The 69,385-nt window shown below is 35.6% G+C and overlaps 8 protein-coding genes and 1 long non-coding RNA gene across 12 annotated transcripts in view; 3 read left to right on the top strand and 6 right to left on the bottom strand.

Moving 5' to 3' along the window:
• Nucleotides 1-4,574, top strand: part of LOC136797662 (protein sel-1 homolog 1-like) — a 12,744-nt gene extending 8,170 nt beyond the window's left edge. For both annotated transcript variants that reach the window (XM_067054258.1, XM_067054249.1), the window contains exons 8-16: nt 616-672; nt 1,046-1,114; nt 1,514-1,588; nt 1,742-1,892; nt 2,159-2,307; nt 2,683-2,848; nt 3,001-3,248; nt 3,401-3,523; nt 3,774-4,574. In XM_067054258.1, the coding sequence (XP_066910359.1) occupies nt 616-672; nt 1,046-1,114; nt 1,514-1,588; nt 1,742-1,892; nt 2,159-2,307; nt 2,683-2,848; nt 3,001-3,248; nt 3,401-3,523; nt 3,774-3,923 (1,188 nt within the window). In that variant the 3' untranslated portion in view covers nt 3,924-4,574. The remainder of the gene's footprint in view (nt 1-615; nt 673-1,045; nt 1,115-1,513; nt 1,589-1,741; nt 1,893-2,158; nt 2,308-2,682; nt 2,849-3,000; nt 3,249-3,400; nt 3,524-3,773) is intronic.
• A 1,568-nt stretch (nt 4,575-6,142) lies between these two features.
• On the top strand, nt 6,143-9,423 carry LOC136797651 (uncharacterized). The gene is made up of 6 exons (XM_067054238.1): nt 6,143-6,322; nt 6,693-6,872; nt 7,493-7,549; nt 7,860-8,046; nt 8,585-8,718; nt 8,973-9,423. The coding sequence occupies exons 1-6, from the start codon at nt 6,281-6,283 to the stop codon at nt 9,102-9,104; spliced, it is 732 nt and encodes a 243-aa protein (XP_066910339.1). The 5' UTR covers nt 6,143-6,280; the 3' UTR covers nt 9,105-9,423.
• Nucleotides 9,424-10,574: 1,151 nt separating this feature from the next.
• LOC136798201 (BTB/POZ domain-containing protein KCTD3-like) lies at nt 10,575-17,127 on the bottom strand. Its single transcript, XM_067054783.1, has 19 exons — nt 17,048-17,127; nt 16,309-16,362; nt 15,985-16,030; nt 15,670-15,743; nt 15,491-15,549; nt 15,203-15,283; nt 14,929-15,066; nt 14,649-14,733; nt 14,314-14,432; nt 14,162-14,206; nt 13,876-13,991; nt 13,648-13,735; nt 13,382-13,498; nt 12,754-12,924; nt 12,485-12,640; nt 12,257-12,353; nt 11,782-11,914; nt 11,322-11,367; nt 10,575-11,170 (listed from the first exon to the last, which is right to left on the bottom strand). The coding sequence occupies exons 1-19, from the start codon at nt 17,095-17,097 to the stop codon at nt 10,875-10,877; spliced, it is 1,971 nt and encodes a 656-aa protein (XP_066910884.1). The 5' UTR covers nt 17,098-17,127; the 3' UTR covers nt 10,575-10,874.
• Nucleotides 17,128-25,637: 8,510 nt separating this feature from the next.
• LOC136798121 (dentin sialophosphoprotein-like) lies at nt 25,638-68,916 on the top strand. The gene is made up of 14 exons (XM_067054708.1): nt 25,638-25,724; nt 31,718-31,948; nt 51,862-51,949; nt 60,556-60,664; nt 61,106-61,226; nt 61,502-61,576; nt 62,525-62,725; nt 63,236-64,543; nt 64,920-66,208; nt 66,408-66,453; nt 67,332-67,393; nt 67,634-67,715; nt 67,910-68,101; nt 68,498-68,916. Exons 5-14 carry the CDS (start codon nt 61,154-61,156, stop codon nt 68,746-68,748), a joined length of 3,579 nt encoding a protein of 1,192 aa, XP_066910809.1. The 5' UTR covers nt 25,638-25,724; nt 31,718-31,948; nt 51,862-51,949; nt 60,556-60,664; nt 61,106-61,153; the 3' UTR covers nt 68,749-68,916.
• On the bottom strand, nt 29,297-30,402 carry LOC136798196 (uncharacterized). Its single transcript, XR_010845360.1, has 2 exons — nt 30,120-30,402; nt 29,297-29,861 (listed from the first exon to the last, which is right to left on the bottom strand). It is a non-coding gene; the product is annotated as an uncharacterized lncRNA (long non-coding RNA).
• On the bottom strand, nt 31,453-31,941 carry LOC136797362 (ras-related protein RabZ-like). Its single transcript, XM_067053949.1, has one exon. It carries the CDS (start codon nt 31,939-31,941, stop codon nt 31,453-31,455), a length of 489 nt encoding a protein of 162 aa, XP_066910050.1.
• LOC136798188 (uncharacterized) lies at nt 34,339-36,328 on the bottom strand. Its single transcript, XM_067054772.1, has 2 exons — nt 36,262-36,328; nt 34,339-35,226 (listed from the first exon to the last, which is right to left on the bottom strand). Exon 2 carries the CDS (start codon nt 35,149-35,151, stop codon nt 34,525-34,527), a length of 627 nt encoding a protein of 208 aa, XP_066910873.1. The 5' UTR covers nt 35,152-35,226; nt 36,262-36,328; the 3' UTR covers nt 34,339-34,524.
• LOC136798156 (activating transcription factor 7-interacting protein 1-like) lies at nt 39,594-46,578 on the bottom strand. The gene is made up of 5 exons (XM_067054741.1): nt 46,431-46,578; nt 46,080-46,169; nt 42,850-43,029; nt 42,297-42,467; nt 39,594-41,134 (listed from the first exon to the last, which is right to left on the bottom strand). Exons 1-5 carry the CDS (start codon nt 46,440-46,442, stop codon nt 39,755-39,757), a joined length of 1,833 nt encoding a protein of 610 aa, XP_066910842.1. The 5' UTR covers nt 46,443-46,578; the 3' UTR covers nt 39,594-39,754.
• Nucleotides 49,219-58,668, bottom strand: LOC136798165 (uncharacterized). 3 transcript variants are annotated; one of them, XM_067054749.1, is made up of 5 exons: nt 58,316-58,668; nt 52,510-52,593; nt 52,101-52,201; nt 51,552-51,650; nt 49,219-50,570 (listed from the first exon to the last, which is right to left on the bottom strand). In XM_067054749.1, exons 1-5 carry the CDS (start codon nt 58,397-58,399, stop codon nt 49,466-49,468), a joined length of 1,473 nt encoding a protein of 490 aa, XP_066910850.1. In that variant the 5' UTR covers nt 58,400-58,668; the 3' UTR covers nt 49,219-49,465. The 3 variants fall into 3 exon arrangements, with proteins under 3 accessions (XP_066910850.1, XP_066910864.1, XP_066910857.1); XM_067054763.1 differs by lacking the exon at nt 58,316-58,668 and adding an exon at nt 52,768-52,966 and having other exon boundaries at nt 49,220-50,570; XM_067054756.1 differs by lacking the exon at nt 58,316-58,668 and adding an exon at nt 54,945-55,352 and having other exon boundaries at nt 49,221-50,570.
• Nucleotides 68,917-69,385: the final 469 nt, after the last annotated feature.

Genomic DNA, 69,385 nt, shown 5'->3' with positions numbered 1-69,385 from the left:
CACTAACTCATCTAACTTCTCTCATGCTCACATCTTCACTAAAGTATTTTTGAAGGAAAATTCCTTTGAGTCTGTATTGATCTTCGTATTTTCAAAGGAAAATCTGCATGTTTATAACTTAACTCACCTATTTCTCAAGGAATATCTACAGGTTCATAACTTATTTCACGTATTTCTCAAGGAAAATTATTGAAATCTATATCAACCTTTGTATTCTCCAATTAAAATCACTATCTAACTTCTGTCATGCTCACAACTTCACTCAAGTATTTCTGAAGGAAAATTCCTTGATTTTTCCATATAATAAGCATTTTTTTTAGGAATTTACAATCAACGTATTTTTCAAGGAAAATCTGAGTGCTCATAATTTCAGTCACGTATTCGATCGTTTAGATTACAGTACATCTTGAAATATTTTGAAAGAATCTTGTTTTTGCATTTTCAAAGAGAAGTTTGCCTACTAACCTGTGTTTATTTCAACTAAAGTTTTTCAAGATTTCATTTTAGAAAAATCCCAAATACTTTCAACTACGGTCATGATAAATATATATTATTGTAAAGAAATATTATTGTAATGAAAAACAGTAATGGAAATATCGAATTTTACTTTTCCAGATTGGTCTTGGTCAATTATTCTTCCAGGGAGGACGCGGTATCGACATAAATTATGAGGTTTGAGTTTAGCTGTCTTTTGAATCAGTGGTCTGCAAAGTAAAATTCAACATCTATCTTTATAGATTCAGATGAGTAATTTTACAAGTTATTATTTAACTTTGTTTGACCAAAAATGGCTAAGCGAAAAATTGCTAACGTGTCAGGATTTTTGAGTATGATTTTCATCCCTAAGACAAATCAGATGGATGTTGACAGCCTGATATTCTGCTGTCGGATATTGATGTATTTTACAATATTATAATATATTATTCCTTTTCATAATTTTGTTTTTCTTCAGAAATCAGAGAACAAGTGAGTAGTGAAATGGTGGAAAGTAATTTTTTCTTCTTACCATGCAATAAAATGATGAAACTTTGTTGTTTGTTTTTAGAGAGCGTTCCATTATTTCAAGAAAGCAGCCGACAATGAAAATGGAAATGGTTTGGCTTATATTGGAAAGGTATGAATGCTCTATCCTATGTAGTTAATTAAAGGTTTTGTTTTTAAATAAGAGTGATATCTTGCTTACTCATCAATTTTAATTCACAAGCTTTTTTACAAAGGATTGACACGGACGTGGAGCAAGATTGGTTAGAAAGAGGAAAAACATTTTTTTACTTATATCAGCATAATATAACAATAGGTAGACACTGTCCTGATATGAAATATGTGTCTGATATGAAACGGGAACACTTGTGTAAAAATAAAACCTTTAAGCCCGTGGATACCACTTATATTTTTCAACAACGGGAAAAAAGTGTCTTTTATTATCAAAGCAATATGTAGTCAATATCTGTCACTTACCCTCATTCAAATGAGTGCAATGAAACATTTAATATGCCTTTTCTTCTGTTTTCAGATGTACATGCAAGGTTTACATGTTCAAAAAGACTCGGACCAAGCTTTTCACTACTTCAAGAAATCATTGGAGAGTGTAAGTTACAATGATTCTATAGTATATACTTATGTATTTATGATACGAGCTTAACTTTTGAGATAGCCCTGCGCCTGATGTTCCTGAGTAAAAAGAATTGGTTCATTCAACTCAATGAACTAAACTATAGAGACTAATTAATTCTTCTTCTAGAAAAATCCGATTGGGCAAGCAGGACTGGGTATGTTGTATTTGAAAGGTGAAGGTGTGAAGAAAGATTACGACGAAGCACTCAAATATTTCAGTCAGTCTGCCGAGCAAGGATGGGTGGAAGGACAATTACAACTTGGAAATATGTACTATAGTGAGCACTAGCATCTTTTATTTATACTTTATTTTTTGCCAAAAAATCATTTGCACAGAACCATGATTCTTTAGACATGAAAATAAAGTGAGTCTAATTTTGCCCTGTTCAAAGTAAAAATAACGTGTTTGTGAAAATTGCTGAAGTCAACAGTTTTTTTTAGCAACAAAAAGGAAAAAGAATTTTAGGCTTCAGGCCTGGTACTACATTATCACTTTATCATTATCGCAAACACTTTTAACAGTAATCATTTTTTTCTCCTTCAGACGGAATAGGTGTCAAGAAAGATTACCGACAAGCGGTCAAATATTTCACTTTCGCTTCACAATCTGGTCACGTGCTCGCTTTCTATAATTTGGCCATGATGCATACCATTGGTGCTGGTGTCATGAGGTCCTGTAATGCTGCTACTGAGGTGAGTTACTGGTGTAAGGGAATCTCCTTAACTTGAAACTCTATAACTCAACTCGAACAAATTTTCACATTTCTTCAGTTAACTATTTAATTCCCTATAAACCTTACTCCATAACTCGAAATTTTCTTAACTCGGACAAATCTATGTTCCCCGTGCATGTTTGAGTTATGGAGGCTCCACTATAAAAAGGTTCCCTTCTTTTCTGAAAGAAAAATATTATTCACCGAGCAAAATGTTGCTGAAACATTTTATTTTTTAATGCACCCATTTTCTGTTGGGGACAATTCCCAATCTGCAAGTTAAAACGTCTTTTTTGTCGCTAACTGTTTGCATTCTTTTGATCTCTTTTAAAAACCCTTCTTTTTTTGTCTATAGTTATTCAAGAACGTAGCCGAGCGAGGTAATTGGTCAATGATGTTCATGGATGCGCATGACGCTTACAAAGATGGTGACTTGAAAACAGCTCTCATCAAATATTATTTCCTCGCGGAGTTGGGATACGAAGTCGCTCAAAGCAACGTCGCTTATATTTTAGATAAAGGTAACTGTATTTTTAAATCATTGTCAATTAACTATTAAACCGCTAGCAATATGATTGTAGTTTCCTTGATGTTTTTTCCTCCGAATAATTTTCTCTTTTTCCCAGTAAAACTTTTTTCCAATAATTTAACAATTTTATTATTTTCTCTTCAGACGAGACGAACTTCTTCGACAAGAATGAAACCTACTCCAGAGCTTTATTGCAATGGTCACGCGCGGCGGAACAAGGATACGCCATTGCGCGCGTGAAAGTTGGTGATTACTATTTCTACGGGCTGGGAACAAAAGTGAATTATGAGATGGCTGCATTGCAGTATCGTCTGGCCTCCGACAAACAAGCCAACGCTCAAGCCATGTTCAATCTGGGTTTTATGCATGAACAAGGATTTGGTCTCAAAAAGGTAAATGCTTTATAAGTCATCAAGTTAACTATTATACACTTCTGACGGTTCGCCAACTGAATATATAAACGATTTCCTATGCTGTAGAGGGCTCCCTTCATCTAGCCAAAAAAAATATTTTTTGATTTAGTATTTCTTTATTCTGTTTTTAGGACATTCATTTAGCGAAGAGATTTTACGACATGGCGGCAGAGGCTAGTGTAGATGCGCAGTTTCCAGTCTATTTGGCATTGGCGAAACTTGCTCTGGAATTCTCTTACGAATGGCTTATGAAGGTAAAAAAAAGTTTCTATTACTTTGTTAAATGTTGCATCGGAAAACAAAAATTTTAAAATCACCGACATTCACTTATTTCTGTCCTTTATAAAGACGTATCACTCCGTTTAAAAAGACCCGTCTTTGCTAGAAGTTGTTGACTTCATAAGAATAGTAACAAATGAAATATCTTTCGTGGAAGTTTAATTCTGTTCTTGTTAGTTTCTTGGTTTATACTTATTTTTCTCACCGTTTTTTTTTTTGTTGCAGAATTATCGATTCTGGGAGCAGATAGATACAGAGAAGATGCAATTATACGTCGTTCAGAAAGTCGGTCCTGATTGGGATATTTACGTCATTACCGCACTGACGGGTTTATTAGGATTGCTTTTATTGTTCCGTCGCGCGCTGAGACGATAAAACGTTAATTTATTCGAATGTAAAGAATAGTTTTGAAGTAGGGTACAATATTCATTCACCGCAATACACAAAACACTGTTGGTAACGATCAGAAAAACTTTGGTGTACGGTTCTCTTTTACACACAACCCAGTATTCATGTCAGAGAAATTTCGATAGTTTTCTGAATGAGTCTCGAACAATGAAGTATAAACCCGAAGGGCTAGAAGCAAATCTTTAACCTTTCCCAGGCAAGAAAAAGTGAAGTCTTTAAAATGTGTGCCGGATTTTTGATGACAGATTGAATCTAGCGATTTCTTAATTTTCGAAATCTGGCGGTAAATTTTACTTTCAATCCGATATTTGTGTGAAATCCACGCGGACCGCGCTAGGCCGCGCAACTTTGGTAGGATTTAATTACTTCAATTCCTACCAAGAAGATTTAATTCTAGCCCTTTGGGTTTGTACATCATTGGTCTGGAAATCTCATGATGAATAGCTCAAGCGATTTTCAACAATTGAAATTACGCATCTTTTGGGGTGTAATGGATGTAATTTTTATAGCATTTTTTGTAGATTTAACGTTTATCTTGTGTTTTTATCACATAGTAACAAATTTATGATGTCTTTGTATATATTTATTATTGGAATATCAAGGAGGTGTTTCAATCAATTTTCTTTCTTTGTTTTGATTTCTTTTGATCACATGTTTGGGCCACATACCTTGTGGGACCTCCTCCCACTGGAAAGCTACAACTCTCTCTTCAACTATTACCCTCATTTTGAAGACACAAAAGTTTTGGAAACCCCATTAGAATTTCGAGCTATAATAAAAGATAATATTTGAAATCCCTAACCCACTTACTTATACAAGCGATTTTCCATTCCCAACTTCATTTATCCCCTCTAGCCAAAGAAACACCTATCGGGTTACTTACTAAGACAAGAGCGTTTTCGAAAAAGTATTTTAAAAAATCCTATAGTACTGTAATAAAATTATTATCAGCCAAAAATTGCTATTTTGGCTGAAAAGAACCTGCCTTTAAGCGTTTCACTTATTTGTAAAGCCACTTCAATTAGTAGACCCTACGGAGGATTTAGCTGAAATTTTGATTATAATGCATATAGAAAATATATATAAGTTAAGTGAATTTTTTTTCCTGTGGTGAGTACAATAACGGATATCCACCACCACTTTAAAAAGCACGTGCATTAGATGTAGAAGAAAGGTAGACTAGTAAACTAGTCGGTTATTACTTATAACCTTATAATAAAACTGTCAATCAAATAATGTAAACACTAATTAAATATTCAGCACGCGTGAGAGAAAAGGAAAATAACCGACTAGAAGCTACTTCCAACGCCTTTTTTTCTTCACCTAAAATTGTAAGGAGAGACATACAGATTTCTGTATGTCTGACCCGTGCGTGATTGCATTTATTTTTCTTTCTGTTTATTGCGTTTTCAGAAATGCTCATTTATTTAAATGTTCCCATGTTCAATGTTACTATGAAATATCATTTAGTCAATAAAGTTGGATGGATTCTCAAAAACCTAAAAAAAATTGTAAAATTAAACAACGTTTTTTGAGGGAAGTAGCTTCTAGTCGTTGAAATTCAGAAAAGAGACGCAACTTCACCCCCTCGATTCTTTTTATTTGGAGCTTGATTTTTTGTATATGGGTTTGTTTTCAACGACTAGTTTACTAGTCTAGAAGAAAGGTTACTAAGGAGTGCCTGCTAATCGTGTTATATCGTCTTATATTGTCGTTTGATTGTCTTTCACTTGTCGAATGAATAAGAAAGATATCATCTTTATAAAAAAATTAGCCCAGTTCGGGAAAACCTCAATCCTATCCTAAAACATGAGATACTTGAAAAAAGAAACAAAAAAATGGGAGATAAACTGTTTCTTTTTTACGTAAAACAGTAGTAGATTTGTGGTTTAACTTCAAAACAGCTTTTTATATCATTATATGTGCTTAATTGTTGCTATGGCAAATATCATTTAAATTAGTCATCTCTTTCTAATTCCCTCGATAGATACCATTTTTATTATCTTTGTCATTTTAATCTTTGTGTTTTTTATTTTTATTTCTATAAATGCATTTTTGATAATCTTATTGTACCTTTATAATGACCCTCCTATTCGTGTTAATTGATGTTTTGCTGCTTGTTTCAGCTTCTTAAGCAATAAAATCATCGACGACGGAGGGAGAACACAGCAAGCTGAGCATCATCGACATTGGGGGAACATTTTTTTATGCTTGCAAAGATTTTTATGTGATGAATATATTTTGATGTGAGAAGTGAGTGAACACAACTTGATAAGGCGTTGGAAAAATATCTGCAAGTTCATTCAGTCAATCTTTCAAGAATCATGACGAAACAGTGGCATAATACAAAAATCCCACAAAAACCGGTAAGTTTCGTTGTCTTCCATATTTCGCATTTCACCAGTTTTTTTTACTTTGGATGAACTATTTGCAACTCGTTGTCCTGATAATGATTTGTATTTGAAAATAGAGAAGAAGCTAATACCGTTATCGTTTTTCTTTTACACTGCAAACAGGTCAGTTTTTACAGAGGGAACTCAACAAAGTTCGAATTTTTAGTTTTCATACTAGGAGACCTGTTTCAACAGTGGTTTTTCAACATGGGTTCATCCTGCAAAACTATAACAGTCACGAGCAATTGAAATTTGCTAACCATAAATTGTTTTTTGATATAATAAGAGGTACAGGGAAGGATAGGCTTTAAATTGTGATATCTTTTATTGTAACCTTCTTCAGTGTAACCGGTACAATCCAAGTTTGCAGCAGGCGGTGAGTTCTACATACCGCCCATGGTACATCTTGGTTGCCATTCTGGCCTGCTTGTTCGGTATCGCGTTGATCGGTTGTGCTGCAGAAACGAAAGTTTTATCTTCTGATGTTTCCGATGAGGTCTTTCACCTTTGGATTGGAATTCCCGTAAGTGTTTTACGGTTTCTTTATTTTTGTTCCTCAAACTATGTATGGCTCAGTTTTGTCCAAAACCCTAGATTAATTATCGAGGACTCAAAAGGATTTAAGAGCTTAATTTACTGCTTCCTGTAAAATTGGGTAAAAAGCAACGAATTGAAACACGAAAGATGATAAACTTCAGATACATCGGCTTCTGAGACAGGGGTGTTATTTTGTTCCTTAAACAATTATATCAAGCCCCTGCTGAAATTAACTGGACAACATTCCGTCGTGAAATATTTATCAGTCCCGTATCATTTTTAGCTATTTAACCTTCGAAGTCATAATTTGATCCACTATACGATTTTCTTATAAGAACTTACAAAATTGTTGAAGCTTTCGGATGTTCTCAACTTTTTGAGTTTTAAGTCTAAAAATGATATATATTTTCATCATTTTTTGACTATTTTTTTATTCCATTTTCCTAAGAAATTGTATGTTTAGACTCCAACATGCGAAAGCGCGCGAAGCCTAAAATGTTCTTAACTTATTCTTAAAATTTTAGCCATCGAAGCCATATGTTCTATATAGTTTTTTCTTATATAGAAAATAGAACCAAAAATACTTAATATGTCATAATCTTTTAGCTTGTCTTCCTTGGTCTCTTTTCACTGGCATGCTTCATCATGAAGAAGAAGAAGATCGTAAGTAATTTTTTTCTTATAAAACATTTTCGTAATTTTCACTTCATATATCTGGAGTATAAAAAAGCCATTTCACAGTCGAAATAAATGATGGGTAATCAGGACTACACAAAAACATCCAAAATTAATTTCAGAGCGTGGTGGTCCTGATTACCCATGATTCTTTTCGACTGTGAAATGGTCTATGATATCGAATCATAAGTTTAGTCTGTTGTTTTAAGGCGGCATGGAAGAGCGTTGTGTCTCATTACATTTTTTAAGACTACAACGCTTCATGCATTTTGAAATAAATATTTTCTCCCTCGCTCAGGTCGTCTGTTTCCTCATTGTGGCGTTGATTGTGATGGTCATTTGTGCCGTTGGTGCATTAGTTGCCGGCGTCCGATATTGGATGGACGGATGGCAGCTTTCAAGACGTCTCTTGGAGGACGACAAATGCGAACCCATCAACAATAAATGTGTGTGCACCGGTCAAGAAACTAAAATGCCCGTCTCCGGTAAAGTTTCTAACATAATTTGTCTTCGCTGGTTCTTTTTGTGTCAAATAACAATTCTGAAGCCAAAAAGTTAAGAATGAGATGCTATTTTTGACCCCTGGGGATTGACCTTTAGAGAGACATTTTTGAAGATTTTCTACAATTTCGAAATAACGTCCTACCCTAGAGAGAGAATAATTTAAAAGTTTTATGATTTATGCATTCCTTAGAGAGACTTTTGAAAGTAAAAAAACTAGCCCTTGTCCGTACATACCCAGAACCCTATTTTGCCTAAATGCCCCTCCGGAGGGTTTAGACCTAGTATCTGAGCTATTGAGTGTTTCTCCGTCTTATTTCGTGACCAGCCTGTTATAATCGTGAACATAGAAATAAAAAATCAAATATGAATCATTTCTCTAAGAAATCCTGCTGTCAAAAAATATTTATTACTTTTGTATAAGCCTTAGAATAATTGTGCTTACCCGCTATTTGTGCTTTAAATCCAAAGTTCTCCATTACTTTTGATTGAGCTAACACGTGCTTTTTTGTTCTTGTATAGTTGACGAATGTGACAACTTGAAAACTTTGGTCTACTTGATCATTGCGGAGATCGCTTTGAGCGCTGGAGGTTTCATCGCTTCAACGATCGGAGTTTTCCTCTCATTCATGACAATATGTTGTGGCCCATGGACAGTAAGTCATAATTTTGTTTCAAGAATGGAGAAAATATTTCGAAAGTGAGAGCACTGCAATAAATTGAAATAGTGTTCTACATTTGCTTCGCGGGGTTTCATTTTTAAATGATCTCATATCTACGATGTTTTTCAAAGCAAGCACTTTTTGCTGATTTTAACCTCATTATCACTCTCTGTTAGCTAGCCTCCGAATAGATAACCCAAGCAACTAACCCTACTAAGCCCGTTTTCTCACTCTTTTTCTCTTCACAGTACATGGAGTGGTACGACGAAAATGAAGACCCCGACTTCAACCCACAAGACGCCGTCAAACACGTCTCCGGCAACGTCAACGCCTCATATGGCGGCGCCAACAGTAACCCCTACTCTAAATCTGCATACTAAATTTAGCAAAAATATTTAGATGCTTAGTTGTAACGAAGAACACTCGAGTTAAAGGCTTAGAAAGCCAGGTTCGTCTTCAAATGCATTGTGTCACTCGCCCTGGAACTACCCATGAAAGTTTATAAAGTTCTAGTTCTTTGATGAGCGATGGAGACAAGGATCGTTAGGGTGTTGTTTTTTTCTATATTCTTCACTTTTTTTTGTTATTTAGGTTACGTTAATGGTTCTTGTATAATGACCAATATTTTGTATTATGTTCGAAAAATCTTTTAACGTGTATATTTTAAAATACTTTGTGAAAAAATTGCTTTCTCATAAATCCTTGTTACACCCCGTTGTAAAATATCATCATATCTCGTAAGCTTTTACAACCTCAAATTGGTCTGGAACTTTTCTAAAAGATGATAAAAATAGACTGGAGTTCTCAAATATTTTTGAGGTCTTGTGAAGCTCTCTCTCTACATCTACACTATTTTCTTGTACTTTATAATTAAGGAAAGAGGGTTTCATGTATTTTTGAAGGAAAATCTCTTCTTGTACATTTCGAGTGTAGGGCAATTTCCCGTTTATATTTCATGGAAGATTCTTAAGATTATTTTGCAGGTTATTCTTGCACTTTTAAAAGTATATTTTCTTGCGCTTGATAAAAGGTTTTCTCGTATTCCTATGAGGAAGGGTATACCTAAATCCTTAATAGACCAATTATCAAATCAGAGTCATTAGATTAGAAATTAGAATAAAATAAAAAACCCTAAATTGAACCACAAAATTTATGATAAAACAGAAATTTTATTATTACCGGATTGCTTAAACAAAATATTTCATGCAAATAAGAACAGAAAATGTTGAAATAATCCTTATGAATCAATTTACTTTCCACATATTTAGCCTGACGAAATCTCGGCAAATTTCTCTCCGCTGGTATTCTCTAAGGATAATTGGAAGTTTAAAGTTGAACTCTTCGTGTATTTTTGAAGGGAAAAACATCCTTTTACATTTAAACTATTTTCTTCGCTCACTTGTTAAATGTTTCATTATTTCGAATAATCTTGAAAGCTCTTTTTCAAATAAGTCCGAAGCTTAAGTTAGTATTTTAGCAGAATCATGATTTTGAGGGAGAGAGAGTCATTTAGGAGAGGTTACTTTAATGGGATAAACTTTCGCGGGGATGAAATTTTGCGGATTTCGCGGATTTAGGTGTCATGGAAATTTGGAACGGCCTCATCCGCGATATATTTATAGACAAAACTCAATGGTTACAATGGTTACTTGCATCAAAGAAGCGCAAATAATGCGTATTTCAACAACCAACATGCATGATTTGACAGTAAAAGTCACAAAACCGTGAAAATAGTGCCACCCGCGAAATTAAGTCCCCATGAAATTTTTGAATATCGCGGATAGGCCTAACCGCGAAATTTAATCCCCGCGAAAGTTTATCACATTAAAGTATGCGATGATTTGATTTTTAAGTACTTTAAATGTTCTATCTATTTTATTGACAAATATGACAAAATGTTTGGGTTATAAAATTATAAATATAAAGCAAACTATACTACAATTTAATAAAAAAGAATATTATATGATTTTAATACCAAAAGTTTCGGCAAATAGGGAACACAGGTCGAGTCGCTCATGAATGAATGTTCAAAATGTATGTTTTATTTTTCAGCCTTAAATTTTTAAAAAACAAATTGATTTTATTGGACCAAATTATTTCGAAACTTTGGCAACTGTAACTGTTAAAAAAATAAATAAAACAAAGCTCCATCAACTATGTGATTCACTCGAAGATTCCAGTCGATTGACCCTGGATGGCCCTGGAACGGCGCTGGCTGCTTGTAAAAGTTCATGATCTCTTGCAACATTGCATCGATTCTCACTGTATGCCGTTCCCAAGGACGAAGAACTGTTTTGGAAACGTAGAATATTGTTGGGGAATTGCGAAGTTAAGGAAGCTTCAGAATTGAAACGTCTTGGCGTTGTGCACCGAGAAACAGAAAGGTCGCATTGGTCCAACAGTTTCAAAAGTTCTTGATCGCTTGGTCCAAGAATGTTACCGAATTCTAAAATGAAAAAGTTTGAAATGAAATTCAATCCTAGGGATGTCAGCGCTCATTTAGAAACTCTAAGTAGGATTGCGGCACATTTCACGTATATTAGACAAAAATTCGGCATCAGAAATGAATTGTTTTCATAAGAGAGGATTGATCTTACCTGGCGTTTTTGAGGCGCGCTCGATGGCGGTCGTAATGTCCCACATCTGAAAAGAACAAGAGGAGGCTCAGTGAGGAACATTTATATAAATTAGTCTTCCGTTTAAGAAACTACTTAGTTACAAAATTAATTTAGAAAGTTTTGATGCATAAAAGTGTAAATATTTTGTATTGCTTTTGCAAGATGAGCACACAACACAGATATATGTATAGGTCGGCTTTAAAGAGCTGTCAAACCGATACCAGAAAGATATGGAAAAATATACCAGACTTTGAACTCAAATCTTTTGTGCAAAAATTTTAACCTAGTCGTCGTTTGTGATTTATGGGAAGCATTCAGTGATTTATAACTCAAGTCATTTTCGTGAACAAATTTTAACAGGCGAGTTTGTAGTGAAATTGTTTTTGAAGCTGTGTGTAGGTAGTTTCTGATGAGCTGGTTTAAAACGAAAAGCAATTACCTGTAAACTTCCATTTCCGTGTCCAGTGAAGAGAAACCTTCGAGGTCTGGAACCCATCCGCGCGGCTGCGTCGCATTCATGGACAGTAGAAGCTGTGATGCGCGAACCGTCAACGCTTTTACACGTCATCAGCCTGTTCGAAAAAAGAATAGTTTTAAATAGCTTCATTTTATGCTTCCTGATTCTAAAGTGTACTAGGACACAAAAACAACCGAACATCATGGAAACAATAATCGGATTTCCGGCCAAGATACAACTTGTAAAGAGGTTTTTCATGTTTTGCTAAGTTACGTAACTTCCGCCATTATGGAAGCAGACGTTCGATTAGCGTAAGGGATCTCCTCTACAGATTCGAACATTTGCTTCCATAATGGCGGAAGTTATGTAATTTAACAAAACATGTAAATTATTATAGAACTTCTGTTAAATATGGATTCAATCAACTGATGAATTCCACTTGAATGAGAAGACCTACCTTTTACCAGAGGCGGCGATTCTGACGAAAATTTGATCAGTATCTGGGACAACTTTTTGAACGAAAAGTAGTTGTTCGTCTCGCTCTCCGTAAGGACCTGAAATTAAGAAATAATCAGCCTTAAAAAAAATCAAACAGCTTTACTTAGGACCATTGTCGAAGGTAGCCGTAGGGAACCAAAAATAAATCTATATCAAAACTTCAAATATAAAGTTATCATTCCCTTACCGATCTTGTTACCAGAAGCGTACGACGCATGCGTGTTGTTTTGCTCCAATGCGACGACGTTGAACGAAGAAATGGAAGTGGGACCCGGCTGTGTTGAGATCATACCACGGAAACGTGTCACACTCCAAGTCCGTACATGATTGTACTCCGAACACACTGTTGAATATAGAGATGAAAAGTTTATTGGTAGTAGACAAAAAGACCTTCAGTATATATATTGAAAACCCTTATAAAAACTGACAGCTACAGAAAAGGGAGTCACATCTCACCTGATATGAGTTGTTTTTCACTGAGGGTGACCCTATTGACGGAGCTACGATGCACCAAGAATGTTTGAAAGAGTTGCGGACCGCTACTAACAGTCTCTGGATGATGAACGATCACACGAACGGCTCCTGATGAGGTCCCGTATGCTATCTCGATCCAATTCCCACAAAATGCTGCAAAAAGTAAAAAATAATATTTTCAAGTTATCACAAATTGATACACAGTTGACTCTCTCTAATTCGATCTTCAAGACACCAAAAATGTTCATCGAACTAGAGAAAAAATGAATTACAGAGAGTGTTTTATACCACTCCCAGCTGAAGGAACAAATGTCTTATTCAGATTACAGAAAGATTCGAATTAGAGAGAGTTGAATGTAACCCATAATATTAATAAATTCGAAAAGGCTGATTTCTTTTGTGTGTGAAATGATACAAAATACAAAACACAAAGCACATGTATAGCACGTAAAAATGTGTTGAATGTCACATCTGAATTTTGTCACATACATACTTATTAAATAAAAAGGAGGTGCACTGAACGAAAGTTCAATTAAAACGAACATGGTTTGACTTTGGATATCTTGGAGCCATTAGACTTGTGAGAGAAGAAGAAAGCGAAAATACATACTAGCTCTTGGAGTGAGATAGACAGATAAAGCAGTGATGGCATCTCCTTGCGGATCTTTGAATAGCTCTGTCACCAGTAAATCATTATCTTTCATTCGTAGTGGAAATTTATCCATGTCTATAACAAGATAGAGAGTGAGAAAAGATTGGAAATATGCTTAGAATTTCAAGCCATGGCGATGTTAGATAGCTTAATGTCGAATCGCGTTAAAAACAAGCAACTTAATTGCAGACCATTTCAAAAGACAAAGTATTTCCAAATCTTACCGACATAGAAAATGATGCCATTTGTTCCACCCAACAAGAGAACAGAACCTGCTGTATCGTAACTCGATATTTCAATCACATCTTGGACCTGAAAATGCAGAAGCATTTCATAAGAGATACACATTAATGCTAATGGTTTCTTTGAGAGAAATAGCCGTGTCTCAAATATGAAGACTGATGCAACTCTGCCAAACAAAACATATCAATCCAGGTATACTTCGTACTAACCCGCCAGCTCTTAGTGTGAACATTCCAAACTCCAATTTTACCAGTGTAACTCAAACAAACCAATTGTGTTCCAACAAAGAAAGATGCATCTATTGTAACAGTCAGATTGAAATGGCCTAAGGAATTAAAAACAATTTTTTTTGTTATCAGCAAAATTATATTATGTAAAAAATCCTGAAAATTAGAGAAATGAAAAACCCGAAGGAGCCTTATTAAGTAGAGTTTCATTTCTTGTTCGATTCCGAGATGTTTTGATGAAAAAGTGTGGAAAAAGATTATTAGTTACCAATCTGCTGTCCACTATCACAATTGTAAATCCAAACCTTCGAGCCTAAAAAGTAAACATTGATAGAATAGGTGTCAACAGATTTTACAGGTCTAACGAAATTCTTGCTTTTACCTTGTATGGGAAATGATATAAGATTGACCACCACTGACCTGAAGTGATTGCAATTGTTTTTGTTCCATGCATTTTCACGTTGAGAGAAATTTTCTCAACAGTCGAGTCTAAGTATTGACTTGTGAATATCAATCTCCAACCAACTTGATCTTCCAGCCTGAAATATGGAGTAAGTAACTTTCTATCTCCAATATAGTTTGTTCTATTCAATAACGCCCTCTAAAGACCACCGCACCTAAAATCAGAAACTTGGAATGTGCAATGCACTCTAACCTTTAAAATTGTTTCCCCTCTGTAATCTTAGCCCTATATGATGAGGGTTAGGCAATGACGCTATATCAGAAAAATAACAAAACAGAGAGTTGAAAAATACCTGTAGCAGAAGACATAGTGCGCATAAGCGATTGCAATATAGTTGTGGTGGCCTGCTATGATAAGTACTTTTCTCGGGTCCACTTCTACAAGAGAGAAGGACATTATAATATAAAATATAAGAAAAGATTGATTGGATACTTAAGAAAGAGACTTTAAGTTAGGAAAATTTGTTTCCAAATTTTAATAAGAACTTTAGGACAAACAGACCTAATCAGACAGGAACTAAAATATTGAAATAAATACAAAGACACATCATAGCTAATAAACATGAAGCTTACCATCAAATTTTAAATTTGGTTCCGAAATGGCATTCTTTAAGAGTTGAGCGCGTTCAAGAGCTGATTCTGCATTATTTGTGGTTGAGCACATGGAACTTCGTCTGGAGGTTTTCTTATCCAACGGATTAGGAGGGAGCTCTAAAGGGAATACAAAGGTCTACAATCACATGATTATGATAAGGTTATAATGTTACATTAATATTCTCAAATTAGATAAAATTCAATAAGATAATCTCTTCGTTGAAAGAATCATAAAGTAGCAAAGTGTTTTTACCAGGTGGATTGAGATATCCAATAAACAAAACATCTCCACAGGGATTATTGTCCAGTTCATTACATAGAGATAATCGACGAACTGAAATGAATTGTTTAAATAAATCTTTAAAGTAACTAGACATTATGTCCATAATTTGTGATTCTATCAATTTGTACACTGTCTACAGTGATATCAAATGATGAAGAAAATATCTGTGATTGAGAAGACTCAAAACTTAAGCCAGTTTTCTCTCAGAAGTAATCTAGTAACTCATTTGAAATGCTCGAAGTTACTATATAAGCTTACCGATTGGTGTGATACCAAAGTATTGAGCTTCATGGAGAACTATCTTTGGATCTATCCCACTGTAGATAAATAAATAAAAGTAAATATGGTTTCTGATTCAAGACTTAGTATAATCATCGTCAGACTTTACAAGCAATTCACACTGAAAAATATAAAATACTCAAGTGTATTTGAATTACTTTAGATTTAAGTCCTTGGTCCTCAAGAAATTGAGCACAGGGACGAAGGATTCTGGATCTCGATCAATGAAATACTAAAAAGAAAAACAAGCATTTAAAAATCAATGATTGCAAACAATTGAACATCAAGCATTGGGGTTAAGTGTAACTTAAGTGGAACTTTCTTTGATTTACTAAATTGTTAGAATGTAGACTAGAATGTAGAATTTGTAGAATGCTTCATGGCTATGAGAGTGGAAAGCAGTTATGGTTTTGGTCACGTATTCTACGTATGACAGTACTGATGATTTAAGTACAAAAGAATAACAGACTTACAGCACCATTCTCATCCTTTACAGAAGGTATTCTTCCACTCAGCAGACTAAAAATACACATATTTATAATTCAGCCTGTGAATAAAAAAGCTAAATGTTGTTGGATTGAAGCAAAGCAAAATAAATTTCGGAATTGAAAGCTTTAGTGTGTTAAAAGTAAATTTAGACTTTTGTTTCAAATGCAACATGCAAATCCGTATATTGTAATTTGGAAGCTCTACCAGAGCTATAAGGACTAGCAAAACTGCCTTTAGAAAGAAACTTCTGTTATTAATTATTTATTATTCAATATATTGCTTTAAAAATGTTAAAAACACAATAATACCATGAGAAGAATGAATCTGGAATCCATGTTAGAGTTGATCTTGATGTTGCAAACCTAAAAACATGTATCACATATTATAACATATATTTAACTACCAAACGTGCTAACTGCACTAGCTCAACTTCAGTATCTTTATAGTCTCTTGCAGGCCCAATTGTGAAATTAATAATTAACAATATAACAATAATAATAACGAATGTTTTAAGTGGCTGGCTCCGAAAAATCCTTGACCTTTTTAGCTCAAGAATCGTTTCCACGAAAGGCCACTACGAACAGAACAAGAGCAGTAACAAAAAGGAACACTATCGATTCATCATTGATAAAAATAGACCATATTTGGGTATCCAGCCAAAGTTTTTAGGCTAAAATTGGTGACCACAACCCTAAAATTCAAAATTTTGAAAAATTGAAAAGAAAACCCCCAGGGATTTGCCGAAGGATCAAGTTTGCAAAATTTCGGCCGAATTCAACCAATTTTTAAGTCTCCAGCCTGCCACAAAGTTTGAGCAGACAGACTTGCAGACTGACAGACAGACATTCCCAGATTCTAGCTCAACTGAAGTTGAGAATAATTATTTAATAATATCATCAACTTTCAACACATTTATTTACAACTTTAGCTCTGGATTTTTTTTGTTTTACACACACATAATAAGCACTGAAAGGCTGTAATATTTGAACACTTTGAAGTGCCATGTGCTGGACAAGAGAGCAAGAAATAAAGAAAGCTCAAACTTACTTTCTACCTCCCACATTCAAGTTGATAATTTCAGCATCTGGATAACTCATTACAACTAGTTTTGTCACTTTTATCTTTGAATAAAACATATTATTGTTAACATTTAAAAAAATTATACACTAATTATCATGTATAAAATAAAGGAAAGAAATCGATGTTACTGATAAAAGAAAGAACACTAAAATCATTGATTATAATGCACAATTAGAATAAAAGGTAGGTATTTCAGGGGCCTCAAAATCAAAGGAAATTTAACAACTAAGGAAGCGGATAGTGCTTGAAGGGAGACATATTAAGCCAAAAACTTTCTGATACAAGAAAGAACATTGTACGTCTAATTGTAATAAAAAAATTCAGGAGCCTTGCAATCAATGAAAATTTTTGCCTTGACTAGTGTTAAAAAAGGAAAACTATAGGTGACAATCACAAATAAATTCATATTCTCGTCATTTCACTTTTAGATTAGTGGTTCAATAAATAATTCTTTAGTTGCTGCTAAATTGAGAAGGGCAAACTGTCGCATCATAATAAAAAGCTTCAAGTCCATTTTTTGGAAAATTGAGTTATGACCATACGATGCTTTACACCCCATTAAGAACTTAAGAAATAGAAATAGGGTTACCCCAACCTGAAATCTCTAATCATCCAAATCCTCACCTAAATGTAAGAAACACGCAAGGTTCCAGCTAAAACTCCTGAGGAGTACAAATTAGAGAGGACCTTCAAAAAAATTCGAACTGAGAAAAAAATTAATATTCTCATTTCGTAACCTAGATAACATTTTTCTGGCATTCATTTGTTATATTTTTCTCTCTAGATGTGCAACCTGGTGTAACAAAAATCGAAAAAGATATTTGAAAGAAAATTGCAAAATCAAAAAAAGATTTAAATACAGAAAACTCGATAACCCCCATCTGAAAAATGTCACCCCCACCAACATAGGGTTACCCCTATCTGAAATTTCTCATCAACCCAACCCCCACCTATTTTTTAAAATCTGAAAATCCTCAACCCCAAGTGGGGGGGATACCCACTATGAAAATGGGCTTTAAGCTTTTAGAAAAATAAGAATTTTTATTTTACGAGTAAAAAAGCCTTAAGTCACCACTTTAGGGCAAAAAAGCCTTAAAATCAGTGTGGAAACAATTATGGATCCTGTTATGGATTCACATCCTTCTGAACATTTATCATGCAATTTTTGCCTCTTATGGCTATGTTATGCTAGTCAACTTTGGGGACTGTGTGACAATACTGTCACACATAGAATTCTTACTCTTCAGAACACTGTCTAAGACCTTTTGAGCCACTCCCTTGTTTACTGAGCTTGCCCAAAATTATTATTTTTTGAAAAAATTACCATTTTACGTTACTGTGCAAAAAATCAGAAAAAAAAATTAAAGCCAATCGCCAGAAATGCTCTTTTTCCTTAAAAATGACATAAGGGAATTTCCCCAAATAAGAAAATTTGATTTTTAAGACCAAAAATAAATTCCTGAAAAAAACTACTTGAGCCACTTTTTAAAGAACCTTGCCCTCTATCTTTATGCATAAAATCAGAAAAAACTAATGAAGCAATTTAACCAAGTCCAAAAAACCCCATTTTTAGGCACTTTTCTAAAATCAGGCTCGTCACTTTTTGGGAATCACCATTTTGCATCATTGTGAAAAAAATCAGAAAAAACTAACAAGCCAATCCTGATAAAAGCTGGTAACAGACGAACGAAGGGACGAATATTTTTTTTCTCAAAAATCAGGCTCTGTCACTTTTTGGGAATCACCATCTTGCATTACTGTGCAAAAAATCAGAAAAAACTTGCAAGCCAATCCCGAGAAAAGCTGGTAACAGACAAACGAACGGACGGACGAACATCAGTTAATTTGAAGGACCTCCATGGTAGGTAAAAAAAACACAAAACAAGAAATTGTGTCAAGATGTGAGCAGCGTATGTGTGATTAAATTGCTAATTATCTCTTCAAATTATGTACTTTTAAATTCATGTGAATCTCAGCTTTTACTCACCATTAATAACCTTGCAAAATCGCTTAATGAGGGAAGTCAAATCGATTCCATCTTGCTTGATTTTTCCAAAGCATTTGACAATGTAGACCATGACAAACTGTGCATTAAGCTCGTTCACTACGGAATAAGAGGTAATACTATCTCCAGGATTAGAAATTACCTTGCAAACAGAACGCAAACTGTAGTTGTTAACAGCAAGAGCTCAGACAAAGCCATGGTATTCTGGTGTTCCCCAAGGGACAGTATTGGGACCACTTCTATTTCTAGTATACATAAACGATCTACCATTGTGTGTGAACTCTCAAATTCATCTTTTTGCGGATGTGCGGATGATGCTCTATTATACAGAAAAATTGAATCAGTCAATAACGCTTATCAACTTCAACATGATATAAATAATCTGATTGAGTAGGAAAGGCATTTGTCCATGGAATTCAATCCAGACAAATGCAAGGTCCTCAGAGTCACCAATAAGCGCAAAATCATCCTATCTGACTATTCCATGCATAGCGAGATCCTTGAGCTTGTTGACTCAAGCTAAATACCTCAACGTATTTATACACAAAAAGTTATCTTGGAATACCCATGTCAACTACACCTTGAAAAAAGCCAACCAAATCAGATGCTTCCTGCAGCGTAACCTGCGTACATGTAACCAAGTAATCAAGCTCCAAGCTTATCGTACCTATGTGAGGCCGATTCTTGAATATGCATCAGTTGTCTGGGATCCTCATACTTCAGCAAACATCAACCAATTAGAAATGGTCACAACGCAAGGCATCCAGATTTATGTGTAATGATCGGAGATATTCGAGTAGTTCAACCACCATGATTCGTAATCTTAACCTTAAGACCCTCCAGCAAAGATGGCTTGAAATTTAACTGAACTACATGCATAAGATTCTACACGGTCGAATTGCTTGTTTATCTTCTCTTGTATGTCATGCTTGTACCGCTAACTTAAAAATCAATACCAATAAATGCACGAATCCAGTCGTATGAATACAGCTATGTCCCCTCAACAATTAGGTTGTGATATGCCTTACCAACCCATATCGTCAATGAAGAAGACCCTGATAAATTTAGCCTTAGCATTTCAAACTACGAATTTTAACTGGAATTTTTTAATTTTTCAAATTTCTTTTTGATCTTTACTTTTCTCTATCCTGAGCTAGTCCTTTTTGTCTCTTGCGATTTTACTCTTTGTGTCTTGTGTCCCCATGCTTTGTCTTCTGTTTGAACAATTTTCGCGCCGTGTTTTCTTTTTTACTTAGCACTGCTGGCCTCATCATCACCATCATGGAATCATCGACATGGATAATTTTAATATTTCAACTTTAATATTTTTATCTTACATTTTGATATGAAAATATTTATTTTAATAGTTTTTAATTTCTAAATTACAAATATTTTTCCCTACAATTCATACATTTTTTCCGATTTCCCGATCTCACTTTGATTTCTAAACTTTCTTCCGATCGGGTTAACTTTTTGGGTACTTTTAGCGTGCATTGTTTTTACAGATCATAATGTGGTGTTTCAAGATGGCAGCTCAAGTGATAAGTCAGATGTGATATTGATAAGTCAGTGTTGTACCAAAGTATTTCCAGTGTAAATCTGTTGCAAGCTTCAATTTCTGTCATTTTTTTTTAACTCAGCAAATTAAACACATGATTTTCACCAAGGGGATTCTTTTTCTACATCTCCTAAAGGTTTAAAGCCGTTTGCTCAAGTTTTTGTTTATGTTGAATTTTCTGATACTTTTTATTGCTGCTTTTTATTGCTGCTTTTTATTAGTTTTTGCAATAAAAACATATTTTTCTTGTTTGTCTCTAGGGGGGAATTGATGTTGTTATAATATTATTGGAATTTGATAAAGTTTAAAAAAGTACAGCTATGTCTAAATTTGATAAAGACTGGATGCAATCGTGCTTTTTTGGACTTCGACGTGTTTGATAAGGCGAATCGCAAAAAATTGTTTGGTTCCCGTCATTTCTACTTTAAAAAGTCTTTAGATTTGAAGCAATCATTAATATTTGGCACAAGATTTTCCAATATTTTCCAGGTGTATATGATCCTGTAGCGTTCTCTCCTTCTTTGAAGTGAGTATATTCTAAGCTTCTTTTTATTTTATTTTATCCTTTATGTTTAAAAAATCACAAAAATGTACGTAATGTATTATGTGACAGGCCATTTTTCATGCCCTTTAAGCGTCCGGTTATCGGACGCTTCCCCTCTTGAAATTACTAAAATATTGGTAAAAACAGCCTTTTTAGTAAAAAAAACACTGGAAAAAGTGCCCTTTTTGGCCACCAAAGGACGCTGCCTTGCCTTTCTAAAATATGGCCTGTGTGATAATTCAATAACTAGAACTACAGGCCAGATATCAACGATCCCATATGTTTTGACCAATTGTCCCGAGTTAGAGCAGTTGACGGTAGCAGATGACTTTTCTCCACAAATTTTCGGTTATTCAATTCTGTAAATTGTACATTATATGGGTACCCCGCAATAAGTAGCCCAATTGGGGTACTTACTGTTTAGGAACACCCAGCCTGTAGCCATTTCCCTTAGCATAATTCTTTCTCACATGCCTTTGACTCATTGGGACAAGACATGATTTTGGGGGAAACCTTGCTCAGGTTCAGACCAAACGATACCTATATTTTCTTGTCATTTAGATAAAACCACCCGAAAGTAAAGTAGTAAAAATCTGCTTTTCCTGAAGCTCTACCAATTTTTTTGATACAATTTTATATACCAATGTGATGAGAATTCTTCAGGTGACAAAATGGTATAAAACTTGTTATATACAGTACTTCACACTGAAAATTTAGAGAGCAATCTGTCAAAAACAGAAAACATAAACCATAACTTTCTCCACAACAACCTAACCAAAGCATTTTCATTAATCAGAGAAGCTTGTTTCTTATTGAGATACCAGTATTTTGTCATTCAAATGGTTGAAGATTTCTGGAGGTTTCGTTGAAAATGATTCATTTTTGTAAAATTCAGTAGTAAAACACAAGGTTAATTTTCATCTCACACTTTTACCTCCTTGACATTGAGTTGATAAAATAGAGTCAGAGATAACGCCCCCTTTGGGTAAAAAACTTTTTGCCTTTTTTACGCTGGGCCTTTTTATACACCAACCAGCAGAGCCCTGCCTGAAACGGGAGGTCCTCAGTAGTCCGACACTTTCTAGTCCGACAGTAAAAATGTCCGACGTTGGATTTGACGAATGCGTCAGTATTCCGACAACAATTTTGTCCGACAACGAGTCAAAAAAAAACATAAAAAACGAAATATGAGTCGCGGAAGAGGAGACACATCTTTTATTTAAAAATCCAAAGTCCCGATTTTGAGGTTAATAAAGCCGACTTTTCTTAAATTTTGGGAAGCTTGTTAGAGTCAAGAAATTGGATTTGGCTGTTTTATGACCCTTCTTTAGTGATTCACAACCCTGATTGGTCCTTTATTTCTAATAGACCTTTTTTCAAAGAGGCCACCCTGTTGAATAATTATGTAGTCCAGCAGAAAAACAATGATAAAACCATGCATAATTATTACCGTGAGATTGGGTAACTTGCATCAGTGGAGGCTAACATGCATAGCCCTCAAATGAAAGACCTGGCTGGTCATTAAAATACAAAGTTAAATCAAAACAAAAATGGTAGACTAGAGCTGCGAGCGGAGCTGCGTAGTTGTATTTTAATGACCAGCCAGGTCTTTCATTTGTGGGCTATGCATGTTAGCCTCCACTGATGCATTTTACCCAATCTCACGGTACAATATGCATGATACAGTAATATTATGCATGGCTCTATCATTGTTTTTATGGCTGGACTACATAATTATTCAACAGTATATACGTCCTCTTTGAAAAAAGGTCTATTATGTCAAAATGCTGCCAAAATGAACTTTTGGGCCAAATTGAAAAGTCGTCAACCAAAACACAAAATCAAAAATCTTACAAACAAAATAAGTAACTGTGATTTTTTATTTAAATAACCCTTAAATTTTCCAATTTCAACTTTTAAATCAACCGAGTCGCACTTTTAGACTCTGTAAGCAGGTGATTTTATCGAGACACAACTAGTGAGGTTTGTCACGGAAGGACAAGTGTTAAAATATAATGGACCTTCTTTTGAATAATAAAATGATTAATCAAAAATGAAATGTTGTTTTAAAACAAGTACATACCCTAGTTAGTTTAATAGGTTTATTCATTTTGAAATAAGTCGAACAACAAAAAAGTACTGCAAGCAGAAACTTTTTTTCAAATATCGAATTCCTTCCGTGACAATTTCAAGACAAAAAGTTTTTTCACCAATTTTGTGCAAGTCCACTATTCTTGATATTATTGCAAGTTCTAACTATTGGTACCCCCTAACAAAAAATGAAATTACATTCCAAAGCAACCTCCTTCATATTCACTTACAAGGTCTGAAATTATTGTCCTTCCGTGACACTTTCACCTTGTCCTTCCGTGACGGATTAAAAATATCTTGTCATTTTTAGAAATCTTGGACTTCAATGGGTCTAATTTATTGCAGGAGAGTGTCCTACAAGGTTTAGAACCATTGGGAACCAGCTCAACCCTGTATGGAGCTCAGAATAAGCTTAACTAAGGCTCCAGTACAGCGCTGTAAGCTTACAGTGTAGGCCCAGGCGGCCCTGGAAGCCTAAAAACCTGTTTTCTGGCAAAACTACTGTTCCCAGCGGGTTCTAAACACTCAAAATCGCTTCAGCACCATGGAAATATGCTAATTAGAGCCTTTGGAAGTAGCTCACTTGCTTTCAAGATTGCGTTTTTACGTTTTTTGCTTAAAAAAGCCTTAAAAACGCTTGAATAGAGCTTTTAAAACGTTTTTAGGCTATTTTAGTGAAAATTCGTCGGTTCTGCCTCCTTCGCTGGACTTCAATGGGTCTAATCCATTGCAAGGGAGTGTCCCACGAGGTTTATGACCATTGGGAACCAGCTCAGCCCTGTATGGAGCTCAGAATAAGCTTAACTAAGGCTCCAGTAAAGCGCTGTAAGCTTACAGCGTAAGCCCAGGCGGCTCTTGAGGCCTAAAAACCGGTTTTCTGGCAAAACTACTGTTCCTAGCTGGTTCTAAATCCTCTAAATCGCTTCAGCACCATGGAAATATGCTAATTAGAGCCTTTGGAAGTAGCTCACTGGCTTGCAAGGTCGCGTTTTTACGTTTTTTTGCTTAAAAAATATAATCTTTCCTGTAAAAATTTCCTAATTATTATCACCATTATAATTGAACAATAAAAATACAGTTCCAAGGTTTTGAAATGAGCTGAATAGTAAAAATGGCTATGATTCATGATATGATGTGTCACTTCACTAGTTTCAGTCAACATTTCTTACGCTATTGCTGATTTTGAAAAATAGGAATTTTTTCCTTCCGTGACGGTGTCCTTCCGTGACACTGACCTTTCTCAGTTGCAAAGGCCTGTAGCCATTGAAATTAATTTTTTTACTCAGTTCTTTTTTCAATGACAAGCAGATAGACATAAGTTTCTTCTGGTGGTATTTTGGTTTTAAAATTATCTTTAAATTCACAGGAATCTGAATCAGCATACTTTTGTCTTTTTTAATGTCTTCGCTGCGTTCCTTCCGTGACATAACCTTCAAAGTTCAATTATTCAACGAGGAAAAACTTTTATGAAATTTATTTTGCTTTGGAAGTAGTAGTACTATGAAGGCTTTAAATTCAGGACTAATACTATTTTCATTCATTTTACCATTTTTCAAAAAAAGACCAAAAAAGGCTCTGATTTCCTTCCGTGACAGGAACGGGACTTTTCAATTTGGCCCTTTTATTAATATTATCTCAAGTGAAAAACCCTTATTCAACATTCGACACTCTAAAATCTTTCGTTTTCGGACAAAAGTGACGTCGGAAAAAAAGACATCCAAATTGTAAATTTATTTTATAGATTCGAACTATTTTACTGTCGGACTAGAAAGTGTTGGACTAGTGACATGCACCCCCTGAAACCCTGAAAAAATGGCCAAAAAAAGGTTCAAGTAAAAAGGGCTGATATAGCTAGTAGTTTAGCTAGTTAGGTAGTTTTATCTGTTTTCAGTTTGTGTGGAGAGATAAACGAGGCATGAATAAAGTGGGTGAACTTACAAGAATGTAAGCCATATGGCTTTTCAACACCAAGAATTTGTGATTGACTGATTACATTGCTCTTCTATTTTGTGGCTTCGCTCATCAGCAGAGTAACTGGACCTTCGACCTTAAGCTTACTTAATGTCAAACAAAATCAAGAATCATCAGCAAAAAAAATTAGGGTGCCCAATGGAGAAAGAAAGACAGGAGGTGCCAGATTTGAAATTGATTTCCAAAGCAAAAATTTCCATAAAATTTTGGATCTTGCTTTACCTGTAACCTATCGATACTTCTAGCAGCTCTCAGCGTGCGCGAACTAGCCTATTGAAGAGTGCTCTACTAGTCTAGAACGCGGGAAACACAAAAAAATAAGGCGCGAAATCGACAAAAAGATGGCCGATTTATTTTTTTGGGTACGTTTTTTTACCCTACATTTCACTATTTTATTTGTGGAGGATGCCACCAGCCTGCCAGCCACCGTCAGCCAAGTAAAAGATACTGAAAAGACGAAAAGATCATACAGGATGTAAGTCTAAAAAAATTATCATAATTCGTCAAGACAAGAGTGTCAATTTTTGTTACCTATTTCATATTTGCAATCTTAAAACCTTTAATGAGACTGATTTGTATAGTGATTAGTGCAGGATCCATTGATTCATTACCTATAAGTAATATGCACTTGATTTCGCAGACTGAATTGATTTTTATGGATTTTATGCCTCTTTGAGAGACACTGAAGCAAGGCCAAGCCAAGGTTATTAGTAATTAGTTATGCAAAAAAAAGGACCCTGATGCATCACACATACCGCCATTTAGCCCACGTTTTTGAGAGTACATTTCACTAGTCTGACACTCTCTATTCCGACAGTAATTGAATTGAATTGAATTGGATATATTTTCGCTGCAACGCAGCAGGATAACCCCTTATCCTGCCAAAAACAGTCTGAATCTAGACAAAATTGAATCAGCCCAAAAGTAAGTATGTCTACTCCAACTGCTATTTTGTCCGAAAAATGTCACACAATCTGTTATCAGAGCCTCTTCTTTTGTCTAGCAGCGACCTACCCAAAATTAAGACATCTTAGAAACAAACTATTTCGCCAATTCTGGTCGATCAATTTTTTATCTTGTAAATATGACCCATTCTTCTACTTTCTCACTAATCAGTTACCTCTCTCACTCCCACCACTCCAACAGAAAATGTGGGCTTGCCAAAATGTGTTTTCAAAATTTATTTCAGATATAAGACATTTTTAATAAGCTTGTGTAAAGGAAAACTATTTAAAAAAAAAATTATTTGGCTGGCATTTTTCTGAAACACTAATTCTTTCTATCACTCATTGTCTGACAAAATCTGTTTCAGAAAATTGGCGCAGCTGTCAAATGTATTATTGGACTTTTTTACGGTAGGACTAGAAAGTGTCAGGCATTTGAGTTCCAGTTTAGCCTTGGGGGAAGTGCTTCATAAACAAAACAGTCACAATTTTCGAATAAGTGGGTGGGATAAAATTTTTTATGAGTTGCAATAATTTTATCTTTAAAAGCTCTTTTCTTGAAATATTTATGTACTCTCTTCATTATCTACTCATGCTTCTGATTTGATATTTGTGTGAATTTCTCATTAAATGTTTTTTCTATTTATTTATTTATTTATTTACAGTAATATATTTCCCAGGTCTATCCACTTCTATGAAATAATCATGCTTAACATTTTTTCTAACTTTCTATGTAATCATCAAATTTGAAAAAGGTTCTCCATCTTTTTCTCTTTTCATCTTCATTTGCTAAAGTTTTCTGAATTATGTTTTCAATGGTATATATATGATATATATGTTGTTAGGATTGAAGCATTCCATGTAAAATAGCGAGGAAAACAAAAGTTAATGCATACACTTAAATGAATGGACTTTGATTGGATTTGTTTGATTATTTCAGAGGCTGGAGAGTTATATCCACTCAAAAAGATACTTTGCAGAATATGAAATTTAACCTTCCATCCCTTAATCCCTGGAGCTACATGCTCCCTTTATTCATGAGTACTGGTAGAAAGATTGCTAAAATATGCCTTTCCCAAAACTTCACCTTACTAGAGTCTTAGTGATATTCAGTATTTGAAGAAACATTATTGTTTTAGTAAAGTAAGATAAAAGACGTAAAAAAGATAAAATAAGGGCATTGGGATTGGAGCTCTCTCAAATCTGTAATATTAATTTGATTATATCAATGTCCCTAAGACACTAAAATGATTCCAGTCTATAGGAAAAATTGACTCAAACAAAATGAAAATTATTTTTCATTCAATCTTATAAACCTTGTAAATTTTAGAGGGAGCCTTAAATCTTCCTAGTTAAAGGCAGAAAACTCAATAAGGGAAATCAAGGCTGACAAGGGATTATTTCTAAATAATATTTCATAATACATTCACAAATTTCATAAAGTGTGCACAGGAGTCTCCACCCCTCCCCTTCTGACTACCCAAACCTTTGAATGTTTTGTTGAAGGTTTTTCAAGTTTTGTGGAATTTTTAGAACAAGCATGGAATTTTGCCAACCTTATACAAGATTGTTTTGCTGAAGATTGTACGTAAATGAAGTTTTTAATTTTTGACAGGGCATGTTACTGTTAACAAACAACTTTCTCTTATGATATGATATAATTTGTCTAAAATTCCACAATTTACACAATTCTTACAAACTAAAAAAGTTGCTTAGAGAAAAATGCCTTGGTAAGCAAGAAAGATTTGTGATATCCAAAAATATTTTTACTGAGCCTCTTGAAATTCTACACACCATTATTTCTTAATCCTCCCTTTACAAGGCTTTCTTTCTCTACCTTTGTTAAGTGGTTTTTGGAGAGGCTCCACCGCCCCCCTACAAAGGGGTGAGGGTTAACACTATAAAATACATGGGACTGTATTAACGTCGATGTAAAAAGTGAATTTTAATTTTCTTGATTGTAATTTTTCGTACCTGGCTACCAATCCTTAATCATCTGCAGACTGATTCATCCGACAAACCCAAGAATGTTATTATCTTATGGGAACGCTTTCAAGAAACTGGTTTTGTTTTACAATTTTGCAACAAGAATTTAAAAGGAATTTCATTGAAATCGGATTATTTTATCTACCACTTTTAAAAGTCATTCAATCAAAGATAGCTTTAGTTTCTGTATATTAAACGTTTTTTTATAAGAACATCCAACATTTTTAGGACCTTTGGATGTTCTTAACTTTCTGAGATTTAAGCCTAAAAATGTTCTTAACATTTTTTTATTTTCACCATTTTGTGAGCATTTTTGTCCATTTTCTTTAGAAATTGGCCATTTTAGAGTCTGCAAAGCCTTAAAATGTTCTTAACTTGTTCTTAACATTTTGGCCATTGAAGCCTTATGTTCCTATATAGTTTGTTTTTATAAAAAAGAGCGTGTACATAAATGGTAGTGATTCTAAAACTGAAATTGTCATAAATGTATTCGTTTTTATCTATTCATATTTTCGAACACAAAAGAAAGAGGGGTTTACCGTATGTTTAAGAAGGCCACAGAATCGTGAATCGTCTTTATTCAACATCTATATCACCGATGAGATCAATAAAGATTGTTATCTTTCAGACGTCTCTCTGATTCTTTGATGGGTCAATCAGAATTTTTCTTCACCCACAAACTATTAAACTGACGTCACCTAAATGTGCTTCGATAATATTTTTACTTCTGACTACCAAATAATTATCATTCCAGTCTAGGAATATATTGTGGTAATCGACATTTTTATAATTAAGAAGTTACTCTTTGCCTTTTTTCATTCTTTTATATTGTATCAACAAAGTGGTTTGAGGCTTTTAATGGGATGAAAACTAAATGTGTGACGAATTTTAGGAAAACATAATGGGATCTAATGTTGGATATTCGCAAGCCTAAATAAATACAATAACCTAAGACATGATAATCTCGTCTTTATTTAATAAGACGATATTCAATTTATAGCTCTTAAATCTTTTAAAGCGATCCATTAATGAGATAATTACCACTTAACATGCTAACTTGACATTGAGAGCGATTCGTCATTGGATTGAAAGGTTGAATAAAAAAATAAGATAACAGTTGTTGTGTAATTGTGAAAATCTTTTGATTTCCTTACTTTCAAAAAGATATTTTACAAGATTTTGATGATTACTCAAATGTTAAGTAAAACATCGAAGTTATTTGAACGCTCATGTCCTTCTTAAGTGCTCATTCGAAAGTTTAAATGTCCTTTTTTTAATCTGAACGTTTATGTCATAGCAAACAGTTGATCAAAAATCCCCGAAATTTCTTTCAAAGATTCTAACATCGCCAAGAAAACTTTGTATTTTACCAATTGTAATACCATCTAATTTATAACTGTATTATCCATTGTCAATTTTATGTTGAACCCAATCAGGAACGTATCTACAAAACAAATATGCCAAAGCTAGTCCAGGAACAAAAGCTGCTGCTACTAATAATGAAGCTAGCTCATTTGTTGCTTTGTAATCATCAGAGTCGTCTATTGGGATCGCTGTCGTCTGATTGGACGCTAGGGTGGTATTGGATGTAGTGGAAGGTTCTAGTGTCGTCGTTGTCGTTGTAGTTGTTGTGTTTGAGACATCTCTCACTCTTCTCGAATTTGGGAAGATGAATTTACCATCTATAAGAAAGCGAGATTTTGTTTTAGTTGACTGAATTCCTTTTTAAAGATTCGAGGAAGTTATGCCGAAGCTAAACAAAGATTCGTTTGGCCTTTCGTTCTTTAAATACAATACTGTGATTAATATAATACTCTCTATTCTGATAATAAAACGAATACTTGGGGTCTCTCGAAATTTAAGCAAATAACCGAAAGATTCTTAGCCACATATTGTTATCACTTAGTTGTACCAGCCACCTAATATATTGAACTACTTACAAGCTAACTGTATTGAGAAACAAAGCCATAAAATGAAACAAATCTTTGTTGAGTTATTCATCGTGGAATGTTCTTTAAACTTGACCAATCTGCAAAATGATTTCTCGTGAAGCTGCACCAGGCTTTGTAGCTCAGCCTTAAGTCTTTCTTTTTATATATTATAATTTAGATGTCATATCAAAAGATAAAATCAAAAAGATTTGATGTCAAGGACAACCTGAACTAAACAAAGTAAATAAACAAATTGTATGTCTCGTACTTTCGTGTGATATCTCTGAGTGAGAGTTAGAGGGGAGTGTTAAACAAAAAATATTTCTTTAAAAAAAAACCCACCATATTTGCATGTATAGAAATAGCCTATAGAAGTCTCTCTGAATTCATTCAAGTTTTATCATATCTGTTTTTAGCCTAGTCTTGAAAAATTGATGAATATGTTAATCAGTTTTTTTGATTAGGATAAATTCGTTATCTCAATTTTTCTCTCTCTAAAGTTAGGTTCCTTAAAAGTCTCAAGTTCACTGAAGTTTGAATAATAAAAATTCATTGTCATAAATATTGTATTTCTAGTGTTGAGAAATTGTATAGCTCAAGGAAATTCCTTTCAAAATTCAACATAAATATTTTAAAAATCTAAAAACAAAATTATAAAGATAGTTTTAAAAATTTGTGACTAATAAAAGTTTCAGCAAAAGAAGAGAAGCATAAACTGCATCAAAACTGATGCTGATTCTTTTTTGGAATATTTGCAAAAATTTACAAATAATGTCTGAGTTGCCTCTCACAGGGCTCCCTCTTTCATGTCAGCCGACGAACCGTGGGTTTTCAATTATTCAAAAATACCAAACATCTTTTTCTTCGAAATGTTTATGAAACATCTCAGAGTGAAAACTGAGAATTTGGGAAGTAAACAAATTTGTACGATACTATACGTTTCCAAGGGTATTCTAGGCCCCTAAGGTACCTACCATCTTGGCAGTCACGAATTTAACAACTTTAACTTTGCAAAAGATTCTTATGCTGCTCCAAAGCACTTAAATATTGCTCAATTTTTGACAACAACCAGGAGTGTTTCTCTACCCTTCATTAGTTTTATACTTTTCATTCACATCCGATTTTTCACCTCGTTTGTAACTTGATCGAACTACAAAAAGTATCTCGATGCAATCCCAAAATTTACTGTTTTTGCTCATAAAAATAAATAATGTGACCTTCTTTGTTTCAAAGCTCTCATATTTGATGATCTTTGGAATTGAAAACTCTACATCAACCTTAACTTCCTCCTCATCAAATGAAGCATGAACTTTCTGCTTTCGATGAACTCACTTCACAGCTTTCAAGTCACAACAATAGTTGGGTCTCTTCTCCTCAAAATGTCATGTCGCTCTTCAAAATCAACCAACAGTGGAATCCAGTGTCTTTTCATGTCTGCGTTTTGCGCCAAGGATATCTCTGAAATTGGTAGATTTAAGGTAGCAATGTCTCTGTAGAATTTAAAACGATTTTTGATGTCTGTTTCGGCATTACTTTCTAAATCTGCTTTGTTTGCTATGATGAGGATCGGAACATTTGTACCTTTAATGTTTTTCAAATCGTTTAAGGTTCGATAGATGACGGATAGACCACTAGATGAGGCCAACGAAAAGACGAGAATGAACGTATCGCTGTTACGTATGACCGTTTCGTAGAGATGCGGGAAGGTTTCACGTAGGTTTCCCGGCGTGTCGTGAACGGAAAGTTCATGTTTACAAGAAATACCTTTCGAATTCAACGAGATATCCACGTTGTAATATTCTGTTGCACGCTCGAAGCCATCTGGATACATTTTGGAGGTGAGTTTTCTACAAATTGTTGTTTTTCCTGATGCAACCTCCCCAAGCACAGCCACTGTATTTGAAAGTTGAAAAATTCTCGATTGTGCTCGTGTGCGACGCACTGTCTTTCTGAGCAAAAATTTCTTGGAAGCTCTCAACTTTTTGCGTATCTTCCAAGGCATTTTGATGAACCGCGAGCTCATTCAGATATTGAAAAATAAATGTTACACTGTTTTCAATTTCGCACTCAAGTGTCACTTGTTACTACTTCCCACTCTCTCAATCTTTAATTAAAAAATCTATCTGTCCTTCATGCACCAATATCTGACCAAATCACATGTAAATATATGCGGAATGAACTATGTAAGCAATAAATCGACTTTCGTTGACGTGAAAACAATTTTGGTCGCTTTATAATTGTTTAGTTGTCGTCGAAAAAAAATATTTTTTCATAAATCACTTTTGTGGCCAGAGATAGAATCGCGCCAATTAAACGACATTCCTTTGCTGCAATGTTATAACAGAAAGGAAATTGTTTCTCAGTTCTTATGATTTTTGAAATTTGTTAAAATAGTGAAAAGATATCCTCTGCGACTTCTGTTAACGAACAAATTAGGGAAGGAAGGCTGTCTATCGATATTGTATGCGAATAAATATTAAAGATCGTAAAGTATGCATTTTAAATGATTTCCGGCGTTTAGAAGCTTAGGTAACACATCTCCCGCATATTTTAAGGAGGGCTTTGCATGATGTCTTTAAATGCTCAGAGGAGGATGCTTGGTAGATTTACAACACTGTGTTAAATGAATGAATGCACCATTTCCTTTCTATTGAAAGGAATACCTCTCTTCGCAACCGTTATCCTTGCTAACCATAGTTTCTGAGTCATGCCGGTCCTCCAAGGTTTTTTGATGACAGATCTTGGCCTTTACAAACTTTACAAGGAGATTTGAACTGTCTTTTTTCGATATTGATGCTACTTCTCTTGACTCCCTTTTCTCTCTTACTTAATCACTTGTGTTATGAATTGGTATTTAAAAAACAAGTATCTTTTCGAAGATTTATCCCAGAGGGTGGGGCAGTGGATTTTTGAGCAAAAATTTGCAATTTTTCCTAGATTTGCTGAAATTTCCACCCATACAGTGCATTTATCAAAACTCCACCCTTACAGTGCATTTCTGATATTTTGAAAAACATACCCTTAACCGCCGCACATACCCGTCGGTCAATTTGCCTGACTGCCTCCCCCCGGGAGATTTATACAAGTGTTAGGTATTGATAACATACAAAATTTCAGCAAAATTGGACGAGCAGTTATACTGAAAGTGAGCATATCGGGTAAAATACGGAGCAGTATGTGAAATATCAACCACTCACGTAACTAAATTGAAATTTTGTACACTGTCTTAAATGGTCAAAATCTATCACTGGTGAAAATTTCAAGTTAAAAGTTCCAGCAGTTCCTGAGTTCTGGCAGGTGGTCAACGTGTATTTTACAGACCGGTCAACAAAGTACCAAATACTCATTGGTCCATTTTTCTGTTAATCGACTCTTTACAATACATTACAATACAATACAATTCATTTACGTTGAAAAGGCTTGCGAGAATGAGTCAGAGTCATCAGTGAGTTGTGCCAGATTTCGATATTTTCTCCTTGCTTTTTTCCTCAAAATATTTATCGATCGAAAGAAAAAGGTTGGACACCGATGGAATGCTTTGCATTAACAGCTATTTAATTGAACTTGAGAAAATAGTTTGATCTATGTGATGCCAGAAATAAACTTACAAGTGACACCCAACCCCTCTCAGTTATGTGAACGGCTTAATGCTCTGTACTTGTGTGTATGATGCCAATTATAAAGGAACGGGAACGGGATGTTGGCGTTATAAGCCTGAGGGACATTCCGAGATTAGCCATCTGACACGAGGTAATTGGATTACGTCACTTAGTGATGTAAAGTATAAACAACGAGAGAGTTCAGTGTATAGATATGTACAATTTTTATTTATAACTTCTTTTTTCTGTGCTTTCTATGAATATTATAATTTTATGTACAACCGATAGAAATAATTAGAGAAATTAATGAAATAATTAACGAATTTTTGATTTTTTTGTTTTCGACATTGTGAATGATAATAAAATTGTGGATTTTTTCTTCTTTGGGAGAATTGGGCAAAAAGCAAGGCCTAAAAATAGAATGTCGGTCCCCTTTTTGTAAAAATTTCATTTTGCGTGTATTTTCATGACTAATTTGTTTACCTGCGGGATATCAATTAAAGCAGAAAAAGGATCTCAGTTCTAGCTTTAAATCTGCAAAACGAAACGCCCACCTACGCAAAGAATACGCCCTTTGTATTTTATTTTTTCTCGTATTCCGAAGAATAATCCTAGAAAATATCAATACCAATTCTTGTATCACACTTCAGTACTTTGTCAATTACCTGTAATATTTCTTTACTGGCTTAAAGTTATAGCGTTTGAAAATCACTTGGTTCTATAATAGTAATAAAATGAGACCCTGCTTTTTGCCCCGCTCGTTTAAAGAAACAACTGAACAATAACTGCAACATGGGGAGCTAAGAATATTATGATTATTTATCTCTTAACACGGCACCATTTCCGCTTTCATCAAATTTCGCTTGTTCTGTCACACAATCGTAGACTTTCTTTTTACCAGGGAGGTTCGTTAAGAACTTGAGGGTGGATGAACTACACCATGAGAATCTGTTCGTTTTGGAGCCCCTCACCACGCTGTCAGATTTGGTGCGCATTTTGACGGATGTTGATGGCTGTATACCGAGCTCTTTTTCTGTCTGTTTATTATTTTCATCCAAAACTTTCGCGAAAATATCAGTATCGTCGAAATCTTTGATCAAATCGTTCAGCGAGTTGCTGCGACACATCTCTTTTCGATTGTTTCGAATAAACTCATCGATGTCATCTCCGACTCGACTCGTCCGACTCAAACAAACTGGTATCTCTAACGCTAATGGTTGACTCTCCGCTGCCAGCGGACTTTTCACCTTGTCCAACAAGTTTGGAGAGGACTGGGTTATACTCTCACCTTCACCTCCGAAGATTTTGCTCATCGGTCGATATTTCGGTTTGACGGGCGAGGGAAATAACTCGCCGTAATAATTATGCCATGTCGAGTAAAACTCATCTGTGACGTCTTTTGGTAGGATGATATGATCAAGTGATAAAGTCAAAGCTGCCATCTTAAATTGTTTTAACGCATTCCTTTTTTCTCTAATGTTAAATCATTTTCACACTTCTCTAAAACTGTTGATGTTCTGTATTCGAAAAAAAGAAAAATAATTTGAAGTATAAGCTCACCAACTCGTGAAGAAAGAGAAAGCGAATTCCAAAAGTTAAAATTTTTCATTAGTTTTATGTTTTCTTCATCCTTTTCCTTTTGATTGTAGAAAATGAAAACTTTCCCCTCCTGAATTTTCGTAGCAGGTGTTTATTTTACCGTGTTGAGGGAAAAAGTTCTGCTTGGTCTAACTTTTCCTCCCTCCTTTTAAAGAAGAGGAACAAATGGAAAAAATATGTTTTTGTAAACACAAAATTTCTTTTTCATTAACGATGATTAACATGAAACTATTACTCCAGCTCGTAAAAATGAAAAATTAATGAGGTTACAGAGCAGGTTCTTAAGAAATCTGGGCTTCGTTTATAGACCTCCTGCAAAGTTTTCTATTTAGGGTAACTGATGAATCATTAACCCCCCCTACCTCGGTCTTTTGTCTGTTTTCTCATTTGGTTAAAGTACTTTTAATGAATATTTGCCCCTTAACTTCTGCCCTGTAAAACAGCTTTTAGTAGGTTGTCTTCAACTTAAGGTCTTAACGATACGCTTAACTTAGAGTTCCAAAAAAGATTAAGAAATCTATATCAAGTCAAAATATCTCCGCAACGCATAAAGATCTAGAATAGCCTTCTTGAAAGCTGAAAAACCTTCTCCCATTGCGATTCTATTTAAGAGCATATCACAAATCTGAACATTGTAATATGGTTTCCCTTAAGAAAATCCTTTCAGCTTTCAACAACCAACTCATCCAAAAGTCACTGGTTAGTTAACCTTTCAACAACCAACTCATCCAAAAAGTCACTGGTTAGTTAACACCATGTCTACTCAAAACAGATCCTAATTTTCCTTCTCCTTTTTACCATAGTAACATCTCATTTATAAATCTCAATTCCAAAGTTTCTCATTCTCAGTTTCCCCTGTTTTGCTTGGAACCCCAATGCGAACCCTTATGGCGAAATTTGTACACTATTACCAAAATATCTTTGCTTTTTCCTATCATAAGATCACAACCTACCTGATTTTTCATTAGCAACCTCGTCACTTTCTTCCTTTCGAACTTTAACTACTAGAGTCACTTTTGGAGGTTACCACGTTGACTTCGAGAAAGAAAAATGACTGTTATTTTGTAATGTCAGAAGGTCTTGTAGTTTTAGATGACGTAATGAAAACATTTTCACTGACATCTTGTTTACTTCACAAACCCTCTCAACGAAACATCATTTCTATATTGAGAATGAAAAACACTGTGGTTTGATGGCCATAGTGCCTATTTTATTCATGGTTAGGAGACTCAATGTTCGGGAACATCCCTTGATTAAATTTTAGACATTTCTAAAGTGTTCCTGTGTCAGGAAATCAATTTCGTGTTTCTTGTTTTCTTCGATGCCTTCAGTAAGTAATTGGCCCATCCCACATTGTCCTTAAAAACTTAAAGTAACCAAAGGTGTATTGTCTGCCAAAGAACGGCCTATTGTAAATACTCGGTAAAATACACGAAAAAGTTTAAGATAGAAAATAAAAAATGAGATTTTTGCTGTTTTATACGTATGAAACTCGAAGCGAAAATCGTTAAATTCCACCAAAATATTTGGCTTTCAAACAAATGCCGGATGGAAAATGATATCTATCGCCATCTTTTGAACACTATCCCTCTCGAATAAAATAATAGATTATATCCGCAGTCGATCATGCGCCGTTAATCTTAAGCCTTAAGCCTATCCTTTTTAAAACTGAATGAGCTTGCGGCTATTTCTCTTGCATTTTGGGCTTAAAATTTGATGTTCCTTAGAAATGCTTAAAATTTTTTTGACTTAAAACAAGTCGAATGTTTGAACTCTTCAACTTGTGACACTTCGATTTGTTTGTTCCTCTGCATATATAATGAAGATATTTTTTTATAGATACTTTTCCCAAACAACTGACCCAAATCTTTACTTTTTGTCTGAAAGGTGATTGACACTGAGTACTAAAATTTAAATTCTAGGGTAGTGGTTTTCTGGCGTTCAATCTGTTGCCCCCCCCTAGAAATCTTTTTCGTGGTTTAGTGGTTCAATCTTTTTCCCTCTGTTTCTTTTGCTGTTTTATTGTAACCTTAGTTCTTGAACCTTGAAATATGAAATCAATCAACCACTCTGGAAAACCATTACTCGTACTTCCATATGGGATTCCTTAACCACATACAAAATTGAGTTTTATCAGACATCGTTGTCCAGGTTGTTGTGATAATGATGGCAACTCCTTCCTATCCCGTTTTAGTCAATACGGCTTTACTATCTTTTAAAGTGCCACAATTTCTCTTCCCTTGTATTTTAGGGTAAGCTCAACATTACGTATTGGAATCTTAAAACATAAGCTTGCTATTATGGTTGGACGGAATTTCGGTATTTTCGCCAAACAACTTTCGAATTCGGTAAAGTAAAAAACTTAAGGTTTATAAGCAACGGTTCAAACACTATGCTCTCTTTGTTGCTCTAGCGTGCACATAGCCAGCAGATTCCTGTCAGCAATGTGTATTCCTAATTGAAAAAAAAGGAGGACTTCCTACTTTATAAGGAATAGGACGGTTCCCCACATGCTTATTTTCCAGTGTATCATGTGGAGGTGCAAAAATATTCAATGTACTGTATAGTGTTTTAATTGTTGTGTTTGACTTCTCCCTGTCGCCGTCATCATATTTTGGGAAAGAAACAATAATGAAACAAAAAAAAAGATGAAACACCATTCCTGAAGAGCACCGCACCTAATATCAGCAATTTAAAATGAGCGCTGTCCTCAATAACCTCTGCCCTCTAATAAGCTCCGTCCTCTTTACGAAATTGCAGCTTTTCCTTTGCCAAGCCCCTCGGGCATTCCTTTCCTTGTGCGATTCACGAAATGTATTTTTTTGTGTTTAAATAGTTTTTGTCCTAATTTGTCCTTTCATGGTCCTTTGTCTTTAGGACAGTGCCTTAGACCGTACAGTTTAATTTCAAGATTCGAGTATAAATTTCGAATCTTTCACGGTAGCTCTAAAATATGGCGGTTTTCAGATTACGTATTCATGATATTTGCCACTAGTTCCGGATTATTTTGTGTGCTTCCGTATGAAAGATTACATCATGAATATCATGAATTTTGAGTTCGTTCCCTACTAAAATTGAGTTTTCTAGAACGCTGTGCATATAATCGGCGCCAAAATATATTGGCAATTTTGGGTATTTTAACGTTTTTCTGAATTTAAAGGTCGGATGAGAATTGCAGTTTCAGTACTTCCACTTTGCTTCATTGGATTTTTCGATATGGAAGGGGTTAAGTGGCTTCCAGGTTATATTTACAGCCTTATAGGAAAATCTTTGAGCTTTTAGATCCTGAGATCCTAAGCTCGTAAGTCTTAAGTCACGTGTTAAAAACTCTATTTCCGAACTGTACTTCAAAGCACTTAAAAAAAGATCGCTTGCGGTTTTAAAGTTTTGAGGGAATTCCCCTTTTGTGCCAAATATTTTAGTGCGATTGTAGTAAGCTTTGGTTTCCACAAAACATATTCTTGGATACGATCTCAGAAGAAGTATTTTTATCCTGAGAGGTACACTTTTGAAGGTTAACCAGATTATATTGAGACAGGGATGTGCAACCTTTAGGGAGAGAAACTTTCGCTGGAAAGAAATATTTGCGGAATAACCCCCCCCCCTCCTGAACAACTGCCAATATGGTTCAACGACAAGGCATTATATCCTCTGGTGGTACGCATTAATTTAGTTGAATTTCTCTCTTAAAAATGGATTCAAATTGAATCTCAGATTTGTGTAAGAAAGGGGGACGAGATGGAGTTTTTACAAGCTCTTATTTGATTTCGTTGGTCGTTAACCAGTAATAAATGTTTTTTTTTTACTTTTTCTAAAGAACGCGTCATTTTTATTACTTTAAGTGATCAATTATTAAAGTATCTTATAAAATCCATCCCATTTGATCTTCGAGATCTTCAGATCTCGTTTGTCTGGTCGTTTCGAAAAGTTTTTGACTGATTTGACTGGGTAGTATTAGTATGGAAAACTTTGACGGAAGCGGTAGGGTATATGACATTCTGGTTATTTTTGAATTGATTTTTTATTTGTGTTCATCTTCTACTAAACTCTACAAAAGCAATTTTCTCTGAATTGTTTAAAAAATATTTATCAAATAATTTAGGGCATGAAATTTTTCGTTTTGCGGGTGAAATTAAAAATAAAATAAAACTAAAGAAACAAAAATCTATGTACAAGTTCAACTGACAACACAAAAAACAAGTCACGTGTCAAAAACAGAAGGGCTCAACATTTCCAGCAGTAAGTTTTAGACATTAGAGTAAAGAATTTAACTTTTTCATAAATATCAAATCTTCTATTTATCGATTATCTTTCACAGAAGTACTAGAATAATTATTGCTTGAATCAGTAAGACACTAAAACGATGAATTGTTGGAACCTATTTGAAAAATCCTGGCTGTAAGCAAATAGTAACATTTTGTCAAAACATTGGAATGGTTTCAGAATCTACATGGTGATTTCCAGATGCGGCTCATCATAGCTTTCCAATGGTTCCGCAGCGTATGACATCCCTTTCATATGGTGACCGCCTTTCGGTTTGAGTTCAAATTTACCGGTGAAATTACTCATTTTCCCGTATCGTCCGTAAATATCAATAGCGCAGACAGCAAATTTGTATTTGATGTGATATTTTAGTTTATCTATATTGCAAGACATTGGCAAGGGCAGTGCGTCCACGATGCCGATTCGCTTCATTGTGCCGACCTTGTGGCCGAATAATTCTCTAGCGAAAAGTTGGTACGATTTAACCAAAGAACTATCGCAATTTGAAGTTGCATTCCAAGTTAGTGTGACCCCGTTTTCGTTTTGACTTTCGACTATGTGCAACTTGGGCGGTAGTTTGGTGTAGAAATCACTATTGTATTTGGAGAGTTCGTGTGAGTTTGATGAAAGTTGAGGAATGCTGCGTCGTAGCATTGGTGCGGAGTAAGGTTTATGTCTACGGCTTGTGGAAGGTAAACGGTGATGCGGTATTTCCATAGTGGGCGAGTAAGTAGATTTGTATGAGGTCTGTGGTAGTGGAGGTGGTGGAGGGGCTAGCAAGGAGTTTTGGGAGGTCTTTGGGTGATGAATATCGTGAAGTTTAGGCGAACGTAAGCCATGAGGTGAATGGCCGTTTTTAGTGTTGTGTTTGCCCTTTAAATGATGATGTTGTTGTGAATAGAAACGTTTGTAATACGTGTTTGACGAGGAGGGGAAAAAGGTGGGCGTGGGCGGTGAATGAGGAGAGGCGGGAAGACTCTTATACCGTGAGTAAGTGTCAGGATAGTGGTATGTCGGTGAAGAGCTACGGCGTCGATCGATCAGAGACGTTGTGCCGTTGTTACGTGAAGACGTTTTTAGTTGCATGTTGTAATAAGTTGAACGGAAGACTTCGTTACGCTGTTCCATCTCTTCTGCCGAGTCCGCCCCACCGCCCTCTTTTTTAGGTTTCACGGTTTCGCCTTTGGCTGCGTCGTCATTTGGTGGAGTGCGTGGTGAAAGTTCTTCTTTCTTGAGATTGAAAGGGATGTGTATATGATTGAATGTGTTTGGTTGTTCTCTGTGTGCTGGTGAACAAGGTGCAGGTTTTTTGGAACTGGTTGCTAAGCTTTCCACGGAGAAATTCGATACTGAAACAAATAACGGTTTTATTTTCGACATCTCTTTAGATCCCATCCGCCGTTCGTAGATCTTGAGTTGACTTGGCGCAGACGTAGCCTGTGAAGATGAAGGGGATGAAGTTCGATCAGAGGCCAGTCCAGTTGCAAGTTTTCTTTGCAGACTTTCTAGATGTGTTTCTTTTGCCAAGCTAATCATTTCTGACAAAATGACGTCATTATCCTCCTATGAAAGAAAAGAAAATGCGTTGATTAATAGAATAAGAGCCCAAAGGAATAGGAAAATATATCTTCTTTCGTTCATGGATAGACTTTGTCAAGCAATTATGCATTTCTTTATTTTGTTGTACTTTTTGAAACTTTGGCAAATTAAATTTAGCAACAAAAGGCTCTGAGAATGTACTGACCTACCCGATTCAAAATGTTTTAATAATTAATGGATTACTCAGCCCCATTCCCTTCCTGGACACTTTGAAATAAAAGAAACGGTCTCTTTTATGCGCGATCGTGCCTCAGTATTTTTTGATTAAAATAGATTCTTCTAAAAAGTCGGGTTTTTTATCGTGCCAGGAATGAGAACTGAGTTCTCGCTACGAAAACAGCGGGTAGCGTTCCCCTGCATCCAACACACCGTTTTCTATTTGGAATAAAAGAGAGAGAGAAGTTTTGAAAATTTCGTTTTAATCAATTCGTAGCACGGAACATGTCTTCTATCCTTCATTTTCGTTCAATTTATCCAAATAGTGTTTTCTTATTGGAAATCTCCTCGTCCAACAGTTAAACTGTGTATTGAAAGGGTTTCAAAAGAACTTTTATTTTTGTAGAGATAGAAATTAGAAAATGGGACAATAATCACCCTGAAGGGAGTTTTTGGAAATTTCAAAATGAATATTGTTTGTAGCGAAACGTTGTTTGACAGCGGTTGCTCTGTCTGAGGTTTCGTCCATGATTAATAAAAACGTACAAGTCATTTTAAGGAGGATAACTGTGAGATTGAATGAGTTTTGTGGAGCAACTGGGTTGACTCAAGGTGCGCACCACATAAGAATGTCATAATAAACACACCAGGATGTTTCTCTTAATTTGACCAATTTATTTCCAGGCTCTTTTCAATCATTATTGTTATCACAAAGTGACGTGGAGTTATCTGGAGAATCACTCCCCTTTTTGTTGTTTCAGACGTTGCTTAGCAACCAATGACATTTTCGACTTCTGCACTAAGTTTGTTTTTCTTCTTGCGCCTTCTTCTGATTTCCATTTTCTTGGATGATTGAAACACCCTCACAATCACTTTTGATATGTAAGAAATACATCCCCCATCCAAACTATAGAGTTAAAGTCCCTCCAGAATTTCATTTTTGTAAAAACAACCTTTAAATTTGAGGTACCTCTTTTCCTTTCTCCAAGAGTTGGGAGACGATATTTTCCAATCTTTTGCAGCGTTTTCGGAGGGAATAATTTTCCAGTTCGATTCGTTCCAATCTGTCATCTTCAAGGCTCTCATCTTCATCACAACTTTCCAATCTTCCATTTGCTGTACGGTGCTCAAATTCTGGATACTGAAATCACAATCGAATTTTTGTGAGAATCTTTAGATTATGTATTGGGAATATTTCAAGTGAATTTCGAACATAAGACTTCTATTATTCAATGTTATATGAAATGGAGTCTCCAATACTCGAACTACCCTCAGTGGGAACGCATATTTGTTAGAGCTATGGACATTTTGAGTTATGAAGGTTTATGAGGCATTTTTAATTAAAGGGACGAGAAAACTTTCAAATTGCGAGACATTCGAGTTACAGAGGTCCGAGTTGTGAGTGGACAGTTTTTGGAGCTGTAGCCACTCTAAAGTGCACACACCAAAGGTTCTTGAATCCTCGTATGACTTCGGTTCAGTATTCCCACTGAGACAATGATAATAAAAAATGGAAAAGTTACCTTGGTATTGCTTCGTGGTGATTGGCTCCCTTCGTCAGGTGCTTTGGCGTCTCTTTCCGTCTCCGTCATTTCTTCTTTTGTTTGTTGTGCCAGAGGTTCATACTGTAGTGGTATGGGTTGAATGTTGCTCTCAGATAGCATGTTGATATTTTTGTATATTTCTTTACTGTAACATTTTATCTGAAAGATAACAAGATGAAGTGTTATGAATAGACGACTTTTTGTCATGTCGTGTTACTTAGTTTTTTTCCCTGGTGTCTTACACTCAACACAACTTATAGACAATCCTGATACATCTAAATGTAATCTTTTTTCCTCTTTGACCTTGCCAACAATTTAAATCGAAAGAGAAATTTCAAAAAAGTCGCATGTGAAACTTCATTTCCAAGAACCTTATTTTTCAAAGACAATCATGTCTAAGATAACGAAATTTTCAAAACAAATGAAAATTTTTTTGACAATTTTCTTTTACGAAAAGGAAATCGCTACAACTATCAACCAGAAAATGAAAAATTAAAAGTATGAAACAATTTCAAAACATATAAAACAAAAAAAGCGAAAATAAATTTTTCCAAACAGAGTTTAGAAACACAGTAAAAAAAAGAGCCTATTCAATTTTTATTGGTTCAGATCTTGACTCCCACTGACAATGTTTTGAACCCTGGAAATGAGGTTTTCAGACAATAGATGAATAGTTAGAACGGAGGACACCTAGGGTTTGTATGGTGAATAGGTTTCCATACAACTACACTCAACAGCATGCAAATGATACGACTGTTAACAAGACCATACGGAGTCCTCAATTATTCATGCAAATTGTCGAAAAATGTATAACAAACTATAAAGAAGCTCATCTAACCTAACCGTGAAGCCTATTCTCTCCTCTTTACTGCGCTCGGCAACCCGTCTTTTCTGCGATTATTGCGTCTTTCCGCGCTCATCTTTTTTCCTAGAAAAATTACTTTTCATTACTACGACAAACTTTTAAAGGAATAGATGAATTGCTCTATCAGACATATCAAACTATGCGATCAACTGAGTCTCATTTCCCTTTCTCCCTGTTTCGTCAAGTCATGTTTGAAAATAAAGTTCGATTAAAGAGAGAAAGAGAGTGGTATACTTTTGGCTTTTTTCTGAAAGCGTATCTCACTCTATTGCTGCATTTGATCGCCTATGGATTCTTTGAAGGTTACATAAAAACAAAAACCTTGTTCCTGCCTTGCGTTATAGTCTTATAAAACAGCATGGGATCCTTGCAATATTTCTCTCTCACAATAAGATACAACCACCCTTTTCTTTCAAGAAGCGGGAATCGTAATTCACTCACTGATCTCAAAAGATGGAAGAGTGAAAAGTTACAAATATAACCACAGGATCCCCTTCTAGACTTCTTTTGTTTTCCTTTTTTTAATTTTTGATATCGAAATTCAGGATTTTTTTTCAATTCGCCAAAAAGTCGTTTGATTGACGCCGGTAAAAAAACATATGAATAATGAAGTGCACTCCTATCGTCCGAATGCAACCCGATTACCCGCTACATGGGGTGTCCGTGATATCGTGAATTAAACATCTTTTCATTCACACATGGGGAATAGTACCCAACCTCCTTACCAAGGAATAACAAAACTACATTTTAAAGCCTATTTATGGTTTTCACTTATTCTCTAAGATAAGTTTTCATGCTCCAACCTTATACAAAATCAAAGTATAACTTTGTCTTCTTTAATCTTTCCTATTTAACGTTTGCCAAAAAGCTGGTCGAAAAAAATCGAATGTCAGTAAATTGATTGGTCGAACCAGTCCAATCAAAATTTTTCTTTTTGATTAGATTGGATCAAAAATTTGACGGTTATATCGGAGCCAGAGTTCGAAGCAATGCCCTGCGAGAACCTCTTTTCCCAATTTTCAGCCTAGATTTTCAAGAGAATTTATGAACCTGTTTTTCGAATTTCGTAATGTTTGGCTAGCTGTCTTATGGCTTTGTGCCCCTGTGAGAGACTTTCAACGGTGTAAAAGAGGGTTCCTCATGGCTCGCACGTATCCGAAACCTATTTTGTCTACCCCCCCCCCTATCTCCCCAGAATTTTAGAATTGTCATCTTGACTATACGCTTATTTTTCCTAAATTTGTTGCGCAAATGATTGAACGTCTCAAAACTTTAAAGCCTGAAGTTATTACTGATTGAATCTTACTCAGAATATTTACAATCACTCAAATTTGGTAGAAGGGAAAGTCTAGAAAAGTTTAGTATGTGGTCATTTATTGTTAAAAACGCTTGCCCTGAATTGATAATGAAAACGCCCGAAAATCTTCTGATTTTACAAGTTTACATTTAATAAAGACATAAAGCTCAATTCCATTTGACTCCTCTACGCCCATCAGAAAACCGCCTTCAGAGAAACATTTAATTACAAAGTTTCAAGCTGTGCTAAAAGCGACGTGTGCTTCGACAATAGACTAATCACGGGCCGTTTGTCAAAAGATCATGGGCCGTTTGTTAAAAGATCATGGGCCGTTTGTTAAAAGAGTTTTTGTGGGGCACTGTGAACAGTGCTGGGCCTTACACTCTACGTGATTATTTGGAATTGCAGACAACGTTCCCCCTATGCTTTTCAGATGAAAATAGTAATAACTGCACTCTCCTTTTTGATTAAAGATTATTTTCTTAGCGGGAATGTAGTGAGCTCACTTCTCTTTCATGTCACAGTATGCGCAGTCTGTACCTTTCTCTTTGCAACAAAAGCTTTTGAACATCCAAACAAAATTCCTTCCAAATACATACACGAAACTAAAGCTAATTGTGTATGACTCAGACAAGCTGAGCGACCCTTTGTAGGGTGATTCGTTGACCCAACTGAAAGTTTTCTCCCTCTACTGTTCTTCAGTTCTCTTCGTGTAAACAAAGCTTTGAATCTTTCTAACATTTGTGAACACGAAACAGAAAGGAGTCTGAAGCTGACATGATGAATTTTTCATATAAAGAGCTCACTGAATGTTGGATAAATTAGGCTAATTTTAGTCACGAAAGTTTATGAAATCACATCGTATTTGAACAATTCACCTTCTAGGAGAAATAGAAACAGGCAACATCACTATATTGTATCCTTGGCAAATCTATGTCCATCTCTTTCCCCCAATTAAATATCAGCTTTATAAATTGCAAATTCATTAGAAGCGTCTTGGTAGAAGCTCCCCGAGAGAACTTTATTAATTTTGAGAAATCTTATTACCTGTTCGACTGTTACAAATACAATGTGCCTCGTTGTTGTCTCCACAGGTTGTTTCATGTGGTCCCACAGTCCCAAATCAAGCGAACCAACCTGCGAGTGAATCGATTCAATTATCGTGGCCAGAAATATTTTAATGATGATCAAAATAAAAAAAACATCAAAAGCAAATTTATTAACCCGCAGAGCTATATATTAGTGATTATTTTGACTTTAATTTCATAAAGGTCTTTTTTTTGTATGGTGATATTTGATTGGCCTTATCATAGAACGCCGTAGGAACAAAAAAACCTAGAGAAAATTCATTTAAAACTTTTTATTACTCATTTTAAAATAGGTTAAAAGAGAACCTACCGTAACTAACATCTACCATTTTGAATTTTATGCATCCACCATTATCCGCCAGTATAGCTCTAATGTTTAGATTATAATTTAAGACCCTCTAGCTTTTAGCTGGTTAGATATCTACATATCAAAGCTATTGTTTCAGACTATTTATTGTCTGTAGTTTCGTGTTTCAAAATAAAAATTTGAGAATCTAAGAGAATTTTATACCATCAATATTTAATAGTAAATCAGCATGAGTAGGAATTTCATAAAAGGCAAACCAATTAATTTCATGTTGTCTTTCCATAAAGAACGAAGGTCTTAAGTTCAATACAAACAGCATGAGCCAACAATAGTTAGACAATACTTTGGTTGTACCTTATATATCTGTAATGTGATCTTTATTTTTGCCAATGAAAACCCTATAGCTGGGTACCGTACTAATTCCTTTATGAAATTATGTTTCTTCAAGGCTCCCGAAGTGGTGGCCTTTATTTAGCCATGGTTTTTCCAATTTATCTTGGATTTTGCAAAGCCCCTGTAGCCTTTTCTCTTTCAAACTGAGTTCCAACCTTCAATTTTTTGGTGATCCTACAAAGATGTAACCTTGAAATAGAAACATAACATAAATCTCAGCCTAAGTAGAGTGTGGTCTTGCTACGTTTTCCATCCCCTTCTCCAGCTTCTTCTAGAGCTCGATCTAGCAAAATGTTGTTTTTGGTCACGCGTCATGGCTTTCTTAGCGACTTCGTCTATTGATTGCCTCTGTCAGATATTCAAAATAATCCTCAGCCATAAAACCTGGTAAGGCTTTCAAGAAAATAAATGTTCGGCTATGAAAACTTTTGCTATTTTTTCTGCTGATTTCGTACAGTAAAATGAAACACTGCCGATAACTTGAGAATACTGGATACCAATTTATATCTAAAATATCTGATAACTTGGTTAAGTGATGAAGGTGATTGGATTCCTTGAAGGAACCATCTTTCTTGTCAGAATTGGTAGAGAGATGTTGCGTGTTATTTTGATCAGAGGATGTTCTATAAAAGGCATACCTAAAAAATTCTTTTGATATATCAGTCTTTTGGCAGTACTGCCCATGATACCAAAGCATCTTGCAGTTGCAGGGAAAAGAAACCTACTTGCCGCACATAAAGCGAATATCATATGAGAAAAAGTTTACCCCCTACCAGTGAAACGTATTGTGTTGTTTCCTGTGTGTTTATGGTTTTGTGTATTTTAGTTGTACTCAATGCATGAGGTAGAACCCCCATGGTTCTTTGGATGGAGGAAAGGATGATTTTGTTGAATTGATTGATTGATTTATCGCAATGTTGTTTTGAATGCGATTAATGCATAGCGAGGCCTTTACATTACTTTTCACCTACCTGTAGATGCGGGTCATTAAATACACGCACGTATCGAGCATAAACGAGGGATAGATGACCATTAAAAGATAAAAATACCCTAATGTCCTAAAAATGGCCTTCTTAGGTTCAGTTGCCAAATTTTATGATGATGATATTCTTAGCATATTTTTCATTTTTTGGCCAGTTTCATCGTGAATATTCTTATTCAGTAGATTCTTATAAAAAAGCGTGTAAAGTGCTCTTTTCCAGGGACTCTTCGCAGCTTTTTTTTCCACCACCATTTTCCTCCAGAAATTGAGTTTCAATAAATATTAAAGAAATATCGCCCATTATGGAAGTGAAGAAGAAAAAATTTCCAGCATCCTAAAAAAGAATGTCTAACATAAATATTTCACGTTAAAGAAATTATGTTACCTTTTAAAAAGGGTCAGATGGGATTATTTTCTGTTTTTTTTTATACAAAAATCACAAAATTTAGTCTCACAAACTGAATTAAAATTTATTTACTACCACTCAAGTTGTTTTTTAAGTTGTTCATAACTGACAGATATTTCACACCCCTGTCTCGGTGGCTAAAGTGGCTTCCCAGTGAGGATGAAGCTTCAATGCGTGTTTTGTAATGTGCTGAAATTTCAAGTTTTTCCTTTGCCGAATTACCAAAAGTAATGTAACTGTCCTGGAAGACCGCTTATTTGAAAATATGACTGGATTTGATACACAATGTAGCTAGATGCTGCTTCTTGAGAAAGCTGCTCTCGATTTACCACACGGTGTTATTTTAGTAATGAGCTTTTTTGATTGCTTCTCCTCCCACTAAGATAATCCCTTCATTATCTTTTGATGTTGCTATGGAAACTTCGCTCAATCAAGTATAATTTCCGTCGCACGATTTCTATAGTTGGCAGCGATCCAAGCTTATGCCAGTAATCCTTCAAATTTACCAGATATTCTTCAGATTTTTAATTCGTTTCGACATGTATGCAAAGTTTTCCTTAACCTAGTCAACTGGAATAAGTGAATTTTCGGCGGCAGGTTGTATATTGTGAATAACTATAGTATATGTTTTTTATTTGTAGTTGCCCTAATTGAAAAATATGTAATAAAGTATTTACAAATTATGATAATATTGTGTTATGGATAGCGATATGAGCTTCATGAAATAATATTAAAGTTTAATGATTGTATTTGTTTCAAAAGGGAAGATAACGGTTAACATTTTTACCGAAGAAATCGTTTCGTATTAATCTACTTCAGAAAACAAAACTACTTTGTATCTCTGACTCGTCTTCCCAGCCTCCCGTCACAGAATCCAGCCTGCGACAAAGGTAAACGAGTCAGATTTATTTTTCATGTTTGATATTTATTGACTTTTTCTTCGGTTGAAAGGACTTTGAGGATATGTAGATACATAAATAAATTGTGTATGGAGAAAAAGAGAAGCACTTTTAAAATCTTTTTTGAAATATGAACCTTCGCGGAATTCACGATGAATACTGCCTTCACAGTGTAATTATTTTGCTTATCTGGTATACCACAGCTTAGCTTTCTCTGAAGTTCAACCTGTGGCGAAGGACTGAATGTGCGTCGAATAGAATCCTAATATTTACAATATATTCACAGCCTTCAGTGTAATATTCATTCATTGTGATTCTCACGGTAGTATATATAAAGAGGATATGGAAAATTTTGTTTTTACAATGAGCTTTTATTGAAGTCTTCGTCACCTCCACGAGACGTTTCATTGGTCCTCAGGTCAACCAATGATTCACGCCCTACAATAATATATTCATTCAAGCTGATCTTCCTTCGCACAGGAGTCCTATCGATTGAAGATGCGAAGGAAGTTGATCGACGAACTTTCCTTGAAGAAGGAGTTCGATTCAAACTGTGGTGTCTTTGGTGTGTTTTCCATTTGCTTGTATCGCTCGTGGAAACGTCTGTGTAAAGAATCTCTGACTTGTATCGGTTCCGCCGTTTTGTCCTCGTCTCGTAAACTGACTTACTTCTTCGTAATGATCGCTCTCGTTCATCGGCTGCTACTCCGTCTCCATATGACGGATTGTAAAATTCCGGCAATGAAGCATTTGAATTGTAAAGTTTTCTAAAACTGCTTGTCCTCGACGAATACCGTTTTTTTGATTTCCTCGATGGACTTCGTATGTTATCATGAGAATTGACTCGTGAAGGTGTTTGACTGTTTCTTGCAAGTGGAGGATTGCTACGGAGGCTCCTGCGGTCTATGGAGGAAGAATCACCTTCGGATTCACCGGAAGATTCTAAAGGCGATTGGTCGTCGTCTGAATATTCGAAAGAACTTCCAAAACGATCGGTGTCTGAGGATGTGGCGATTAAAGGAGCTGGTAATGACATTCTCAACTTGTTCAACTCCTCGACTAACGTCTCTTCATCATCCGACACATTCCCTTCATTGTTCTCACTTTCAGCATCATCCTGCGGCGCTGCATCATCTAGCTCGTCATCTGCGTTATTTCCGTCATTCGTATCGCTCAAAACCTCTTTATCCGCTACAGGAATCGAACCCAAACTTTCCGTGTAACTGTTATTATTATCAATGGCATCCTCTAAATCACCAGGGTCGCTCAATCCATCGGTCGTTAAATCTCTAGCCTCGTATCCATTCAAACGAGCTTTTCCTTCAGATTCGGCGAGGATAGTTTCAGAAGCATCTTCTTCTTGGTTGTTGTCCAAGTAAGAATCGATTTCTTCAACGGAAAGTTTGCTTTGTAGAAACAAGTGGATGGCTGCGTGTGATAGATAAACATTGTTCTGTGCCAACCTGAAAAATGGTGGAAGATTCTTCAAATAAGACGCATAGTGTACATTACTTTTCTTTATAATCGGAAATATTGTAACTTAGTACACACTTTTTTAGAACCCAGTTTGTAAGAACGTTTTGGTTGGAATTTAGGGAAAATAAGAACATCGTAAGAACAGAAACCGCCCGAGGATTAATTAGATTTCTCGAATTTGCTTAAAATTATTAGAATTTATAATTGCACTAATTCTTTTATTACCAAAATTTAGATTAGTTCTATTTATACTGAGCATAGTGTGCAAGGGAGTTCCAGGTCCCACCTGAAAATTCAGGTCCCACATAATCCTAAAATTCCCACCTTCAGCCCAGAATCCCAGATCCCAGCTAAAAACAAAAAAAAATTAAAACCGTGCCTTTCGCGTTAATAAATTCTCGCACTCATTTTACCCGCTTACTTTTACTTGACTAGTTATATAAGTGTAATAAGGTAAGCAAAAGTAAAAAAAATCATTCTTAAAGATATTTATTCAAACATCAAATGACCTGTAATAATAAAAAGAAAAGTTTACCATGGTAAACAATTATTTATGAAATATATAGAAAAAATATATAATAAAATCTGAAAATAAGAAATTTTACTTTAACTTTTTCCAAAACACCCAAAGTCCCACCTAAAGAAATTAACTCTCACCATCCCCCCGGGGGGGGGGGGGGTGCACACTATGCTGAGACGATTAATTTGTCTGAGACGAGCAATTTAGAAAACATTATGGAGGAGTGTACTTTCCATTCATGTTTCAATAAATAGGAACTCCTCCACAGATCACATTTTACAAACTACTCGTCTTAGACGATTTTTCTGTCTCAGTATAAATGGAACTATTAGAGCAGATTTGACATGAGGTCCAATTTTTATAAAAGGAAGTTCTGTAAAGAAAAGCACTTCGAAACAAGACAAGGCGATCTTCTAAACGTATAAATATGAAAAAGAAGAAAAATTACCCGAACAGGAATTCTTGTAATTTCTTCTGTCTTTGTTTGATGAAATCTTTGTTGAAACGACCAAACAACCTTCTTCCTGGTAGTGACGGTAATGAATTTCTAAACAAAGAATTCTAATTATGTTAACGAGACAATTAAAATGGATTAAAAAATGCAACTCTTGATATTGTGGCTTTTACCAAAAACGTAAAATATTACACTAAGTATTTAGCCCCGTTACAATTTATTGATCCAAACGACATAAGAACTATCAAGCAAAGAAGGTAGTTGTTCTCCTTGACATTGCAACTTCTTCCTTTTATTTTTACAGAGCTGATTGGAGATGGTCCGAAGTACACTAGACATGAATGGCAAAGCCGCATTATATGAACAGAAACAAAATAGGGATCGTTTGACAGGTATGTCTCCCTTTAAAATTATCACTTCAGATGCTCATCACTTCTTCACTCCTCTTATTCCCAATGCTTTTCGGGAGAATATCAACGAAATGTACATAGTTGACTCTCTGAGAAACAGAGGGATGGGTGAGTTTGACAATAGATGACTTACGAGTCGATTGTATCCTTTGACAGCCTGTTCCTCAGCCATACAAAGTCTGAATATCTTCTTCGAACTTTCGAGCTCTTCAATGTGAATGCGATGTGATTGGTCTAAAAAAGAGTTGATTGGGGTGAATAAAGGGGATTGGTCTAAAATAAGGTAATTGAGGTGAATGAAGTAAAAGGCACCATTTAACGCATTCACTGTATGTCAGCTTCTGACGAAGAAGGTCTGGTTTGTTATTAATGTTGCCTAGTATCAGTAAATGACGTCAATCTTGAGACGTATCGTATTCGACTTAAGAATCCTAAAAGTTGAATAGACTTTTAAATGATATCTGGTATTTTGGATTAAATGAATAGTCAAGGGTAATTAAAACCATTTTATCAAGCCAATCAGAAGATGTTATTATAAATACCTTTAATTCGATTTCGAAATCAGTAAATTGTGCCTTTCCATCATTCAAATGTGTTCTTGCATTGCGTACCGAAATTTGAACGAACTGAAAGTATAAGAGAGACTGGGTCACAATCAGGGTCGAAAATTACATTACAAAAGAAGCAGTCAAAATTCTAAAATAAGGTTATTTTCAGGGCAGTTTTGTTACAAGGGGATTTTACCAACATTATTTTATGTAACAAACAAAAAAACTCATTCAAGTATGAGTTCAAAGTACCGTCTCATCTTTGAAAGTACATCTTTTCTTTCGTTTCTGGCGCAGCATTCCTTTCTCTCACAAAACACAACTTCCCTCTCAAGTTTTCATCATTTCACTCTACACAAGCAAGCGAGCGAGACGCAATGCTAATTTCTTAAAGCTTCATTTTTTGTATTTTTAAAGTAATTTTATTCATAGTAGAGTAGACAGCCTTTCTCAACCGTCGCAAACAAATACAACAAAAAACATTTCAAGAAATTGTTTTTTTTGTATGGAAATTAATCAACATTCGTATGTTAATATTAGTTTTCGCATTATTGCGTCGAAAAAACTGTCCCCTTTTTCTTGTTTTCGCCTCAATGCGAAACAACAAACTTTTTAGAAGAATGGCAAAAACTGGTAATAAAGTTTTTTTGTCCATGGTTTGCTACTCTTTGTTAATTATCTTTTGGTTTGCGTGACGTTTCACGGCCTAATGAATAAAGAAATTCGATGATCGACGGTTTGAATAAGATACTCGAATAAGGCGCAGAGGGATGGGTATAAAATCTTTTTTCAACCTTTGACAATCTAATAGGGTCCTCAAATCACCAAATTTCAAGAAGTCGATCAAAGAGAGATTGAAGGTTCATCAGAATGGCAAACAATTCATCCACATTTATTATTTAAGGAAGGACCCTTTTTAACTTGTTATGGTCACCTCTCTTCCACGCCGAAGTTACTGGCGAGCTTATGTATTGACTGTCCTGTAAAATCATGTGATTTCAGGCAATTTTTTAAAAACTCCGATATTTCGTGAAGAAGGAAAGTAAAAGATATCGCTCTAATTAATTGGTTGGTGTCTGAACACTTATCGAATCATGTTAGATCATGTAGGATGATTTCATTAAAACCTTCCATCTAAATATCTTTGAAATCTTAATTTTAATCGATCACCTACACGTTAGAACTTAGTCTTGCTGATGTCATAAAGAAGACCGCCAGCCCATTAACTCTCTTGTTTTAAGTCTCAAAACATTTCCATTCATTCATTGAGATTGCGTAACTACAGAATGGACCCTGGGCCCCAATTGCTATGTTCACGTTTGTGCTTGAGTTTTTTATTGCCCCCTATTCTACCAGAAAAGCACAATGGACTTAAAGTGAGCTAAAAGTTTTGTTTATATATTTTGATGAATATATCCTTGTATTCTGAAGATTGAATACTTTGTCAAGTTTTTTCGTAAAGCGTAAACTAACCCGATGGCGCAGTTGTGTAATGGATACAGTCTTGAATTTCGTATAGGAGTTCGGGTTTTGCTCCTGCTCAGTGTTGTGTACATTAATCAGTAAAATATTCTAATACAAACGTGTGGGGAGATATGTCTGACTCTGGCGTGGTTGTTAATACTTGTTAGGTTCGACCACTGTCCTCACGAGTCGTTCGGGTATAGTTGGTATGCGCCAGCAGCTCTGTGTCGTATGTACGTATTTGCAGGGTCAGGTAAGCGCAGTGGTTTCCCTATCGCAATACAGGGGATGCTGTCCTAGACAGGGCTTGTTCCATTCATCGGAAGGACTACCTCTCTCATATGAACGCGAACAACAGATGATCTACTTGCTGAACAACTTTTTCTGAGCGAGATGTTTACAGACAGAAACAGACATACATGATTATATTTTCCCACGTTTTGTTTCACTTGTGTCATGCACAGTCATAGTTCTCGGACGAAAGTTTTCGACAACTGATGATAAGATAATGGGAACAAGTGCTTCGTGATCGCTCGTTAGATTTGGAAATTGATTCACAGTCATACTAAAATTCGATCTGGCACTTAAGAGAATAATATGAATTTAAGTTTTCGGTTATTTGCTAAAATAATGTTTTATGCAGATTGAAAGGATACTTAATTTTAATGACATTGTATTATCAGACCGGTCTATTTCCGTGCACCCATTTGTATTAGAAAAAAGACTCTGCCCAAAACTGTTAAGAAAAATCCAAGTCGTGCAGATTTCATAAATAGCTGCCAAACGCCTTAAATGTGAATGCATGTGAGGACAATAAGTACCCTGAAAATCACCGAAAAACAAGAACAGCCAGGACTAACCCAAGAATTAACTTATTTTTAATGAAAAAGCATTCATCCCCATCATAGAACTATCAGAGTGTTCTCAGCTTCTGATTGGTCAGTTGAAATGAACCCAACTATTACCTGGTTTCCACCAAGTGATCGGATATCCGGTGAAGTTATTTTATCCATTCCATTGTTCCGCATCAGTTATGCAAGCAAATCAAAAGAAGTTTCTCCTGTAAAATTTTTCAAGCCTTATTCTTCAGTACAAAATTTCGTGTATTGTCACTCGAGTTCTTTTTACCCCAATTTAGGGTTTCTTTCACTAATTAGCAAAATGGTTAATCGTCCAAAACTTTGACTTTGTCTCTACCCTCATAGATAACAAGTTGTAAAAAATTATCGTCAATGAAACATGTTTTAACTCAAACTGGTCTTCAAGAAGTCTCGTCATCAGTCAGCTTAATAGAAAGTCTCTCATTCACATAAGTCCCCAACGTTTTTCGCGAATTTTGTGAGGTTGTGATGTATAGGTGAGAGAGAGGGAGAGGATTAATGAATCGAAACATTTTGATAAAACAACCCTCAACTCAGTTGATTTTGATCCGATTCTATTTTCATAAGAAACAACAAAAAGCCGAAACATGAAATTTTTACTGAGCCTCTTTCCAATTTGATGGCTCATCCTCATGGCCTCATTCTCCAAAAATGCTCTCAACCGCTTAAACATTATTTACAAAACTCTCCCTGATTGGTTGCTTGAAACAATGACGTTACTTTCAACCAATCAGTGTCTTTGTATAGAGATAAGTCAACAGTTGACATGAAACTTGAGCTGGATGTTTGAATTCTTTACTCGCTGTACGTGACAAACGTCTGGACGTCAACAACAAGCATTCTTTCAAATTCTATTTTCCTTACCAAAATAAACAAAATGGAATTTTTCATCTTTTTATCATAAAGGGATGTTATTTACTATCTGCCTGTTCATACAAGAAATTGCATAAATTACATAAGTTTGTCATACATAATGTACATAGACAACTAATCAGAGATAGTAATCAGTCTTGTGGTCAAATCGAAGGGAGTAGACTTGCGCAACCAACCTAATGATTTCATAAGCACTACTATTCATTAAGGATCTCGACCTGTATTGAGTCTGTAGCTCTGTAAAAAATTCTCGAGTACATTGCGTCCACGTGGCCTCTTCATGGAGTCATCATTATCCACGGACACCGCGGGATATACCTTTCATAGTAAAAGGCCATTGATGAAAAACAATCTGTTGAAAGGTGACGTCTCAATCATTAATCCTGTGTACTTACTACAACTTTCTGAAGGTGAAGGCGACTCAAAAAGTGGATAATTGATAGCTTTTTGTTATTGTTTTTAAACCGTAGGCCACATAAGGGTTGTTTATGAATCAAGCCTTAATCAAAAGAAGACCGCAGCTTACCCCTTAATCCAAGTATTAAGAACGGGTTAGATTTTCTGACAGAGGCCTCTGTTTACGGAGTTTAATAAGTTTTCAAATTGATTTCCCTATCCATGTTGAGTTCATCTCTCTTTGTCCCTCCTCGCCTGTTCATAACTCGAAATCTTAGCGTACCTATTCTATTTAAGACAGGGGTATTTGTGAACTAACATTGGTTAGCTTTGATACAGGCAAAATACAGGGGTGTTTTCTAGCTTCACTTATAGAGTAATGTGCTACAACATTGACCAGACTGCGTTCTGTATAGTGAGCTTTGAGTTCCTAAAAACGGATGGACGAAAAGTTTATTTTGTTTTCGCTGATCTGAAACTTTGCACAATCTAGTCCTATGTATGTATAATAGTTCGTTGGAAACATGCCCTAGCGAAGGAAAGGTTTATCATGTAATTACATCCTTATTTTCTTACGGAATAAAGATTTGTTTACATTGCGGATTATCTTGTTGTTTAACCAAACGTGTCATGGATGGGCCATCAATGTGAGGCAGAAAATAAGGTTTCCCGATTCCTTCCTCACATTTCCAGAACGGTGTCGAGTTTGTATTTTAGCTCCTCCCCTCTCCTGTATCGAGGTGCCACACTTTAGTAACTAGAAACTGTCGAATGTCGACACTTTGAAATCGATATTGTAAGATTCTCGTTTGAAATTTAGATTACTGTAGACTCAATTAAGCAAGATATACCCTAGCCAACACCGAAGCACCGACAGAAAAAAGGGCTAATACTATCACACCATCAAACCTGAACGCCCTCTTAAATTTTGAGTAACTTTATGTTTTCTACGTCCTCTTCGACAAATGTTGGAAAATCCATGTTGCACACTGTACTCTCTTATTCTCACTCTGGTTGAACGTTCTTTACCAGCATTTTGTAGTAATTTCTCAATAAATATACCGTGTGACCTGGTGGCACCTTTTATCCACTGGAAAATGTTTTGGGCCCTAAACATTACAATTTAAAAATCCCCAACTCTCTAAATAACCTATATTTACCATTTCCCTGATTTAGCGGTGCACTAATTATTATTACAACAGGATGGGACTTGTGTCCTCTCTTAGAAATTATAAGCGAAAGTGCAGGGTCGAACCATGCCATGTTACAATCTCGATTTTAATACAAACTCGAAAGCAGCCGGCGAGGCGACCTTTTTTTCCGATGTGTTCTAAGAGCATATTTCAGCTAGAAATTTTGATCTGTTCTGATCAAATCTTCGAAAATTAATCAGCTAGAAATGTCTAGAAATGATGATGTGTTCTGACGAAACAGGGGTATAATCCCGGGGGGGGCACTGGGTTTGCGGACTGACGGTATGTGCGGGCCAAAAATTGGCTTTTAAAATTGCACTACAGTGCAGCAATTACAGTGCAGCAAAAATCAGTGAAAATCATACCCTTAGAGTGCATTTTCCCCCAAATTTTCGATCCCTTTCGTGCAAAAAATGGTCAAAATTCTAGCATTTTTGGTCAAAATATCTAGATTTTTCAAGAATTTTCTGAAATTTCTACCCTTACAGTGCATCTCTAGTTTTTCCGACCCTTACAGTGCATTTTAAACATATTGGAAAAGGTACCCTTAGGACCCGCACATACCCGTCGGTCCTTTTGCCCAGCTGCCCCCCCCCGGGGGTATAATCAAGGTCATCTACGGGTTCTTGTTGGCTAGGTAACCCTAGAAAGCTTCAGAACACATCTTTTAAGGAGACGGGTATAATAAAGCAAAAATTGATGTAATCTTGTTGCCTAGTAACCCTGGAAATTTTTAGAACACATCTTTCGTAGAGAAAAACAAATATCTTACAAGTTTGTCTTGGCAAACTGTTTTTCCTAGATTTTAGAACACATCAAACCATAAAGAAGTAATAAGTTTAGGGAGACAAATAGTGCGGATAAAGGTTTCCTAGAAATAAGAACACATCATTTGTATGAAAAATTGCTGAAAGGTCATAACATTTGATCTCCTAGAAGATAAGAACACATATTTCTAAAAAATTCCTTCGCCGGCTGCTTCTGCAAACTTACCTCTGTAGCTGATAATTTAATGGTGTCTTTGGGCAGCCTCTTGGATACAGTGTAACTCTGTTTCTCTTCAATGTATTTCACCATAATTCATACCTTCTTTTACTAAACCATGCAGAACAGCAGAAAACGAGCAAGTTTTTTAAAAGTTCCAATCCCTGGTTGGGAAGTAAATCTATGAGCCAAATATTTTCTGATCACAAGTCTCAAGGTAAGTCTCACTCTGTCTTTTGGTAAAATTACACAGCCATTAAGATTCTTGATTTTCTACATTTCACAATATTCATCATGCCCTTTTCAATAAAATATTGCGATTATCAGCCGTTGTGTATGATCAGTAGAAGCAATAACTGACTCCGTTGACAACTTCAAAAGAGTAAAGAAGAAATTCTCTCACGACAGTTGGTCGAGACTGCTGTTTGCTCAATGGATGTCGATGTCTGTATGTCTGTTGACTATTCTACTATCTTCTTTCATGTAGATGGTAGTTGTTGTTTAAACTTCCCTCTCCTTCCACCGTTTTGTTTTTTCGTACGTGAAAACAAATCCTTCAAAAAGTTTTTATAAGAACCAAGTAGAGGAGTCTCCGATACAACTCTTTCTTTATCACGGTACCTCCTGGTATGCTTTGAGTGTTCTAATTTGTTTTATTTGCAGAGAAAAAATACTATTTCAACTGAGTCCTGTCAAACGATGAACCAGCTTTTCAATAATGCGCAACCCGAGTGGTACAAACATCCTTGATAATAACAAACTGTTCTTATTACAGAACGATCCTTAGTGTCTCCTTAAGGGTTGTTTTTGGCAGGAGCAAGTTCCGTAGAAATTTCTGGCACCACATCGCATAACTCGGATAATATTCAATGCTTTCTTCCTGCTTTCATGTCAATGATATGGTTAATCAAGATACGCTGATAAGGAAGTGAATCCATGCTCGTAACAACCTCAAAATGGTCAATGAAATCGTAATTCGAATAATACCAAATACACTGGTAAGTGTAGTAGAGGAGAAAATGAGATAGTTCCATCGTGGAGATAGGAAACTACTTTTTTAGAGACATTGAATTATATGACTGCGATCAAGCCATAATTGTAGACTAGAGCCCGAATGGTAATTAGCATCGATTAAGCGCGCTTCGGAATCCCCTTTCCAACGTATCAAGTAGAAGCTTATTTAAAAAGGTGTTTGAATTGCAAAGCTGCCCCTAAATCTATTTTTCTGATTTTTGACTTTGAGGAAGGATCGCTCCCGTGTTTTGAAGGTTGAGGTTGATAGAGACATCCATTTCCGTTTTAAAATCTTGAAAATAGTGAATTCAATTTTGGAAAAATCTAATGACGTCTCAGAAAAGTTTAAAAATGTCTTAATGAGCCATCCCCCCTCCCCAGTGTACCCTCAATTCACGCAATCACGCAAATTCTTTTTATAAATTCACGCATTCATGCAAATTTTCCTCGAGTTTCACGCAATAACCTAGCCCGGGGTCCACTTAAAGCTTTTTGATAGACTGGATGGCGCGATTAAGTGGCCCGGTAGTATATGGTAGTATGCTTTTGCTTAGGCGGACTGTAAAACAGTCCGCCAGATTCTAGTTGTTTTTGGAAGATAAAAACAGTATGAAGCAATGGTTTTATTTGAGAATAAGAGATTGCAAATGTGTTATTGCTGTTTGTTTCTTATTTTTGATTATATCTTTCAACTCCAAGTAGTTTTTTTGTAATTTAGATTTTAAACATTCTTTTTCAAAAAGACTACCTCGCCAAACGCTCCTAGTCTACTTCACTGGACTCAGCGTCATCAAAAATTATCAAAAAGCAAAGTTCAGCCAGAAGTAGACTCTAGTCTAGCAATAACCCGACTTTTTAGAAAATCGTAAACATTTTCGGGAAAAATCGGGAAACATTGGCAAATCGGGAAAACTGCACACAATCGGTGGAAAAATGGGAAAATTCACGTATTCACGCACAAAATAGCCCAGATTCACGCATTCACGCAATCAAAAAGTGGATTTTAACGCTCCCGCAATTTTTTCAATTCACACATTCAAGCAAACCGCTGGGGCACCCTAATAGTGTATCAAATCTGGGGAAGTTCTTCGTAACTTTTCAAAATAATTATAAAATTAAAGTGATTATAATTTATATAACAATTTAAACACAAATTGACTTCTCTTTTGTTCTCTAAACAATACACATCTTGAGCATGGAAACAAAGGGAACAAAAGAATTTTCTCTTTTTGCAGCAAACCATGTATTTTCAAATGAAATCTGTTGGAGTGTGTAAAAATATATATTTTCCGTTTGTTTCGTCTGCTCCAAACCAAGACATATCAAGCAAGTGGTCCTCTAAAGGTGAGATTATAGACTATTTCTCTATTCATAGTCTCCTTGAATCATATTTTATGGTGTTTTCCGAAAAAAGGATAGAAACAACATCTTCATGTTTCTTTCCATGCTTTCTCAGCAGAGGATTGTTGTGCACAAAGTGATTTGTTGAGCTGGGGAGCTGTTAAGGGGGAAATGATTTGAGTGATCATGAAAGGTATGCAAGTTTTTTTGTAAAAGAATTCAAAATTTTTGAAACCTTTTGATGTTCTCAACATTCTAAAAATGTTCTTAAAATTATGTCCAGTTTCCTAAGAAATTGGGTGTTCTTTAGCCTTGAAATGTTTTTTAGTTGTTCTTAATATTTTTGCCATCGAAGCATAAATGCTCTTATATAGTTTGTTCTTCTCTTAAAAAAATATTGTAGCAGCAGTTTTCATTCATTCATTCATTGGTTTTCTCTTTTAGGGCGTTGACATGATTACAAAGACTTTTGATTGGTTTATTTGATCGGTAATGAAGAAGCTGTTTATTATCTTATTATTTGGCTTGTTGTATGTGGCGCAAGCATTCCCTCTTCAATTAAGTGGTGAGCCAGTTCATTTTTTCCCATGTTCATTAAATAAAGTATTTTGCTTTAAAGTGCTGCGACATTCCGAAGTTGATTTATCGGGGCACAGTGTGAGGGGATCTTTTAAGAGAATCCCACTTTTCAAGAATGGTTTAATGGAGTAGCGGGCTTTTTCTGATTAAAATAGGGAGTTTGAGTCGGTTTGAGTTTTTAGGGAGTGGTTCCTAGTGGAATATTTAAATTAGATTTCATCCAAAAACATCCTAATTATTCTCTATGACTTCTTTTCACAGAGACTGGTGAGGAGTTAGACGTCCACCAACGTTCGAAACGACATGGACAACATTCGACCCTTGCTGACCGAGAAGGTACGATTCATAAAACTAGAAATTATATGGTGTGCTTTTATCGATACAGATCAAAGAAGCTAGGCGCATGAAAAAAAAATATTATTTCTTTATTCTTATTTAAAGCTATTTCGAGCTTGACCTCTGACGGTTGGGGGTGACCGTGACACGGTATCGGCCTTTTTTCTGTCCGGTATTTCGGTATTTTAAGAAAAAAAGTACGGTATTCCGGTATTTGAAATGCTGCCGTTGATGGTAAATTGCCTAAAAATGCTTCAGTATTTCGTTTTTATTCTTAGAACTTCGGTATTTCGTAACTTTAAAATCTTTCCGAATTGTTTTCTTCATAGAGAGACTTCCAAAAATCGCCTGCGACGCTAAACTTTCTTAAATTTTAGAAACTACACCCATGTTTTCCAATACAATCAGTTTTGACACAGTATGTATATAGCACTTTATCTCTCTAAGTGTGGTGACATGGGGTCAGAAACAGCTCCACCTCTAGTCAGTCTAGTGGTAACCTTTTTGTGGTTATAGTCCATCCACTATCCTTTAAATAATGACTTTTTACAAAACACGCTTTAGCCACAATAGCGGACCTGTAAATTAGTACAAGTTTTTCGCGCTTGCTTCGCTAGCATTATTTTGTTAAAATATTTCCCCAACCCTTGCGACTTGCCTTTTTTTTGATTTGCCTCCCCAATCTTGGTCAAGAAGCAATCATGCTATTACCCTTTTCTCAAAGGAAGGTGATGGGATAGGTACTGCCTAATTCTCAAATTAGAACTAAAGAATTATCCATAAAAAGAGCTTTTTGAGGTACTTAAAGTCTATTTCAAACTAGCTGGCAGTATTTTTTCAAGCCTCAATAACTTTTGATTGATAGAATTTGAATTAAATAGCGATTTTGTGCTCCTTGGAAAGACAAACAGGAGTGGGATATTGTCATAACGCGTTTTTATTTTTCAGTTCGTACGATCATCTCAGCGATCGTAGATGCCATCCTGGATGGTGATAAGAAGAAACGATCTTCCGTTGAAGATGACGATTTCGTGGACGAAGAGAACGACCCTTCCCTGAAATCTCTTCAAGAAAAATCATCTCAGAAGTCTCACGTCAATGCTACTGATGTGGAATCTGCTCTTTTGGACGACGAAAAAGATCTATCAGGTAGAAAATTATGAGTTTGTTTCATTTAAATTCCGTTCAAGCCGAGTCAAAACTGAAGAATCAAAGCTGACATATATATGTCATATATCTATATGACACCTATAGGCTGCCAATATCCCTCTAATTTGCGAAAGGGGCCGCAATCTACATGATACCATCTAGATTTGCCTTGTAATAAGGCATTCGAATTGGCGTCAACAATCATATTCTCCGCTTGACAATTTTATTAAGAACAACTTATTAAAGTTTCAGTTAGGGAAGATATTATGTTGATTACGGTACACAAAACTTGCTTTTTCATTCAATTTTGGTGAGTAAGTAAGTAAAGGTCACGCCCACAAAGTATTTTCTAAGCTTCGTTATTTTAGTCTAATTCGCATCCCTTGTGAATAACAAAAACTATTTTAGAGATATGTATAGTTTGTATGACCCTGTGCTCAGCCTGTATTTCACAGGGGGAAGTTGGACGAAAAAAAAGATTTATGCATTTCTTTCCATTTTACTTTGTAGGTAGTGGAGAACAAGAGTCTGGGTCTGGTGCACAAGATTCCTCTGGATTCACTGATGAACCGATAACAGAGAAAGTCACATCTACTTTTAAAAATGCTCCACTGTCCCTAACTTCCCCTGAATTAAAAAACACTTCTTCATCAGTTCAAAGTTCTGAGAGAAAGAAACGCGAAGAGAATATCCAAGATCAAGACATCGCTGTATCTGAAAAGAAGGAAATAATTGATGACGCTGTCATAAGGGATGTATCAGGTTTGATTGGAAAATCACCAACTGTTCAAGATCCAAATCGTAACGAGGTTGCTAGAGAGAGGAATGGACTAGATATGATTGAAAAACGAGATATTTCTGATGCTGAACGCGGTGACAAATCAGTTGATCAAACCGAACAATCGCATCAAGATGATAGTGAAACGATCACTAATTATACGGGAATCCGAGATGAGAAACAACCTGATGACCCCAAAGTTGTGAATGCTGGCAACTCAGGATCTGGTGAATCTTCAGGCTCTGGAGCAAATGATTTTGAAGAAGGCGAAGACGGAGATGAAGCCAATGTCGTCAACAAACGAAATCAAATCTTGCAAGATGAAGAGGTCCAATCAAATGCTCCAGAAATGAAAAACTCTTCGACGCAGAATGTAATAGTACGTAATCAGGTACAAAAAAGCGATCTTGCACAAAAGGAATTCAATAGACAATCACCGGATAGTACGAACATCAATCATCAACGAGCTATTATCGGTGACTGGGCCAATGGATATCAAAAATCAACAAATCAAGCTGTCCCACCTATCAAAATAAATGCTGAAGCTCAATTAGCAAGTATAGGGCAGCCTTCAAACACCGAAAGTGGTGACAGTAATATAGTCCCACCTATTAAACTCCATGCGGAAACTCGGTCACCGAGTATCTCGCAACCTTCAAATATGGACAAAACTAATGATATAGTACCACCAATTAAATGGAATGCTGAAACTCGATCAGCGAGTATATCTTCAAATGTGGTCAATGCTGATCATGTGGTACCACTGATCAAGGTAAATGCTGAAACGATTCCAAGTAAATCGATGATAGAAAATTCATCGAATATTTCACCATCTAATGTTAAACAAAGCACTGGACAAAGTTTGATGGAAGAAAACGCTAGTTTCAAACCCTTGTCAGCAAACACTGCAACAATTCAACAAAGTGTAGTTGCAAGGAACATAACTCATTATGGTGTCAATGTTTTGACGAATGAAGAGCAGTCGCACGTGGGTGAAGCTCTTTCATCAGGATCTGCAAGTGGAAGTGGGTTCGAGGCTGGTAAGTATTTGTTCAAACCACCTGATCCGATGTTTCAGACAAAGATCAAACGAGATGAACATATAAAGCTTGACTAGTGTCATTTATATCCAATAAAACGTATATTTTTCACCATTCAATGATCCGCATCTGCAACGACCCACTTATTTAGCATTTCATTTCTGCCATTTAAAGAAAAGAAGTCTCGCCTTCTTGAAAATGTTTCCAGATGAATCGTGTCAGGTTCTACCAGAATTCGTCCGTCAGTAGTATACAAATGCTATTTGGATTTATTTTAAACTATTTAGCGAAAGCAGCCTTATTCATGCAATCGAGTACGTTTTGTGGGTCTATTTCTGAAAATTGATGCTTTTTATATTTTCTTTTTTTGCCATAGTTGAATCAGGGTCGGGCCAACCAGAATCAGAGCAGCAGAAAGATGACCAACTTTCTCCATCAACTATGAGTGATGCATCTGAAGGAAATTCTCTTGACAAAGATGAAGATGATTCGAAGACCATTCCTTCCGTTCTTGGAAATCAAGGTAAAGAAACGTCCTCAAGTGACTCGGAGAGTAGTGATGAAGAAGATATTGAAAACTCCATATCATCTCTTCTTCAAAGCAAAGCAAGTACTGATGTTTCAGAAAGCAGTGGTGAGTTGTCTAGTGGAGATGATGAAAAATCAGGGGAAAAAGAAGATAGTCGGGAACAGCACAACGCGATATTAGACCTGGTCAAAGATATGGCACAATCTGCAGCCGAAGAAAGTTCAGCGTCGACACCACCAGAAGAGAAAGATTCAGATTCTGGTGAATTGTCAACAACTAGTAGCGTCGCTCATTCACTGAATGAATTTCCTTCTGAGGATGGTAAAAACTCTGATGAAAGGAATTCTGAAAAAAATCCAAAAATGTCTAGAGATCCATCAACTAAAGCTCCAGAGTTTGAAAATGCTTTTGTGTCCGACTCAGATACCTTTAAGGATAGTTCTATACCAAAGACACAAGCAAATGCCAGTCCGACTGGGTCAGAGAACAATTTAACAGTGAAACCAGAATCAACTCAGGGTATCGTTCGCGCGGTTGTAAATGAAGGAACTACTGAAGAACCTCGTGGACTTCCTCCTACTGTTACAAGTGAGACTTCCGTAAAAACTATTGAAAATAATGAACGAAAGAGTTCTGCTGACTTCCATCCCGCTGCACCTGTAGAAACGGCTTCTTTGGTAGACAACAGCGATGAGGAATCTTTTGAAAGCAATCCAGCCAACGATGATTTCGATTCATCTGTGGTGAAAAAGTCATCCATACCAATCCTTCTGAAATCACCAGATGATGAATCTTCGGAAATTGAGGTGCTCACTGATGGCGGTGAAAGTGTTTCTGAGATCGCCAAACGCTCAGATATCCCAATTGATTTAGACACCTCAAGCAAGTTGACTACAGAACCATTAAACCCTGACAACGTCCAAGAGAAGCAAAAAGTTCCCATGGAAGAGAAAGGAACTCAAAAAAGTCAACAAACTGTTGATAACAAGCTCCGAGGTTCAAGTGCTGCAAAGGGTGGCAAAGAATCAACAGGAGATGCGAAATTATCCACAAGAATCACAGTTCAACCAATATATCAAAGTACTGGTCGTGTCTCCTCCAAAGATGTCTCCTTCAAGAATGATAATCACTTCCAGGTACGTTTGAATTGCTCATTAAAGTAAGTGACCACAGGTTCCAATCTAATCGACTTATAGACAAAAACTTCATGTTATGTCGAGACCCTCTGGATCGAATGTTTAAGCACAAAAAGAAAAATTTTTGAGAAGAGTTAAATATTGTGAAATTGATACTACTATTGCTACTGGTTTCTAGTGACTTTATTTTCAATTTCAGGCCAAAGAAGCTTTATACCTTTTGGTTCGATCGATTTTAGACCAAGGTATGTTGTCGCAATTCTAAGTTTTAAAATAAACCTTCAAAAATTATTATCCGACGCGCGTAAATAGTGACCTTTGATTGGCTTCTTTGCTGTCCAATATTTTCGAATATATAGCTTTCATGGGGCTACATATTTCAAAAATTGACGTCACACAACGAGCATCTTCTTTTTAACGTTACGTCACAAATAAAAATAAGACTTTTGAATAAAAAACTACCAAGAAATCAGATTTACGAGCGTATAAATTGGAATTATGTTTGAAAACGAGAAATATTTTAGCAATGAACAGATAATAAACCATTTATTTGGACGCAGTCTCATCCAATATGAAAAATATTGGATTCGACTTTGTCCAATAACTGCTTATTAATCAATCAATCGACGAGTCAGTTCTCTGGTGAGTTAGGGCGTGTTGAGATTCTTTAAAATCACAAATTCCATTTGCGATCAATAGCACCCATTCTCAGGGGTTACTTACGAATATTTAGTTGAATTATAACTTAAGGTTTCAGGACCCGGTTATGACGTAATTAAATATCAACTTGACAATTAATTATTAAGAAAATATTATGAGGTCATCAAAGTATAACGTCATAAATCGTAAAATAGTTATGATTTTAAAAGTATATACATTTCAAATCATTGTCAAATTTGGACCAAAGATGCATCTTATTAATGCCAAACTTAGATAAAATTCTTTCTTTGAAAATTTTGAAAAAATTGCAAAAAATCGAAAAATCCTTAATATTAATGTTATAGAGTTTTTACGATTCCTGACGTCATAAAATGTGACCAAATTATGACTTCATTTTTGGGGTGTTTTCGCTAGAAGAATGACTATGACGCATGTCAAGAATTGGAATACTTTATGTTTTTAGACAATGCAGTTCGATCCAACATCGATAATCTTTCATCTAAAAGATTCGAAGAAGAAGAAAAGGTTTGAAAAGATATAATTTTTTTCGTTGTGCTCACGTGTTTAGTGTGTGTTGAGCGGGAAAATTATTTTTGTGGAGTGAGTGGTGTTGAGGGTTGGAGTATCAGCATTTATTAGACCCATGTCATAAATCTGTCACAAATGTTTTCAGAAAGTGAAGGTGCGAAAGCTACCCCATTAACCCCTATTAAATGATACTATCAGTTATATTATTATTTTTGGTATTTTCATCTTCTTATTCAGCTCGAACGGGATTTGATCGATTTAGTCAGTAAAGACGAATCTAATAACAATAATGATGAAACAAAGGAAGAGATTATCACAGGTAAATTTCCCGGGAAAGAGGAGAAAACTTGTTCGAGTTAGGGAGAGCAATTTGAGTTATAAAAGGTTCGAGTTCTACAAGAGATTCCACTATATTTTCAAATTCACAAATTCAAATTTTCTTCGACTTCGTAATGATATCATATATTTCGATTGTTGATTGAGGGTAATGACTTTCTATTTTTTTCTATATAGACGTGAAAGACTATGAGGGCTTCGTGAGAGCACTTTCACTCAAACGTCTACCATCATGGAAGCATGACGTCATCGTCAAGAAACTTGAGAACGACTTACTCCATCATCTTGGCGTTTCTGAAGCGGACGCTCAACGCGCCTTAAAACAAACAGATGAGTTGACAGGTTTTACTGAAGCTGAGACTCTGAAAGGTATTCAATAATATTTGACTTGATCAGCAAAAGTTTGGAAAGATCAGTGGTAGGACGGCATCAGGATCTGTTTTTAAACGACGAAGTATAACTTGAGGCGCTGAGAATGCGAAATATCAATCAGAGCAATTGATCTAATTTCGTTCCTTTGAAATTGGCATTTTGCAAATTTTGCAAACCGAGTCCAGCATTTTGTTGATAGGCATTAATCGGTTTTAAAACAAAAAAATATTTTTTAATTCGAACTTACTTTATTATAATGTTTCTGTCATATAAATGTATTCTCTAGCTCGGAAATGATTTTCTGGTCCTTATCAAAGAAGACAGACGACATAATTATCTTAAGTTTTTTTACCAATATTCATTCAAATCCTTGTCTTTATCTTCAATACGCAGGTCGCTTGGAGAGATTGGAAAGAGATGCCTCATCATTCGCCACAAAGCACTCCGATAACTTAGACATGATCCGAAATTACGTCACCACTTCGTTAAATGACATCATCTATGCTCTACCGTTAAAAAAGTCCATCAGGAAAGAACTCCGTGATTCGATAACAAAATCAGCATGGATGAAAATGCTGACGTCTGCAAAACAAAACCGTATTATTTTGAGACATTTGAAAAGGACATTACGTGATTTAGAGTAGTACAGTACAGTATTGTAAAACATTCATACTTTTTCTTAACCTCCAACTAAATTCAAGATATCGATTATCATATCCTGTCATCTGTAATATTGGTTGCTGTAAATGAGAGGGAGAGGAACGAAAATTCAAGAGCATGGGGATATACGGAAAGATTTATAAAGCCCCAAGGCCTAGATGTCGTGCTTTAAGCTCTTCTAAGCAAAGAAAAGTGGATATCGCGAAAAATATTGCTGCTATTGTCTTCGAAAAACTACGAAAGCTTCTGATTGGTCAAGCGCTGAAATTCTATTGTAATGTCACGTGACTTAGGTAGGATTTCCTATCTAACCTCGGCACACTTTTCAGCCAAAGCACGCCATCTAGCTTTTCGGGCTTTATAAATCTATGGATATACAACCCCTTTAAAGGATCTTTTGGAGGCTCCTCTAAAGGTCGGGAAGTAATAAAAACTTTTTATTATAGCTTGGATTCTCCCTATAGAAAGGGACCATTCCTTAGGTAGGTCACAACAATTACCGGATTGGAGAAGAATATATTAAAAGACTTTTTTGAAAAAGATCTTACAAGCAAAACTGAAAAAGAGAAATTTGCGTAAAGATTTGGTAAATTCAGGATGAGTATGTATTTTTGATAAAAA

The sequence above is a fragment of the Clytia hemisphaerica genome, unplaced genomic scaffold, assembly GCF_902728285.1.
Source record: "Clytia hemisphaerica strain Z4C2 unplaced genomic scaffold, Clytia hemisphaerica genome assembly, whole genome shotgun sequence".
Lineage (NCBI taxonomy): Eukaryota > Metazoa > Cnidaria > Hydrozoa > Leptothecata > Clytiidae > Clytia > Clytia hemisphaerica.
This window is presented reverse-complemented; position numbering and strand designations above follow the sequence as displayed.

Coding starts and splice junctions, on each gene's coding strand:
- LOC136797651 (XM_067054238.1), top strand. CDS start 6,281: ATGACGAAACAGTGGCATAATACAAAAATCCCACAAAAACCG. Junction 7,550..7,859: donor TCATGAAGAAGAAGAAGATC/GTAAGTAATTTT, acceptor TCCCTCGCTCAG/GTCGTCTGTTTCCTCATTGT. Junction 8,719..8,972: donor TATGTTGTGGCCCATGGACA/GTAAGTCATAAT, acceptor TTCTCTTCACAG/TACATGGAGTGGTACGACGA.
- LOC136798201 (XM_067054783.1), bottom strand. CDS start 17,097: ATGAGTTATCCAGATGCTGAAATTATCAACTTGAATGTGGGAGGTAGA. Junction 15,550..15,669: donor ACCAAGGACTTAAATCTAAA/GTAATTCAAATA, acceptor ATTTATCTACAG/TGGGATAGATCCAAAGATAG. Junction 15,067..15,202: donor TGGATATCTCAATCCACCTG/GTAAAAACACTT, acceptor TATTCCCTTTAG/AGCTCCCTCCTAATCCGTTG.
- LOC136797362 (XM_067053949.1), bottom strand. CDS start 31,941: ATGTATCCAGATGGCTTCGAGCGTGCAACAGAATATTACAACGTGGAT.
- LOC136798188 (XM_067054772.1), bottom strand. CDS start 35,151: ATGGCAGCTTTGACTTTATCACTTGATCATATCATCCTACCAAAAGAC.
- LOC136798156 (XM_067054741.1), bottom strand. Junction 43,030..46,079: donor TATTTGTAACAGTCGAACAG/GTAATAAGATTT, acceptor GTTATCTTTCAG/ATAAAATGTTACAGTAAAGA. Junction 41,135..42,296: donor TCTTGGAGAAAGGAAAAGAG/GTACCTCAAATT, acceptor TTTCTTTCATAG/GAGGATAATGACGTCATTTT.
- LOC136798165 (XM_067054749.1), bottom strand. CDS start 58,399: ATGGTGAAATACATTGAAGAGAAACAGAGTTACACTGTATCCAAGAGG. Junction 52,594..58,315: donor TTAAATTATCAGCTACAGAG/GTAAGTTTGCAG, acceptor TTATACTTTCAG/TTCGTTCAAATTTCGGTACG. Junction 50,571..51,551: donor TTACAAGAATTCCTGTTCGG/GTAATTTTTCTT, acceptor ACCATTTTTCAG/GTTGGCACAGAACAATGTTT.
- LOC136798121 (XM_067054708.1), top strand. CDS start 61,154: ATGAAGAAGCTGTTTATTATCTTATTATTTGGCTTGTTGTATGTGGCG. Junction 64,544..64,919: donor TGGAAGTGGGTTCGAGGCTG/GTAAGTATTTGT, acceptor TTTTTGCCATAG/TTGAATCAGGGTCGGGCCAA. Junction 67,716..67,909: donor AAAGGAAGAGATTATCACAG/GTAAATTTCCCG, acceptor TTTTCTATATAG/ACGTGAAAGACTATGAGGGC.